The 72,089-nt window shown below is 42.2% G+C and overlaps 2 protein-coding genes and 1 long non-coding RNA gene across 10 annotated transcripts in view; all 3 read right to left on the minus strand.

Moving 5' to 3' along the window:
• Nucleotides 1–13,827: 13,827 nt before the first annotated feature.
• Nucleotides 13,828–25,258, minus strand: LOC127533729 (NACHT, LRR and PYD domains-containing protein 3-like). 8 transcript variants are annotated; one of them, XM_051947558.1, is made up of 10 exons: nucleotides 25,132–25,258; nucleotides 24,746–24,971; nucleotides 22,769–24,563; nucleotides 21,843–22,019; nucleotides 20,775–20,948; nucleotides 19,985–20,158; nucleotides 19,235–19,408; nucleotides 17,570–17,743; nucleotides 16,814–16,987; nucleotides 13,828–16,015 (listed from the first exon to the last, which is right to left on the minus strand). In XM_051947558.1, exons 1-10 carry the CDS (start codon nucleotides 25,216–25,218, stop codon nucleotides 16,003–16,005), a joined length of 3,168 nt encoding a protein of 1,055 aa, XP_051803518.1. In that variant the 5' UTR covers nucleotides 25,219–25,258; the 3' UTR covers nucleotides 13,828–16,002. The 8 variants fall into 8 exon arrangements, with proteins under 8 accessions (XP_051803518.1, XP_051803520.1, XP_051803519.1 ...); XM_051947560.1 differs by lacking the exon at nucleotides 19,985–20,158; XM_051947559.1 differs by lacking the exon at nucleotides 19,235–19,408.
• An 8,421-nt stretch (nucleotides 25,259–33,679) lies between these two features.
• On the minus strand, nucleotides 33,680–37,665 carry LOC127533731 (uncharacterized). Its single transcript, XR_007941478.1, has 3 exons — nucleotides 37,612–37,665; nucleotides 33,888–33,998; nucleotides 33,680–33,808 (listed from the first exon to the last, which is right to left on the minus strand). It is a non-coding gene; the product is annotated as an uncharacterized LOC127533731 (long non-coding RNA).
• Nucleotides 37,666–50,008: 12,343 nt separating this feature from the next.
• The window catches only part of LOC110959293 (sterile alpha motif domain-containing protein 9-like), a 27,488-nt gene continuing 5,407 nt past the window's right edge, over nucleotides 50,009–72,089 (minus strand). Inside the window, exons 2-4 of the mRNA XM_051947556.1 lie at nucleotides 68,361–69,096; nucleotides 64,055–64,334; nucleotides 50,009–54,318 (exon numbers count right to left, since the gene is read on the minus strand). Coding sequence (XP_051803516.1) covers nucleotides 50,696–54,318; nucleotides 64,055–64,334; nucleotides 68,361–69,086 — 4,629 coding nt within the window. The 5' untranslated portion in view covers nucleotides 69,087–69,096 and the 3' untranslated portion in view covers nucleotides 50,009–50,695. The remainder of the gene's footprint in view (nucleotides 54,319–64,054; nucleotides 64,335–68,360; nucleotides 69,097–72,089) is intronic.

A 72,089-nucleotide genomic window follows, 5' to 3' on the forward strand; every position in this document is an offset into this window, starting at 1 on the left:
TTGTAATTACAGATATCTCCAGTTTTAGATATCTCTATCAAAATCCATTAAAGATATCTCTAACATAATTTTAGATATCTACAATCAAGTTTTGCCTATCCGTAATTCCCATTTGAGATATCTACAACGTCATTTTGACTAGGCATTACTTTAATTTAAGATATCTACAACGAATTCCGCCTAGTCAAAACTGAGTTATGGATATCCATAAAGAAACATGTAGATATCTGTAATTGAGGAGGGGTTGGAGATATCTTGAATTGGAATTTTGACTATCTGTAATTCAGTTGTAGATATCTGCAACTGGAATTATGGATATCCGTAATTCAGTTGCAGATATCCGTAACTCATATTGTGGATATCTGCAACTGAATTATGGATAGGCGCAATGACGTAACCCATACACATGAATGGCAAAAGTGATATCATTTCTCCTAGGAAGAATGTATTTGTGGATATCTGAAATGATAATTACAGATAGGAGAAATAGAGTTGTTGATATCTCTAACGTTCTTTTCGACTAGGAAGAACTGAATTACAGATATCTGTAGCGAATATCCAGTCTGGGCATTAAATGTTAAAACGGCTTGCCATAGGTGGACAGCCATTCTGAGGTCTCTCCAGTGATGCTCAATTGGGTTTAGGTCAGGGCTCTGGCTGGGCCAGTCAAGAACGGTCACAGAGTTGTTCTGAAGCCACTCCTTTGTTATTACGTCCGCCAGGAGGTTATGTAATCACCGGAGTTTGTTTGTCTGTCCGTCTGTGTGTGTGTCTGTGTGTGTCTGTTTGTCTGTGCTTAGGGTCACTGTCCTGTTGAAAGGTGAATCTTCAGCCCAGTCTGAGGTCCTGAGCACTCTAGAAGAGGTTTTCCTCCAGGATATCTCTGTACTTGGCCGCATTCATCCTTCCTTCAGCTGCAACCCGTCGTCCTGTCCCTGCAGCTGAAAAACACCCCCACAACATGATGCTCCACCACCACGTTTCACTGCCTGCTTTTCTCCACACATACCGCTTAGAATTAGCACCAAAAAGTTCAATCTTGGCCTCATCAGACCAGAGAATCTTATTTCTCATAGTCTGGGAGTCCTTCATGTGTTTTTTAAACTCTATGCGGCTTTCATGTGTCTTGCACTGAGGAGAGGCTTCCGTCGGGCCACTCTGCCTTAAAGCCCCGACTGGTGGAGGGCTGCAGTGATAGTTGACTTTGTGGAACTTTCTCCTATCTCCCGACTGCATCTCTGGAGCTCAGCCACAGTGATCTTTGGGTTCTTCTCTACCTACCTCACCAAGGCTCTTCTCCCACCATTGCTCAGTTTGGCTGGACGGCCAGGTCTAGGAAGAGTTGTGGTCGTCCCAAACTTCTTCCATTTGAGGATTATGGAGGCCACTGTGCTCTTAGGAACCTTGAGTGCTGCAGAAATTCTTTTATAACCTTGTCCAGATCTGTGCCTTGCTACAATTCTGTCTCTGAGCTCCTTGGGCAGTTCCTTCCACCTCATGATTCTCATTTGCTCTGACATGCACTGTGAGCTGTAAGGTCTTATATAGACAGGTGTGTGCCTTTCCTAATCAAGTCCAATCAGTTTAATTAAACACAACTGGACTCCAATAAAGAAGCAGAACCATCTGGAGGAGGATCAGAAGAAATGGACAGCACGTGAGTTAAATATGAATGTCGCTGCAAAGGGTCTGAATACTTCTGACCATGTGATATTTCAGTTTTTCTTTTTAATAAATTTGCAAAAATTTCTGCATTTCTGTTTTTTTCTGTCAAGATGGGGTGCTGAGTGTACATTAATGAGAAATAAAATGAACTTTTTTGATTTTGGCAAATGGCTGCAATGACACAGAGAGTGAAAAATTTCAAGGGGTCTGAATACTTTCCGTACCCACTGTATGGATTACATAACTTTATTGATGTTTATCGATCAAAATGGCATTGTTTGGCTCAGAATTTGTCAGATCCCTGTCTCCACAATACCCAACAGGCTTATCAAAATGTCTGATCCACTTGTGAAACTCTTCCTCATCTGTCAAGCAAACCCAGCCATCATCATCGTCATTTACGACGGGGCCGTGAACGCCACTGCAGCCTCCACCGTATCAGTGCGTTTTCTCCCGTGTCTGCCGCTATTTCCGCTTTTTCTTTTTCAATCCCCGCTATCTCCCTCACCATTAGCGGTGTTTTGACCACCCCAGCTACACCCACCACGTCCCCTCCTGCTACCCTGGACCCCGTGAAGCAAAGCATCGACTCCACTATGTGCTGCTTGTGGACTGTCATGGCGCACCGACCCGCTGCCGTTACACACAGACGCAGCGTCACTTTCTCTCTCACTGGACGACTGAACATCTTCATCAGAGGGTGAATATTCCTCTTCAGAATCTGAGTAAGCCATTATTTGACAAAGTACTTTGTCAGCGTTGACCAGACCTCTCGGTATGGCTCTAAAATGCGCCGTCTTGTGCTCTGTTACGCTCCGACGACGAGTCTCGTCTCCTCGATTTTACTCCTAAACTTTGAATGAAAACACGCCCATAAATGATGCTGAGATTGAAGTTCCAGATGTCCGCCATCTCTTGGTATAAAGTAGTAACTGCATGAGGCACTATATTTGAAGTTGTGGCTTGTTATGTTCAGCAATGTTGCTTGTCGCAATATTGCGACTTTGGCGCTTAAAGGGTTAACTGTCTGGGTGGGGTTTGCTACATGGCGTGGCCAAAATATGTAGCAGGAATTGATGGGACTCAGAAACACCCCACAGTTTAACCATTTATTCCTTGTATGATTTCCAGCTGATAAATCATGGTCAATTTGTCGTAGGATAACAATCATGTGATGGTCAGCAGGTAGCAGACAGTGTTCACACCATGGTTACAGCGACACTGTGCAGGCTGCTGTATCTGGCAATGGGAAATCTTTAACAAATCCACATTATAAGCCACATCACTGCTAAATTTGAATCACTTGGTCCTTGTGTCATTTCTGGCCTTCCCTGAAAATTTCATCCAAATCTGTTGCTCCGCTTTTGAGTAATGTTTCACACGGAGAGACAAATTCACAGACTAACAGAGTCACAGACAAATGTACGCCGAACGTCACATAACTCCACCACGCCTTGGTGGAGTAATAATAGCAGCAGCTAGCATTAGCTGACTATGCCTGTAACTCAAATGTTAAAAAGCACAGCGGTGCTGCTCTAACAGGTTGCTGTAGCAGCACCTTTTAGCACTTACAAAGCACGTCATGACGAATATTACTTCTCCCCCTTCTTTTTGCAAAAGAAATTATGACTTACTCATAGTCCTCTGTTCAGATCGGTGCTGCTGATCGATGTGGATCAGTGGTGATGCTGTCAGAGTTTGCAACCTACTCAGAACCAATGGAATGAATGAGTGACTGACATCACTGTTAGACAATGAGCCAATCAAGGGGGAAGGAACCATCTTTGTCGCCTCTGATTGGCTAAGTGTGCGCAGTCTGAGCCTTGTCCTTGCCGTGGTGTGAGCTTAACTGGCAATTGATATTTGTAACTGGCCAGTAGGGTGGCCAGTGGGGTGGCCAGCAGATTTGTAGGGGTGGCCATGGCCACCCCAGGCCACCACCTGGTGGCGCCATTGAAGGGGTGAATGAGTGGGAAAAGAGCAAAGTATGCAGGAGCTCTCTCACATCACGTCTACTTCATGCAGCAGCCGACCGGAAGTCCAGCGTAGCGCTGTTTTTTGGGTATGTGTGGGTATTACAGAGGATTTTGTAGAAATATTTCTGAGGTTGTGGCTCCTCTTACTGCTCTAGTTAGTCCGTTGAAAAATTTTGTGTGGACCCCCACTTGTCAAGCTGCTTTTGAGTCAGCCAAAGCTCTGTAATGTAGCGCTCCTGTTCTCGCAGCACCTGATTTTGCGCGTCCCCTTAAGTTGGAGGTGGATACTAGCATGTGGGGTGCAGGCGCTGTTCTCCTGCAGGAAGACAATCAGAGGCTTGACCATCCCATCTGCTACTTTTCTAAAAAAGTTCAACAAGCACCAGATACATTATAGTACTATAGAAAAGGAAGCACTGGCCTTGCTGCTCTCCCTGCATAACTTTGAGGTTTACTTAGGTTCTAGTTCACGGCCCGTTCTGGTGTTTACAGACTATAATCCTTTAGTGTTCCTCTCTAGGATGTGGAATGCCAATCAGAGGCTTATGCGTTGGTCCCTCTTGTTGCAAGATTTTAATTTGCAGATCCACCATAAGAAGGGCAGTGATAACATGTTGGCTGACACTTTATTCAAGTCCTATTTGAATTAAATACTTTAGGGGAGTATTTAATTCTTGGGGAAGGGGGTGTTACGACTGCGGTTGTTTATGGGTGTATTTTTTCTGCGCTGTGTCCTATTTATTTCGCCGATCCACTATGTAAATAGGACTGTGCCATACCATCGACAGGATTGGTCACCACGTTGACGGATCGGCGCCGGATTGGCTCGGTCTGCTTGGAGGGCGGACGTAAAAGCGGAAGATGACGTCGTTTTCGGGGGTCAGAAAGAGAGGACCAGATGGGCGAGTCATCCTGCGCAGAGTCCCAACCAGCACACAGCAGCACAGTCCATCCTTTCATGTGTTATCTGTTTAAAACCCAGCTTCTTTGTAAGAATTGCATTTGAATTGCATTTTTGACAGCGTTCTCATACCCCAAAATGCATGAAAATGGGCAGGCACATTAGGAGTGGCGAAAAATTTAATATTTTATGGGAGTTGCGCATGTGTGTGGCAAAATGGCTCAATAGCGCCACCTTGAAAATTATGAAAATTCAGCCCCTGGACAGCGTTTGACCTACAACCACGAAATTCACTACGCATATGTAATTCCTCAAGATGCACAAAAAAGCCTCTTGGACAATTACTCAAAACTCAACAGGAAGTCGGCCATTTTGAAATGTGTGTCAATTTTTGCACATTTTCAAAGCTATAAACTCAAACACGGTAACTCCAAAAGAGCTGAAATGTGGCCAGGATGTACAGCAGGCATGGGTGATCAAAAGTTATCAAAATGCTCTGCCTGTCACTTACAAATACTGTGAACCTCTGACCTTTATGTGTAAAAAATATAATAAACAAAACTGTGAAAAAAAAATGCTCTGCAAAAGTCTGACAGTGTGGAAATGGCGACCCCTGGAATTTGGACATTTCACCATGAATTCGCCATGAAACAGGAAGTGGTGTCTAATTCTGGTGAACATGTTGCAATCTTTCTGAAACTTTACATGTATGATTGGAGTCCAGCCCTGACAACATCCATGTGGTTATATACATTCACAGTCATAGCGCCACCTTGTGGTATAAGGAAGTACTTTTTTTTTACAATTTGATGTACTATTTTTAGCCGGTTGATCAGATTCACCTCAAATTTGGTGACATAAGCCCAAACACATTGATGATGATTCCCAGAGAAAATGGTGATTCATGGTCAAAGAATGTCTGTGGCGGTGTGGCGAATTTCGATTTCTCGCCATGAAAATTTGATTCTTTATATCTCAGCTGGAAATTGTCCAGTCTGGACCAAATTTCATGTGATAGACACCAGTCAGGGTCTGAACACATCCACACTCCTGAATTTACAAATATGCATAGCGCTACCTATTGGCAATAACAAGTATTTGTCATTACGTTTGCACGTCCCATTGCCCAATACTTTATCAAATCATTCTAGAAATTGGAGAGCTGAGTGGTCACGCCGTGATGATGCCACAGTGTGAAGATTTGGATGATTAATAAAACGCTGTTGCCGTAACAACGCATTGTTTTTTTAATTTTATTTTATTTTTTAAAGAACAAAGCTCAGGCAAAATGTACACAGGTCCAAGTGCGTATACAATAACAATCAAGGATAAAGCAATTGGCACATTACAGCAGAAATAAATAAAAACAAAAGTTAAACAAAAGTATACAAGTATTTACTTTTTATGAGAGAGGTAGCATACCTAGTTAGTACTAGGGAAGCCAAGTAAAATGGAAGATGAGAGCTGAGGACCAATGTGTTTTAAGTATGGCTCCCAGAGCTGATAGAAACTTCCCAAAGGAGAATGCAACAAACAATTAATATATTCATTAGGGATACTGTCCATGATCAGGTTATGCCAGGACTTTTTGGAGGGAGCAGAGTCTTTAATCCAGAAAAGCAAAATGTTCTTTCTGGCAGCAAAAGTCAACAGATTAAAGAGTCTTTTATGATTTACATTCACAATATGATGATCAGGAAAACCAAGGAGAAGGCACATTGGGTCCAAGTCTATTGATACTCCAAAAATAGGACGTAGTTCTGTTACAATGCCTGACCAGTAGTTTTGCAGCTTTGCACATGTCCAGAAACAGTGAATGAAATTACCAACATCAGTGTTACATTTACAACAGATAGGGGAAGTCTTAGAATCCATTTTATTTTTCAGGGCTGGGCTTGTATAAATCCAGTGGAGAATCTTAAATTGGGTTGACTTAGTACGGTTACAAATAGAGATTTTCATAGCCTGCAGCCATACCCTCTCCCATTTTGAAACCTCAATAGAGATTCCAAGATCTCTGTCCCACGCTTCTCTTGTACTCTGAGAAATTAAAGACAAAGTTAAATTTGAATTCAGTACCCTATAAAAAAACCTAATATGTTTCATAGACGGCTGCAACAGTAAGACACGTTCTACCTCTGAGATGTCATTCCTGGAGAACAATGTAGTATCCTTAGAAACAAAGTGCCTGATTTGTAAATATCTAAAAATTGATTATATAATTGTATATATAATTGAATATATACATATTAATTTTGTATCCTGAGAATGAGCCATATGAGGAGATTAAATGAATAAGGTTAGGAATGGAGATTTGTGGCCTGGAAAGGAAAATCAAAATATCATCTGCATAGAGCGAAATTTCATGCTCTCTTTTTTTGACTGCAATACTGAAAATACCAGTATTCTGCCTAATAGCTTGAGGGAGGGACTCAATGGCTATAGCAAAAAGCAGAGGACTAAGAGGGTCCCCTTGTCTGTTACCACGATAGAGAGGAAAGTTATCAGATCTTAAACCATTAGTTACAACCGCAGCAGTTGGATTATTATAAAGAATCTTTATCCATTGAATAAAATTATCACCCAGACCAAACTTTTCTAAAGTATAAAATAAATAAGGCCACTCCACGCGATCGAACGCCTTTTCAACGTCGAGGGAAAGAACAAGTAATGGCTCTTTACAACTCTGAAAATTGAATAATATTAAGTAAGCGTCTCATATTATCAGTGGAGTGGCGTCCTTTAATGAAACCTGTCTGGTCCTCTTTAGTGATTCCAGGTAAAACTCTCTCCAGCCGCATAGCTAAAATTTTTGAAAGTAGTTTTTGATCAGAATTAAGTAAAGCTATTGGCCTATATGAGGCACATCTATAAGGACATTTGCCTTTCTTAAGGATGAGGGAGATATTTGCCTTGCGCAGTGACTGAGGTAGAATCCCTTTCCCAAAAGAGTGATTAAACATGGCTAACATAGGGTCCAAAAGTACATTGCTAAACTCTTTGTGGAACTTGCAACCGAACCCATCCGGTCCAGGCACCTTTCTGGAGGGCATTGATTTTAAAGCAAGCCGGGCCTCGTCCCTTGTGATGGGAGCGTTCAACATTAATTGATGTGCATCAGAAACCACAGGAAGTTTAATGTCTGAAAAAAAGGAGTGCATGAGGGCTGGAGCAAGATCTGATTGCTCTGATTTATATAAATTTGAATAAAACAGTGCAAATTCGTTATTAATGGTTTTGCTATCAAATTATTTAATACCATTTGAATCTTCAATTGAAATTATGGTCTAGGATTCAGCTCTCTTTTTAACAAGGTTAGAAAGGTATTTACCAGGTTTATCCCCAATCTCATATAACTTTTGTCTTGCAAATTTAAGCGAAAATTCTGCATTCTGAATTAACAGAGTTTTCAAAGCAGTGCGAGTAGCTGTCAATTCTGAGAGTATGCTTGGGTGAGGGCTCGAGAGATATAGCTTCTCCAAATCATGTAATTTACCTTTGAGGGACCTTTGCTGTACAGACTTTAGATAGATAGATAGATAGATAGATAGATAGATAGATAGATAGATAGATAGATAGATATAATTTTATTGATCCCTTTGGAAAGTTCCTCAGGGAAATTGTAGTTCCAGTAACACCATAGCACAAACAGTACAAGATAAAATACAGAAAGAAAAGAACACCCGAAATAAAATTAAAATTTAGTGCAAGATAAAAACAAAGTCAATATATAAATAGGTACAAAGTTAAAAAGTACGAATTAAAAAGTTAGCGGAATGTGTTAATTGCACTCTCCCTTGCCATTCCACATGTCCTGCTGGGCATTATAATGCACTATGCCAACAGTGTCAGCATCCCCCATCCCCTCTTCTCCCTGTACCCCTCACCCTCCCACTGAGTGCAGAGTTGTACAGTTTGATGGCTCGGGGGATAAAAGAGTCCTTATAACGGTTGGTCCTGCAACTGGGGAGGAGCAGCCTGTCACTGAAGACGTCTCTTAGATGCTACAAAAGACATAATTAGGCCACGGGAATAGGCCTTGCATGTTTCCCAGTTAATGGAGGGATCATTTATAGATAGGGAGTTAATAGAAAAAAATATTTTGAATTCTGATATGAAATAGGATGCAAATCTTTCATCCTTCAGAAGGGCAGGTTGTAATCTCCAGCTTTTGGAAAATATTTTCCCTCCAGGGAGAGAGTAAACCATAAACAGGGATGCATGATCAGACAGAAAAATATTTCCTATGGAACATGATTGAACTAAAAACATTTTGCACAAAAGATTAAAAAAATAATCTATTCGTGTGTGACTTCTATGGGGGGGGGGGGGGGGGGGGGGGGTGAACTCAGAATCATTTGGATGAATTTCCCTCCAAACATCTGAATAGCCAATATCCTTACATAGAGATGAGGATCCTAGCCTGCTTTGAAATAGAGGTACTTGCTGGAAATCTATCAAGAGAGGAATTAAGATGGCAATTGAAGTCTCCTCCCACAATGGATTAATCCGAAGTCGGATCAGCAAAGTCTATGAAGGCCTTTGATAAGAAATCAGGAGAATAACCGGGAGGAAGGTTCATAATAGTAATTGATCTACCAGCCAGAACTCCTTTAACAATAACATAGCCGGCCATGATTATCTTTAACACAGCTGAGAGGTTGAAAAGCAAGTTTTTTACTCACTAGGATTGCTACACCTCTACTGAAGGACGAGTAAGACGTTGCAAAAACCTGTCCAACCCAGTTCTTCTGTAGTTTAACAATGTCTTCATCCTTTAAATGAGTTTCTTGAAGTAAGGCAATTGAGAAATGACAAAACTGACACTCTTTTAGCAGCTTTGCGAAGACCCCTCACATTCCAGGAACACAGTTTCACAATATTACGGTCAGCCATCACTAAAGATAATTTTCAAAACCCCAGACCTTCCAAGCACACAGTTGAGCCACAATAAGTAAATACAAAAGAAAAGTAGAAATAGTGAAACACTCCCAATTGCAGCTTCCAAAACCTGAAACAACCATGCCTGAGCTAACTAAAATAGAACAGAACATATGAACCTCACAGTAATTATAAACAAAGTAACACTGACAAAGGGGTCTTTCCCTTAAATAACAGGGAATCAATCCAACAACTTCCATTCTCGGAGTTGCAACACACCAGCAATGCAAAAATAAAGTAAAAAGAAATGTGGACAACGAGTGACCATGCCACTGGCAGAGAAACAAAAACTAAAGTAATAGATTATCCTGAGAAAAATGCAAATGTTTAGGGAATGTCTGAGTTGAAAAAGTGTCAAAAGAAGCAAATATACACACGTGGACAAAATTGTTGGTACCCCTCAGTTAAAGAAGGAAAAACCCACAATTCTCACTGAAATCACTTGAAACTCACAAAAGTAACAATAAATAAAAATTTATTGAAAATTAAATAATCAAAAACAGCCATTACTTTTGAATTGTTGATTAACATAATTATTTAAAAAAAACAAACTAATGAAATAGGGCTGGACAAAAATGATGGTACCCATAACTTAATATTTTGTTGCACAACCTTTTGAGGCAATCACTGCAATTAAACGATTTCTGTATTTGTCAATGAGCGTTCTGCAGCTGTCAACAGGTATTTTGGCCCACTCCTCATGAGCAAACAGCTCCAGTTGTCTCAGGTTTGATGGGTGTCTTCTCCAAATGGCATGTTTCAGCTCCTTCCACATATGTTCAATGGGATTCAGATCTGGGCTCATAGAAGGCCACTTTAGAATAGTCCAACGCTTTTCTCTCAGCCATTCTTGGATGTTTTTGGCTGTGTGTTTTGGATCGTTGTCCTGTTGGAAGACCCATGACCTGCGACTGAGACCAAGCTTTTTGACACTAGGCAGCACATTTCTCTCCAGAATGCCTCGATAGTCTTCAGATTTCATCGTACCTTGCACACTTTCAAGACACCCTGTGCCAGATGCAGCAAAGCAGCCCCAAAACATTACTGAGCCTCCTCCATGTTTCACCGTAGGGACAGTGTTCTTTTCTTCGTATGCTTGGTTTTTGAGTCTATGAACATAGAGTTGATGTGCCTTACCAAAAAGCTCCAGTTTGGTCTCATCTGTCCAAAGGACATTCTCCCAGAAGCTTTGTGGCTTGTCAACATGCATTTTTGCAAATTCCAGTCTGGCTTTTTTATGAGTTTTTTTCAGCAGTGGTGTCCTCCTTGGTCGTCTCCCATGAAGTCCACTTTGGCTCAAACAACGACGAATGGTGCGATCTGACACTGATGTACCTTGGCCTTGGAGTTCACCTTTAATTTCTTTGGAGGTTGCTCTGGGCTCTTTGGATACAATTCCAACGATCCGTCTCTTCAATTTGTCATCAATTTTCCTCTTGCGGCCACGTCCAGGGAGGTTGGCTACTGTCCCGTGGGTCTTGAACTTCTGAATAATATGAGCCACTGTTGTCACAGGAACTTCAAGCTGTTTAGAGATGGTCTTATAGCCTTTACCTTTAAGATGTTTGTCTATCATTTTTTTTCGGATGTCCTGGGACAATTCTCTCCTTCGCTTTCTGTTGTCCATGTTCAGTGTGGTACACACCTTTTCACCAAACAGCAGGGTGACTACTTGTCTCCCTTTAAATAGGCAGACTGACTGATTATGAGTTTGGAAACACCTGTGATGTCAATTAAATGACACACCTGAGTTAATCATGTCACTCTGGTCAAATAGTTTTCAATCTTTTATAGAGGTACCATCATTTTTGTCCAGGCCTGTTTCATTAGTTTGTTTTTTTAAATAATTATGTTAATCAACAATTCAAAAGTGATGGCTGTTTTTGATTATTTAATTTTCAATAAATTTTTATTTATTGTTACTTTTGTGAGTTTCAAGTGATTTCAGTGAGAATTGTGGGTTTTTCCTTCTTTAACTGAGGGGTACCAACAATTTTGTCCACGTGTGTATGTATATATATCAACCATCAAAGTGTAAGTATGATCTAAAGCCAAAATTCTAAAGCTAGTTCAGCCGACACAGGCCGAAGAAAGTCAGTCTTTACCTTACAGGTTTGTTTTCCTATTGAAGAGATGAAAATACTGAAGAGAGTTCTGGATGAGGTGATCAGGGTAAGGAGTCCACATAGCTGCGTACCTGCTCTGGGGTGGCAAACCTTTTTTTAGAGCCTTCGTGAGACACCTGTAAAGTGGCCGGGAAAAACATGGCATAGGGTATCCCACGCTCACGCAGTTGTTGTTTCACCGCATCATATGCCTTCCTCTTCCTTATCACCGCCACGCTGAAGTCGTTGTAAGACGTGATCCTGGACCCGTTGTGCAGTAAGGCGCCATCCCAGCCCGCCTGACGCACTGCCTCCATGACTTTCTGTTTGTCTTTGAATGTGTGAAAACGCAGCAGAAGCAGTCTGGGAGCCTTGTTATGACCCGACTTGGGTGCGAGGGTCCGGTGTGCTCTCTCCAACTTTATACGGCCGGCTTTAGTGTCAATTTTGAGAAAACGAGGTAGCCATGACTCGAAAAACTCTGTAGGTTGTCCCTTCTCCGTGTCTTCGGGCAGACCGATGAGGCGTATGTTCAGGCGTCTGCTGTAGTTTTCTGCCATGTCGAGACTCTCTCTAAGGGCACCCACCTGTGCCTCCAGCTCGGTAATCCTCGGCTCGTGTGCCGTGGCGGAGTTCTCGGTTTCAAGTAGCCTAGCTTCCACTTCGTCGACACGTTTGCTAACAGTCTGGAATTCCGCGGTCAGTCTGTGAATGCCCTCGCTCAGAGGGCTCAGTTTGTCATCAAGCACTTTGGTAATATTTGCTGTCATCAATTCAAAAGCCTTGGCAAGGGCAGGGTCTAATTCGGCCACGTTGTCAGAGCCAGACTGGTCTGCTCCATCTTGCGTACTCAAACTCGATGATGAAGGCAAGTCCTTCTTCTCTTTGCCTTTTAAACTTTTCCCCATTTCATCAAAAGACTGTGGCCAGAAGTTCTCCAAGGACATAACACTAAACGAGGCTGCCAGAATTACCACCAGTTCACAGTCAAAATCAGGATAATTACAAAATTAGAGCAGAGTGGCAGGGAGCTCTCACAGAAATGCTGCATTCATGTTGCCGCCATCACGTGACCCCCCGTGGCAACGCATTGTTGCTGTGACAAACAAAGTATTTGTTGACAAGTCGAAATGCTCGCCAAAATTAACACATATATCTAGATTGGCGAAGCTTTTGAGGTTTGAGGGGAATTTCACCTGATTGTGGCAAAATGGCTCCATAGCACCACCTGGAAAATTTCCATCATTTACTACGGCAAGTATGTCTCACCTACAGGCATGAAATTTGGTGGGGGTATGTAACTCATCAACACACAAAAATGTAATTGACACCCATGCTCAAAATCCAACAGAAAGTTGGCAATTTTTAGTTATGTGTCATATTTTTGACGATTTTCAGTCATTTTTAGACATTTTCAAAAGCTTTATACTCAAACAGGGTAACTCCACCAGAGCTGAAATTTGCCCAGGATGTACAGTAGGCATGGGTGATCAAAAGTTATTGAAATGCTCCGCAGAAGTCTGAGGACGTGGAAATGGCGACCCCTGGAAATTTACAATTCGCCATGAAACAGGAAATGCCGTTTAACTGCCCTGAACATCCTCCAATCTCCCTCAAACTTTACATGTATGATCACAGTTCTGCAATGATCACATCTTTATGCCGATATACAGTCATAGTGCCACCTACTGGATGGAAGGAAATGCTCGATAACTAGCCTACACATGCTCCAATCTGCCTGAAATTTTGCATGTGTGATCAGAGTTGACTCCTCATGCAATTCATAGGACGACATACACTCTCGGTCAAAGCGCCACCTGGTGGACATGCGCGGATTTGCCGACCAGCAAGGATGCAAGGACCTGTCCATCGCTGCTTGCAGCTTTAATTTTAGTTGGAGTCTTAGTAAAGTTTAAACTCGAAAGTAGCTGCTAACCTGAAGAGAACAGCTTCAGCCTTACAAAGGTGAATATATAGAGTCAATACTTCCGGGTCGGAGTTCAAAATAAAAGACTCATGGTTGTAGTTACAGATTTTGTCCACAGGGGACCAGTAAACACGTGATTATCCACGGCGGTGATTAAACTGCTCCTGCAGTGGCTGGAAATAAGATGGCAGAGGAAAAGTTAGTTGAAATACACAGTGCAATAAATCAAGATTATGCCAAAATACACTAATAAACAACAATCATGGTGTATAAAACCCAAATGAAAAGAAGAAACTCAGTCAAAAATCAGACTTTATTTTAAAAATCAATTTATTAGACTAACTTTAGGGAAACATAACATCTTTATTACACACACAAATGTTTATTTACAGGAAAAATTCTGAATAAATATTGAATCCCCTGTATAAAATTTCAAAAGACAAACCAGGAACTGTAGTAGATGTTCAATGTCACATTACCAAACATTTTAAACATACTTTTCATGAATCCACATATCTGTTTTAATTATTTATGTATTTACTTCAGACATGCCACTGTGTCATTATTTATTGCAGTGTTTTAGCTGTACTATTAGGGCTGGGTATCAATCTAAAAGTTTCAATACCAGTACCAATACCGATACCTTCACTTCAGTACCGGTTCCTAAACAATACTTTTTTCAATACCAGTTTTACAGTATATACTCTAACAGAATGAAAATTGCATTACACATTACTTTTCACATCTTGAGTTTAATTTTCCAGTGATTTCCAGTGCAAAAGAACATTTGCAAGCAATGTACAGTTCAGTACATACTGAGCCACCTTCACCCCTGGACCCTTCCTGGCCGACCCGGAGCCGGACTCGGCGCACCGCCGCGGAGGAAATGTGCCCGGCGGGGGACGGCGCGCACCCGGGGAGAGGTCCCGCGAGGGGATCCTCCCGCACCGAGCGGTCGCCCCTGGCCCGCCGAGTTGAATCCCCCGGGCGGACTGCGCGGACCCCACCCGTTTACCTCTTAACGGTTTCACGCCCTCTTGAACTCTCTCTTCAAAGTTCTTTTCAACTTTCCTTTAGGGTACTTGTCGACTATCGGTCTCGGGCCGGTATTTAGCCTTAGATGGAGTCTACCACCCGCTTTGGCGTATACTGCACCGCGCACTATTGGCGTCGATTTTACAAAAGTAGAGCCACGTTTTAGACCTCAGAGGCATCTTTTCCCACTTTGACGACACGCTACACAACTACAGTGAAGTCAATGTACCTAACGTGAAACCTGTCTGTGAACGGGCGGGGCACGCCACAGCATGTTTTTTTTTCCGGCTTGCCGCAATCACGTGTAATGTTACAGCCAATCACAGGTTTGCTTTATCATAATCACGTGATAAGTACCGGAACATGGAATCGAAAGACGAGGCTTATTTTGATACTCATTAGTACCGAAACATTTTGGTCGGTGCCATTAAAGAACCGAAGTTTGGTACTCAGCCCTATGTACTATTAATCATTAACGGCAGTATTTTATCTGTAGTATTTGTCATTTACGGTAGTATTTTAACTGCATTCTTCATTTATTGCAATATTTTACACTGAATATTAAATAAGTCATTTACTGTAGTATTTTAGCTCTAATATTCATTATTTACTGCAGTATCTTTGAAAACCGGATTGGTTCATTCAAGAAACATCAGACCCAAGTTAGAACTTAGAACGTCTTTGTTGTCTCCAGATGTCAAACAGGAAGTTAAGAAACGGAGGCTCAACACAAAGAAACTCAGATAAATGTAAAAAGCAACAACATTCCCACCAACAGAGAAATCACAGTAAAGGACTCCTCTGAGCCTCACTGCTGAAGATCTCAACAACTCCTGAGACATTAATGTGTATTAATACAGATATCAGTGATTTCTCTGATAAACTGGACATAGTTCACTTGTTGTCCAGTAAAACACGTCAATGACTTCCTTCTGTCATCTTCTGGAGGTTAATTAAAGTGGTTGTGATAATTACAGCCTCCACACAATGGAAATATTAGAATATCAGACAGTTTAGCAAAGACTAAGGAATCATTTGAGCAAATGAAGGTCAAATGTGGACTCTCACATTTTTTACACCTGTCCAGGTAAGAAGACATTTAGACAATATAGAAGAAGTCAATAAATGAGCTGCAGCTGCTTCTATAAAATCTGTAAAAAAATCTCTGAAAGTCTGTTTATTTTCATCTGAATATTAACATTAGAAAACCTGAGTCTTAACATCATCAACCTCCAACGGATCAAGTCAACATGAACTGAACTTCTCCATCATTCACAGTGTGGAGCTGCAACACTAAACTATACAGGAACAACACACTTCATACTGGTTCCCAGTCCACCTCCCAGTAACATGGACCAGTCACAGTCTCTCCACACCAGCTGCCGCTGCTGCTTCAACCTCTGGATCATCAGGACACACTTCATCCTCTCAGCACAAACACCGTCCTGATCATCAATACTTCCATCTGCAGAGAGAAGAAGAAAGACCAGAGGAGATGAATGAGGTTGATCAGCATCAGGTGTGTTTCTCTGCACATTTCACTGCAGTCCACAGTGGAAACAAACTGCTGACAGTCATCAAGCTTCATTACTGCACAAACTCTTCACTCATGGATTTACTGCTGCTCCATTTAAACCAACAGTCTCTGAGTGTCCATCAACATCTCATCTGCTATGAAAACATCAGCTGACAAACCAACATGGAGGCTGTCAGTCAACACATCTGGATCAAAGCACACACAAGGACACATATCCAGATGTGGCTGCTGGACCTGAGCAGAGCTTCTGTTCTGTACAAACACCTCATGGTTCCTCCATGTGATGCTGCTGCTGTGAAATAAGAGGCGCTGGTTTGCAGGCTTCAGTCTCACTGATCTCAGAGCTGTGACAAACATCACACTGATCAGCTGATCACTGTTGGAATGAGACAACAAACAGTGAGATCAGATCTGATGGACACTCTGATGAAGGAGGACCACTGTCTCTGCACATCTGGAAGGCTGTCAGCTGGAATCAGCTTTATTTCCTCAACACATCAACACAACAAGAGTCGGCTTCACATCCATCAAACACACCATGACAACAAGCTTGTGGTTCCTCTGATTGGCTGACTGCTATCTCTGTGTTTCTGTCTCCATTCTGCTCTCACAGCTTCACTGAGAAGCTGCAGGTTTACAGGAGACACTGAATCTTTGCTTTGATACTGACTGAGTTTAGTAGAAAACTGCTGGAAGCAGCAGAGACTGATGGAACCTTCTACTGACCTCAGAGTCTTCAGGCTGCAGTCTGGACTCTCCACAAGATCTAACAGATGTGTCACTGATGAACGGTGCAGGTTGTTTCCACTCAGGTCCAGAAGTTTCAGATGGGAGGGGTTGGACTTCAGAGCTGAGACCAGAGAATCACAGCTGATCTCTGACAAACTGCAGTCCTCCAATCTGATCAAAGAATAAAAGATGTTTATAAAATCATTGATGGTCCGTCAGATGTGTTCAGGTTCTGAATCAATCAGCTTTTCTCTAAAAGCAGCACAATGACTTTGTCCTTCTCTTATTGTGGATCATCATCATGTCAGCCTTCTACACACATCATCCACATGTCAGCACAACATTCATCCACCTATTCATGTCCACACATCAGTAACATGCTGCATCATCAACAGGATCAGGATCAGTCAAATAAAACTCAACACAAACCAAAGAGATATTTAGACTTCACTCACTAAACTTTGTCTCTTCAGACTGATCTGAGTTCAGAGGATCTTCTGGATCCAGATGTGACTCTTCAGCTCAAACTACAAACATTCATTTACTTTACAACTAACACTCAACATTTTTTACACTTTCTGATACAAACACTCCGCTTTTGTCACAACAAACTGAATTTAGGACAAAACCAGAAAATGTGAAGCAGAGCAGATTTACAGCTTCATGGATGGAAGTTCTGTTGAACATAAATGAGCTTCAGGTGTCATTAAACACATCAGATCTACAACAGTAACAGACAGTCAGTGAACTGACCTCAGAGTCTTCAGGATGCAGTCTGGACTCTCCACAAAACCACTCAGATGTTTCACTCCTGAATCCTGCAGGTCGTTCAGACTCAGGTCCAGATGTTCCAGATGTGAGGGGTTGGACTTCAGAGCTGAGACCAGAGAATCACAGCTGATCTCTGACAAACTGCACCACTCCAATCTGAATAAAGAATAAAAGATGTGAGTTGAGGAGACAAAGTTCCTGCTTGAAATCATTCAGAGTTTCATCATGAGTTCAGAGCTGAAGAAGCTTCAGAAGGTCCAAGTTCAGAAAATGGAAACTCCAAGCAGCTGAAGCCAACAGGATGCAGCTTCAAACAGTCCAACAGAAGCAGTGAAGAAGAGCTCTCATTAATATTAATGACAACATGCTGCTGCTTCAATAAAGACGGAGTGACTTCAGCTCTGAAACTCTGCAGCTCCACCAGTGGCTCCATCCACACAAACTCATGCTGAGCAACAAACACAAGGAAAAACACTCGCACATTTATTTCACTTTCTGCTCACAGTCACACAAACACACAAGAAGGAAACATGGACAAAATGAGGCTCCAGACTCTAAAAGATCTTCATGTTCTGGAACCATGGAGATCTTTCAATCAGGACTCTACATTCACATCATTTCATTCTTCATCCATCTGTCATTGATGGTGGAAAGTGTCCATCACAGTTTTCAGACGACCAGGTGACGTCTTCAAACTCTTTTCTCAAACACAAACATCTTCACTTTCAAATGACTCCAACCAGAGAAAAGAAGAAAATCAGCAGAAACTGAAGCAGAAAATCTTCCCGTTGCTCCTGATAAATGACTTCAACTCTTCATCAACTGTCACAACTTTTGCTGCTGGATTTTCTGCTCATTCAACAACTGATGGATCAGCTTCACCTTTCATCAGCAGATAAATCAAACGGCTGCATCTTGGATTTCAACATTTCACTTTCTGAACATCACATGGCTTCATGCAAGTCTTGAACCAGCAGATGCTGAATATTAGTTTCTGTCTCTCAGGATGAAAAACAGCTTGAATTACAGCTCAAACAATCAGTCCACTATTTGATGAGTCCGTAGACAAAAGATGAAAAACATTTCAATCATGGTTTCACTCATTTATCCAGAAAAAACATCAGACTGCTTCCATTCTGTCCACTGCCAACACTTTCTGCTTTTTGTCACATTAAACTGAATATTTGTGCTTTTGGACTGTTGCTGGAACAAAACCAGACATTTGAAGACGTCACCTTCAACTCTGACAAAGTGGATCAACAGTTTTTACTCATTTTAACATTTGATCAACTAAAATAGTGAAATAAGTGAGAGCTTGATGAGGAATAAAAACAGCTGTTAGCTGCTGCTGTCAGTTTGAACTCCAGAGAAACATGAGGTCAGATCTGAGCTGAAGATCACGTGTGTCAGAGTTTCACTGTCAGTTATTCACTGGAGGATTTTTATTCTGAGATGGAGCTTTGAAATGTGCAGCTCAACATTTCTCTCAAAGAGTCCAAGGACTAAAGCAGAGAAGAAAAAAACAGACGTTCCCATGAAGATCCTCAGTGTGGATCAGTAGAACATCAGCCTGATGACTGCAGTTTAGAGTCACCACAACTTTACATCACATTCATCTCAGCAAACAAAGAAAACATGATGTCTGACCCCAGAGTCTTCAGGATGCAGTCTGGACTCTCCACAAAACCACTCAGATGTTTCACTCCTGAATCCTGCAGGTTGTTCTGACTCAGATCCAGATATTCCAGATGGGAGGGGTTGGACTTCAGAGCTGAGATCAGAGTATCACAGCTGATCTCTGATAAACTGCAGGTCCTCAATCTGAATAAAGAATCAAAGATGTGTATAAAATCATTGATGATCAATCAGATGTGTTCAGGTTCTGAATCAATCAGCTTTTCTCTAAAAGCAGCACAATGACTTGGTCCTTCTCTTATTGTGGATCATCATCATGTCAGCCTTCTACACACATCATCCACATGTCAGCACAACATTCATCCACCTATTCATGTCCACACATCAGTAACATGCTGCATCATCAACAGGATCAGGATCAGTCAAATAAAACTCAACACAAACCAAAGAAATATTTAGACTTCACTCACTAAATTTTGTCTCTTCAAACTGATCTGAGTTCAGAGGATCTTCTGGATCCAGATGTGACTCTTCAGCTCAAATTGCAAACATTCATTTACTTTAAAAACTAACACTCAATACAACACTTTCTGCTACAAACACGACTTTTGTCACAACAAACTGAATTTAGCAAAGAACAGAAAATGTGAAGCAGAGCAGATTTACAGCTTCATGGATGGAAGTTCTGTTGAACATAAATGAGCTTCAGGTGTCATTAAACACATCAGATCTACAACAGTAACAGACAGTCAGTGAACTGACCTCAGAGTCTTCAGGATGCAGTCTGGACTCTCCACAAAACCACTCAGATGTTTCACTGATGAATCCTTCAGGTTGTTCAGACTCAGGTCCAGATGTTCCAGATGTGAGGGGTTGGACTTCAGAGCTGAGACCAGATAATCACAGCTGATCTCTGACAAACTGCAGAATTCCAATCTGAATAAAAGATGTGTTGAGGAGACAAAGTTCCTGCTTGAAATCATTCAGAGTTTCATCATGAGTTCAGAGCTGAAGAAATCTGGATTTCTATGCATCAAGTCAACCTTAAATCTCCTTCAAATCTTCTTTTATACGTGCAGCTTCATCAATGAGATCTGTTCATTTATTCTACCAGAGGAGAAGCTGCTGGACCTCAGAGGACAAATACATTTGCTTCCAGGACAGAAAGGTGAAAAGCATCTAAAGGTTGAGCAGCAGATAAAGTCACTGTCTTTACTTCAGTCATCTCACAGCTCCAAATGCTGGAAAGGATGAAGGAGAGAGTTTGTGCCACTGGTGAGCTTCCAGTTAAAGTGTTGCAGTGATGTGGCACACAACAGGTGCTGACAGGTGAGGAGAGTTCTTCTACTCACTGGCTTCTATCAGCTCAGCACAGAGAACTTTAAGGACACTTTAGCTTTGACTCTGGACTGAGTCTAGACTTTATGACTCCCTACTACATTTAAAAAGACAAACTCTGTGGATGATTCACAGCAGTCATTAAAACTGATGAGAAAAAGAAACATTCACCCAAAGATGAGAACTTTGAATCACTGAAAACATGATGTCTGACCTCAGAGTCTTCAGGATGCAGTCTGGACTCTCCACAAAACCACTCAGATGTTTCACTGATGAATCCTGCAGGTTGTTGTAGCTCAGGTCCAGATGTTCCAGATGGGAGGGGTTGGACTTCAGAGCTGAGACCAGAGAATCACAGCTGATCTCTGACAAACTGCAGTCCTCCAGTCTGAATAAAGAATCAAAGATGTGTATAAAATCATTGATGATCCATCAGATGTGTTCAGGTTCTGAATGTGCAGATCAACATTACTTTGTCCTCATCAATCAGCTTTTCTCTAAAAGCAGCACAGTGACTTTGTCCTTCTCTTATTGTGGATCATCATCATGTCAGCCTTCTACACACATCATCTACATGTCAGCACAACATTCATCCACCTATTCATGTCCACACATCAGTAACATCTGCTGACCTCAGTCCACTCTCTCATCAAAGGATCAACATCAAATCTCTTCATTCTTTCATTTATTCCATCACCTTCTTCTTCTTCTGTGGAAATCAGCTTGCTAGCTTTGTCTCCTTCACATCTTCCAGTGTGTCTTCAACAACAGTCACATGTCATCTGTACATTACAGAGGGATTCTGATTCCTGCTGTCCACACTGACTGTCCACTGCTCTCTTCCTAACACAACTCCACTGGAAGGAATCACTTCATCAGCTCAGCTCACACTAACATCAAGCTTCAGCTTCTGACTCACACTAATCAACTTCCACACTGTTGACAACTAAACTCCTCTTTGACTTCCTGAGGCTCCACTGCAGCTCAGCACAAACACTGTGGAAACACAAACATACTGACTGGATGTGTGGAAGTCACACTGCTGAAGCCTCACATCACTTTCACATCAGCTTTACATTCAGACACACAGCAGGACTGTGGATTCTGTCCTCCATCTGGGAACTCTGCAGTCAGCTGATCAGGGCATTTATTCACACTTCAACAATCTCAAGCATCTTCACACTGTTTTCAGGAAAATACTCTGAATTCACCAACAAAAACTTCAAACTTCAGTCAAGGATTTCTATTAAATATATTGATAAACCATCAACAGTGAACTGACCTAAGAGTCTCCAGTTTACAGTTTGGACTCTGCAGTCCATCACAAAGATGCTTCATTCTTGAATCCTGCAGGTTGTAGCTCTCACTCAGGTCCAGTTCTATCAGATGGGAGGGGTTGGACTTCAGAGCTGAGGCCACGACTTCACAGTGACTCTCTGAGAGTTTACAGTTAGTAAGTCTGTAATGACGCATAAAAGACAAAACATGTTATTATGCAAAAGGACACTTTATATTTCCTTCATGCTTTTGATAGCAGAACAATTAGACTGGTCCTGTTGGACATTTAGTTCTTCAATCAGCTGCCCATTTCCACCAGTTTACTCTGCATCATCCTCACTATACTTGATCTGCTCTTCTACATACTGTTTGAATTTTACTACCAGCTACATATGTAGTAGATTTAATGCCAGAGCTGTACATCAGAACAGTAAACTATGGATCAATTACAATGTTAGCTTGAACTTTCTATATATCATCTAGCTTATCTTACATGTATCCAGCTGTGTGTTCTATGTTCCTTGTTCGGAATTGGCCTCAAAAAATCCATATCAATCAGGTCCTAGTAATAACTGATGCTGAGATAAAACCTGGACAAGAACCTCTACAGTTCTTCATGTGTTTCAGCAGATCTGCATGTTTCCTCCATTAGCCAAAGGAAGAAACTCACAAGAAAAAACTGTCAAACGGAACAATTATCAGAATGAAATAGAAAAACTGTCTTCATTCATTTAACAGCTGTAAACAGAACCAACTGAAAAATCCTCATTTTCACAGCGTTTGAACATCTGAGACTAAACACAGTTGACATGGAAAGTTAGAAATAAACAAGTGGAACACTGAGAAGAATGAGATGTTCTAGTGAGAACATCTGAAGAACTGAACAATTGATCTACTCTGACTGATCATGTTCATCACATCTGGACTCACCCAAACTTTCTGCAGTTCCTCACAGCTGGAATCAGTCTCAGTTTTCCCTCCCATGATGTTCTGTATTTGTTCAGGTCCAACTCATCCAGAACCTCCTCTGACATCTGCAGCATGGAGGCCAGAGCTGAGCACTGGATCTCAGAGAGTTCCTTCTCTGATCTGTTCTCTGACTGCAGGAACTCTTGGATCTCCTGATGTACTGAGAGATCCTTCATCTCCATCAGACAGTGGAAGATGTTGATGCTTCTGTCTGGAGACATTTTAGCACTCTCCATCTTCTTCAGGTCGTTGATGACTCTCTGGATCATTTGTGGATGGTTCTCTGTCCAACCCAGAAGACCTCCTAACAGTCTCTGGTTAGACTCCAGACAGAGGCCATGAAGGAAGCGAACAAACAGGTCCAGGTGACCATTTTGACTTCTCAGGGATTTCTCCATCACTCTCTTCAGGAACACATCCAGAGTGTCTCTGTCCTCCTCTTTCCAGTCTGTTCCCAGGAAGTCCTCCAGAACCTTCTCCTTCCTGTTGGTGTAACAGTGGAACATGTAGACTGCAGCCAGAAACTCTTGAACGCTCAGATGGACGAAGCAGAACACCTTGTCCTGGTACAGCCCTCTCTCCTCTTTAAAGATCTGTGTGAACACTCCTGAATACTTTGAGGCTGCTCTCATATCAATGCCACACTCTGTCAGGTCAGACTCATAGAAGATCAGGTTTCCTTTCTGCAGCTGCTCAAAAGCCAGTTTTCCCAGAGACTCAATCATCCTCCTGCTGTCTGGACTCCAGTGTGGATCTGTCTCAGCTCCTCCATCATACTTGACCTTCTTGACTTTGACCTGAACCACCAGGTGGTGGATGAACATCTCAGTCAGGGTTCTGGGCAAATCTCCTCCCTCTCTGCTTCTCAGCAGCTCCTCCAGAACTGTAGCAGTGATCCAGCAGAACACTGGGATGTGGCACATGATGTGGAGGCTTCGTGACTTCTTCATGTGGGAGATGATGCTGCTGGCCTGCTCCTCATCTCTGGATCTCTTCCTGAAGTACTCCTCCTTCTGTGGGTCGGTGAACCCTCTGACCTCCGTCACCATGTCCACACAGTCAGGAGGGATCTGATTGGCTGCTGCAGGTCGTGTGGTTATCCAGAGGCGAGCAGAGGGAAGCAGATTCCCCCTGATCAGGTTTGTCAGCAGCACATCCACTGAGGTGGACTCTGTAACATCAGTCAGGACCTCATTGTTGTGGAAGTCCAGAGGAAGGCGACACTCATCCAGACCGTCAAAGATCAACACAACCTGGAAGTCTTCAAAGCTGCACATTCCTGCTGCTTTGGTTTCACTGAAGAAGTGATGAACAAGTTCCACCAAACTGAACTTTCTCTCTTTCAGCACATTTAGCTCTCTGAAAGTCAATGGAAACATGAAATGGATGTCCTGGTTGCTTTTGTCTTCAGCCCAGTCCAGAGTCAACTTCTGTGTTAACACTGTTTTCCCGATGCCAGCCACTCCCTGTGTCATCACTGTTCTGATTGGTCCATCTCTTCCAGGTGAGCCTCTAAAGATGTCTTCTGGTCTGATGCTTCTTTCTGCTCTGTCTGCTTTCCTGGATGCTGCTTCAATCTGTCTGACCTCATGTTCATCATTGACCTCTGCAGTCCCTCCCTCTGTGATGTACAGCTCTGTGTAGATCTCATTCAGGAGGGTCTTCTGTCCTGCTTTAGCGATGCCCTCAAACACTCTCTGGAACTTCTTCTTCAGACCACGTTTAAGTTTACGTCCACAAACGGGAGCAACAAGTTCTGAATGAAAACACAAGAAAGAAAGAGTGAAGTAGAAGTAACCGGGATATTAAAGCACCAAAGTAGCATTAAAGTGAAGGTGACAGTTTGTCCCCGTAAAGACTGATTATGTGAAGATATTCTGAGACTTTAGTAAATGTTCTGTTGATCAACAGCTTCAGTCTTTACACAAATCCTCTTACTGCTCTGCAGACAGTCAGCCAGCTTCTCCTGCTTCATCCTCCTCAGGAAAAACACTGTGATCTGCTCAAACATCTCTCTGCTGCTCCTCTCATCTTCATCATCACCCTCCAACTCCTCCTCATCCTCCCTCTGACTCTCTGAGCATTCTGGGTAATCTGGACTCACAACCTTCTGCATCTTCTTCAGCTCCTTCTTCACAAAAGTCACCATGTTGTCCTCCAGCAGCTGGAACAGAGAAATGTGTCAATGAGTCCATCAGAGTCAAATCATGGAGCCAAACATCAGATCCATGTTGGACACACTGACAGTCCACTGGTCTACAAAGAGCAGCATGGAGACGCCTGAACACAACAGATGGAGAACAACTTGTTGTCCATGAACTCACCATGAATATGGAGTCCAGGTGATGCTGCTGGACAGACTGAGCTCTGGGAACCTCTGAGTTCTGCTGCTCCACTCTGTGGATCAACATCAACAGTTAGATCTCAGTACGTCTGTCCACACAGACAAACGACATCAAATCAAATGGATTTAGAAAAACTGTTTAAAAACAACCTGAGCTGACCAAAGTGCTGCACATGATCAAAATAGACAGAAAAGAATTACGTGCAGACAGAACATTTAAAAATATAATTGACAATATACATGCATAGACAATATAAAACTAGTAAAATCACTGAGTAAAACTAAATTACACAGAATAAAATACTACTACAGGAAAAGAGGATAGCAACATGGAAGATCAATTCTTTAAATATCTGAAGTTTTAAGACCACTGAGAGCAGCCAGGAGCCATTTAAAACCTGAACATCTTGAGGTTTTTATTGAAGATATCATCAGATTAGAAGAGGAAGGCTGTTCCAAAGCTTTGGACTCTAACCCGACTGCAAAGGTTCAACCAATCAGCAGCCTCAACCATGGAACAGTTATTAGCAGTTGGTCTGATGAAGCTCATATGGTGCCAGCATGAAGTTGGCATTCTCCTCCTTCCACCATCAGTGAGTTACCGTTTCCTTCATCAGCAACCTCTGGGCAGCAAACAGTCTCAATTTTAGATGAAACTGAAACACAAGTTTTGCTCAGTAATTGGATCATGCAGTAATGCAGCTCTGATACAGTGCCTTGTGAAAGTATTCAGCCCCCTTGAACTTTTCTAACCTTGCCAGCAAGTTGATTTCTCGCGATATTTGTGAGTTCACAAATCTCTCAAGAAACCATCTTGCTCCGCTCCCGCATTCACTGTTCGTACAGAGCCAAGTTGGCACGGGCCAATCACGCAGCAGTATTCGTGTGTGGGGCGGGATATCCGGGTGTGAAGACGACACCAAGCGCCAGTCGATCAAAACAAACATGGCAACGGAGGACAACGATCGTGTAGATGCTGCTATTAAGTCAGTTTTAGCTGAATCTCGTATCGCTTCTTTGAAGGAAGAACAACGAGAGGCGCTTTGTGCATTTCTGGATGGTAAAGATGTTTGTGCTTTTTTACCTACGGGTTTTGGTAAGAGTTTAATCTACCAATTGGCTCCGCTCGTTGTGAAGATCCCGCGATTGGCTAAAAACAAACCTGTCAGAGGCGGAACATACTGTTGCATTGTCCAATCCGTGCCTCTTTCCTCCGAACGGATTTACATGGAGCGGTCCCAGATTGATATTGTGGAGTACTATCAAGTACTACACAATTATTAATCTGGCTATTGCCAGGTTAGAACTTTTGAACCTTTCACCACATTTCAGGCTTCAAACATAAAGATATAAAAAAAATTTTGTTTTTCAAGAATCAACAACAAGTGGGACACAATCGTGAAGTGGAACGAAATTTATTGGATATTTTAAACTTTCTTAACAAATAAAAACCTGAAAAGTGGGGCGTGCAATATTATTCGGCCCCCTTGCATTAATACTTTGTAGCGCCACCTTTTGCTGCAATTACAGCTGCAAGTCGCTTGGGGTATGTCTCTATCAGTTTTGCACATCCAGAGACTGAAATTCTTGCCCATTCTTCCTTGCAAAACAGCTGGAGCTCAGTGAGGTTGGATGGAGAGCGTTTGTGAACAGCAGTCTTCAGCTCTGCCCACAGATTCTCCATTGGATTCAGGTCTGGACTTTAACTTGGCCGTTCTAACACCTGGATATGTTTATTTGTGAACCATTCCATTGTAGATTTGGCTTTATGTTTTGGATCATTGTCCTGTTGGAAGATAAATCTCCGTCCCAGTCTCAGGTCTTTTGCAGACTCCAACAGGTTTTCTTCCAGAATGGTCCTGTATTTGGCTCCATTCATCTTCCCATCAATTTTAACCATCTTCCCTGTCCCTGCTGAAGAAAAGCAGGCCCAAACCATGAGGCTGCCACCACCATGTTTGACAGTGGGGATGGTGTGTTCAGGGTGATGAACTGTGTTGCTTTTACGCCAAACATATCGTTTTGCATTGTGGCCAAAAAGTTCCATTTTGGTTTCATCTGACCAGAGCACCTTCTTCCACATGTTTGGTGTGTCTCCCAGGTGGCTTGTGGCAAACTTCAAACCAGACTTTTTATGGATATCTTTGAGAAATGGCTTCCTTCTTGCCACTCTTCCATAAAGGCCAGATTTGTGCAGTGTACGACTGATTGTTGTCCTATGGACAGACTCTCCCACCTCAGCTGTAGATCTCTGCAGTTCATCCAGAGTGATCATGGGCCTCTTGGCTGCATCTCTGATCAGTCTTCTCCTTGTTCCAGGTGAAAGTTTAGAGGGACGGCCAGGTCTTGGTAGATTTGCAGTGGTCTGATACTCCTTCCATTTCAATATGATTGCTTGCACGGTACTCCTTGAGATGTTTAAAGATTGGGAAATCTTTTTGTATCCAAATCCGGCTTTAAACTTCTCCACAACAGTATCTGGGACCTGCCTGGTGTGTTCCTTGGTCTTCATGATGCTCTCTGCACTTTCAACAGAACCCTGAGACTATCACAGAGCAGGTGCATTTATACGGAGACTGAAGGTCCATGAGGACACATGTGGATGTGGACAGAGAATCTGAGGACTCCCTGCAGCAGTAAAGGTTTGCTAGTCCTGCTGATTCCACAGTCAATCAACAGCTCTGTCTGAAGCTGACTGCAGCTTTCAGCTCATTTTGGTTTTGTCCCAAAGGCTCACAGCAGCTCCTTCATAAAGCCTCATTCCTCCCAGAGCCAGTGTGAGCTTGTACTGGGCAGCTCCCAGTCAGTGGTGTAGTGGTCCCTGGAGAAGTGGGTATACTCTTAATTTTCACCTTTTTTTTTTAATTAGTCCAAAAAAAACGCCCTGTTTTAGAAACAGTGACATAGAAGACTACTCTATTCAATTTATTCAGTCATTTCTACTTGCCCACTATTATAAAATTATCATGACTTGATTAGGAGCAGTTTGTAGTTATTACTGGTCACACAAGCAAACTGGATTTATGTAACATGTATTTATCATGAGGCAAACATGGTGTTTCAGTTACTTTTGAACATTTATTTAAATAAAATACTTCAAATATGAAGTTGACAGTGCATCCTTGTTCATATTTCATCATGAATAAAACCTCAATATTGTTTTAGGTCGAATCTTAAACTACCTGTCCCCATTCTTGTGTTTTTACTTACTTTAAAATCAACTACCAGCCGAGAGGTTTTCCCACATTATCCAAATCTAGCTAGCTTCAGACTTACGTTAGAATAACGTTAGCCTTTCAAAACGTTAGTCAGACTCGGCCCGACACTCAGTTTAACCCGTTGCGCTTCAGTTGTGCTTCAGTGTCCCGTCTGCGGTACACTTTGAGATCTGCATAAGCAATTTGCTAAATGATAGAAACTGCAAACGCGATTATACAAACACTATACGCCGATGGAAAGCTTAGATTCTCATGAATCCGCCGGTATAAACCACTTTCAGATGTGATTACCACAGCGGTAATATAAACAGATTTGTCCGACAAACAACGAATATCCATCCATCCGTTCTCTATACACGGCTTCAACGTACACAGCGCGACTCACATTTCCGGGTTCATTATTACACACAGATGAAAATATTCCACAAAAATAATCCAACCTTAGACATCCAGACGACACAAGCCAGTAAACTATTTTGTCCAAAACATGTCCTGAAGACGGTATATGATCCACGAATCGGTCGTTTTCGAGGAAATGCACCTCGCGATGTGCGTCCAATATTCCCTGTATTTCTCGTCATATTTTTATTTACAAATAGAATATTAGCGATTTTTTGTACTGAAAATGGCTGGAATTGACTGCAGCTTTAACCACTGGCGACAAAATATCCTCTCCTTGAAATGTGCAGTCATGTTGCCAATAGTTTAAAACAATGATTCATTTGGAAACCACCTTAAAACTTACCTGAGAATTATATTGTCCATGAAAGTAGGTTCACTCGATACGTGTCGCTCACTTGAAAGGTGTTTATTCTGACTTTCTCGCATTTCTGCGCATCTTTCAAGCAGACCTGTCAATCAACTGGAGTGCCACAGAGGTGTTAGTAAAATTTTCCTCTGTATGACCCGCCCTATTCTGCCTCTGATTGGCTCATCCCTAAAGTTAACCAATCGAATCAGTGAAGGTAGCATGTACCAGCCAATTACAGGCAGAGGAGGGTTGTTCATGGCTTCATCATCCTTAAGGAAAAGAGGGCTACCTGGCACACAGATATTACTGAATGATGCGCACCAGGGAGCATTAGAAGTGGGTATACACAATGCTAACTGAAAAATAAGTGGGTATAGAGCTCCGGGAGATGACGTCACACAATCCCGGCATGCAACAGTCGAAATCAAAACACCGCCATATTGGCAGGAAGGCGCGCTGTTTAAACTACTGCCAGCTAACTCCTAAACGTTCTTCAGCGTCGACATCAGAGAGTTCCACCATATGGTGGACAGTTGTTGCGCCCCGGGACGCCAGAACAGCCGAGGACGAGCAAAGGGGAGAGCATTTTATCGGATTCCCAAAGATCCTGAAAGACGACAGAGGTGGATCACTGCCATAAAACGCGCAAGAAGCGAGCAGAAGAAAACGGAGCGGTGGGAACCCGCAGGCAACGGATTCCGCTTATGTAGCGACCACTTTGTATCAGGTACAGAATCCGTTTCCTAAGCTTTATATCTGATCGCGTAATTTCTCTTGCCCCTCAAGGCTTTTATACGCTGTTTCGCTTCAGTTGCGCTTCAGTGTCCCGCCCGCGGTACACTTTGAGATCTGCATAAGCAATTTGCTAAATATCTGAAACGCGATTATACAAACACTATATGCCGATGGAAAGCTTAGATTCTCATGAATCCGCCGGTATAAACCACTTTCAGATGTGATTACCACAGCGGGTAATATGAACACATTTGTCCGACAAACAACGAATATCCATCCATCTGTTCTCTATACACGGCTTCAACGTACACAGCGCGACTCACATTTCTGGGTTCATTATTACACACAGATGAAAATATTCCACAAAAAACGGCCATAATCCGACCTTGGACGTCCAGACGAAACAAGCCAGTAAAATATTTTTTTCCAAAACATGTCTTGAAGTCGGCATATTATCCACGAATAGGTCGTTTTCAAGGAAATGCACCTCGCGATGCGCGTCCAATATTCCCTGTATTTCTCGTCATATTTTTATTTACAAATAGAATATTAGCGATTTTTTGTACTGAAAATGGCTGGAATTGACTGCAGCTTAAAGGGTTAAGAGATTCACCGGAGTAGGATGAAGGAAAATTTATCAGGTAATTGTAGATGTCAGGGTACCACAGGTCCGGTAAAAGGTCCGCTCCGACCGTCTCAAGATTCTTAAATAAGATACCGGGGGCATGATATGGATCGGATAATGTTTAGTTTGTCCAGTTTGTTTGTATATTTTATAATATCGTCTGATTTAAAATGAAAAGTAAAATTAGACGGCGTAAATTTTCTACCAGCGCCATTCATTTTGAAGCGGAGTTTCCTGCCAACATGGCGGCGTAAACAAACGGAGTCACGTGACGTCCAGAGCTCTATACCGCCGTATACCCTGGACTACACCACTGCTCCCAGTATAAATGTGTTTGACTGTGAGTGTGAGACAGAGTGCTGCTGAAAACAAAGTCAGTCAGTAAATGTTGGAACCTGGACAGATGATGAATGATCCATCACATGCTTTAATTTCTCAATCACTTTAAAACTCTTGCCTTTGATCCACAGGGTGGGGCCTTTTCCTTAAATTATGAGGATGTTTTCCAGTGAAGCCAGTCTTCATGGACACAGAGTCCAGGTCTGGTTCTGGTTCCAGCTTCCTCCTAATAAACACAGGTTAGTTTCTTCACTGCACTCTGACAGTTTACTGACAAGAAGTTGGAAGAAACTTCATAAAACTCTGTAAATTGTTTGGTGTGTCAATCAGTGCTGCTCCTGAATGAACATTAAACTGAAGTTTGACTTAAAAACATTATCACAAATCTAATCACAACAGTGGCCAGAGAAAGTACAATTGGATATTATATTAATGAGGACTAATCAATAAGTTGATCAATGCTAACTCAGAGAAACTGTCCCAAATCAGATCAGAGCTGCTGGCGTGAAGCAGCGTCATCCAGGACCGACTCCCCCACACTGGGGATGAATTAATGACCATAGAATCAGCTACTGAATGAAACTCTGCTCCTGGAAATAACAGCAGGTTCCTGTTAGCAGCTAATGATGACCTGCTAATCCTGTTAGCGGCTAATGATGAGCTGCTAATCCTGCATCACAACACACCAACATGTGCAGCAGCTGAGCTTCAACTTCCACCTCTGAGCTGCTGCACACACGGCCTGGAACTGAGTTTACAAAGAAATAAAGTCCAAACTTCTTCCCTCTGGCTTTAACTTCATTGGTCACAGTAGATGTTCTTCACTTGGTCAAAGCAAGTGCTTTGTGTGCTGCAATCTCTCTTTTATTCAATGTCCTATTTGCTGCTCTACAATGTAAATTTCCCCGCTGTGGGATTAATAAAGGTTTAATCTATCTATCTATAATCCCTAACAAGCATCCACAAACCTCCATGAAGACAAATGTCTTTCCAGGACATCACAGCAGCGTTCATCCATCCATTCTCTATTCACTGGTTTATCCTCTCTAGGGTCATGGGGGGTGCTGGAGTCTATCCCAGCTGACTCGGGTGAAGACAGGGGACACCCTGGACAGGTCACCAGTCTGTCACAGGGCTACATATACAGACACACAATCACACTCACATTCACACCTACGGACAGTTTAGAGTAACCAATTAACCTCAACATGTTTTTGGACTGTGGGAGGAAGCCGGAGTACCCGGAGAAAACCCACGCATGTACAGGGAGAACATGCAAACTCCATGCAGAAAGATCCCAGGCCGGAATTTGAACCGGGGATCTTCTTGCTGCAAAGCAAAAGTGGTAACCACAACTCCACTGTGCAGACATCACAGCAGCGTTCACCGTTTGCGGTTTGTCCTCCTCCGTCCAGCAGCACCTCAAACCTGAGTGCAGCTTCCTGCCTACACTGTTTGAGCCAAAGCACAAAGACGCCACCTGCTGGAGCAGCTGCTGTCCTGCAGCTGCTTCACCACAACCTCAGCATCCATTCTTTCCACTCTGACAGCACACACTGCCTCACACAGGAACATTTCCATGGATGTGACAAAGAGCTGAGCTGACACTCAGCATGTGTTTGAGGATTCCATCAGAAAGACCATAAAACTGACTCACTGACATTTTATACAGTTACAACATTTAGAGATGAATAATTGCCTCTTTGAAGCAGAAGGTTGTTCTCCTTTAAATTCAATATTAAAATGCTTTGAGTCATCACTCTTAAAGGACACACAGCTGGATGCAGGTCCAGGTTTGGATCCATGTTTGGGTCTCTGATGGACTGATGTTCTCCTGATAGAAGAACATTAATTCTAATGTGTTAAAAAAAGTCTCTGCATTAAATATATTTCGTGTAATTTTAGTCAGTTTAATCCTGATGTCAACCCATCATTCTTTTGATGAACGATTCAATTTAAACTCAACAAAAATATCTTTCGAGTCATTGCTCCTAAAGGACACACAGCTGGGTGCAGGTCCAGGATCAGATCCAGATTCAGATTCAGGTCCATGTTTGAGTGTCTGGGGAATCCTGATAAAAGAACATTAAATCTCACATGTTCAACAAAATTCTCCCTGCATTAAAAACACTGATCTGATTTGAGATGTTTTTTTTTTTAAATTAATGTTAACTAGGAATCAATCGATTATCAGTTTGGACAATAATCAGATCCGATAGTCAAAATTTTGACCCTCATCAATATTGTTATTGAAGTTTTTCACAGTGAACATAAATCACATAAACACTGATTCACCACAAAGACACACAAAACAATGCATTGTGTGTCTTCATGTTCATGTTGTGTGTCATTGTGAGGATGAACTACAGAGTCAGTATCTTACTTCTTTCCAGCAGAGCGCGGTCGTCTTTTAAAGTTAGTTAAGTGACCCGTTGATTGATCACTCTTCATAGACACACAGCTGGGTTCTGGTCCTGGTTCTGGTCCTGGTTCTGGGTTCTGATGGATCCTGGTAGACAGAGAGGAAAACCAGCAGCTCAGTAACTGCAGCACAAACAAGCAGCTTCACATCAACCAACACAGCTGGAAGTTGAAGCAGCACCAATACCAAGTCAGAAATCAGAGTCCAAACTAGCATCCTGCTGGATCTGCTGTCAGGATGCAGCTTCATCATTAACTCTCTTTACTGGACTCCATCCAGAGTTCACACACAACTGTGAGGATCAGCTGACTGTCTTACCTTTCCATGTTGGTGAAAACCTGCAGACACCTCAGAAAAATAAATACATTTGGTGTGATTTCAGACAGTTTAGTGCTGATGTCAACCCACCGTTCTTTTGATGAACGATTCGATTTAAACTCAATGTAAAGATCCTTGGACCAGTTGCTCTTAAAGGACACACAGCTGCGTGCAGGTCCAGGTTCTGGTTCAGAATCAGGTTCAGGCCCAGGTCCAGGTTCTGGTTCAGGTCCAGATCCAGGTTCTTTCCTGTGAATAATGGTGGCAGTGATGAGTGCTGAGCTCTGACATGCAGAAGAGTCGTGGACACTTAGAGATGTGGTCTCACCTCTGAGCTTTGTTCTGCTTCTTCTGTTCCCCCCACAGAGAGCTGTGAGGATCCTCACACTGATCCATGCTGCTGAACTCACAGCAGCTCACACACACCGTTTACCTTCACCTGCGCAGGAAACACATCATTCAGCTCCATCCAATCCTCATGTTCATCCTGTGTGCTGCACAAACATCAGCTGCTGCTCTTCTATCAGTCCATCACATTGACACTGTGGTAGCCTCTGCTTTCCTCTACGCTGTCGTCTGCTGGGCCCCGGGCAGCACAGAGCGGGACATGAAGAGACTGAACAAGCTGACCAAGAGGGCCAGCTCTGTCCTGGGCTGCCCACTGGACTCTGTGATGGATGTGGGTGAGAGGAGGATGTTGACCAAGCTCTCATCCATCATGGACAACAGCTCCCACCCACTGCACCGGACTGTAGTGGAGCTGAGCAGCTCCTTTAGCACGAGACTCAGACACCCTCAGTGCAAGAAGGAGCGCTACCACAGGTCCTTCATCCCCACTGCCATCAGACTGTAGAACACTACTGTGGAGTTGTTATTATGTGCAATATTTATTATCTTGTTCTTGCACTTTCGTGACTTTTGCACTCCTGTTTTTTGTTTTTGTTTCTAAGAGCCCTGTAATGTTAAATTTCTCCTTTGTGAGATTAATAAAGTCTATCTTATCTTATCTTACACAGTGTGACCGGCTGCTGGATCCTGGTCCACATCCATTCTCTCTCTGGGATCATTTAGAGAATCTAACAGTTAGCAGCACTGTTGTTTTTTGGTGTTCAAACGTGTAAACTTTCTCTCTTCCTGCAGCTGTTCATCAAACTCTGAGGCAATAGTTCCAAACAGCTGGAAACAACAAACTTCAGCTCCTCAGAACACTTTATGGGTCTGATTATTCTCATTATTGGGGAAAATCATTAATCTTAAAGCTGTTTGTGTCTGTTTTCATCACAGGAAGATGTTGTTAATATGAACATTTAGTGTTGTGGCCTAATAGTTATGAAACCGTAGAGCAAAGTACAGAAAAAGATGAGCTGTAATTCTGGAACATTAAGTGTTTATTGAGCATCTGCTTGATGTTTGTGGATGAATATTGTTGCTGAAATGAGGAAAAATCCCTCCTTTAATTATTATTTATGCGTCTCCTATAAACTTCCACAGAAACGTTTCCTGGGGGGTATTCCATGAAGCTGGCTAAAACAGGCTGGGCTTACGCCGGTAAGCGTGGCTTGAATAAGCGGCAACTTTAATCTCAGCTGCAAGTAGTTCCACGAACGAGGCTCAGCTGTTTTTCAGAGACGCTTATTCAAGCCAGGCTGATCCAAGCTGCCGCTGAGCGCGCGTCCGGGGGAGATAAAAAGCCCCGACGTGTCAATCGTCAAAATGATGACATTATGTCTAAAACATAGACTGTATATAAAGATGGACGAAGCATCTGGCTCCAGAATTGAAGCCCACCCGGAAGTGTCAAAAACTTGCAATATCCCGCCGTCCGCTAGGGTTTTTCTCCAAAAAGCTTTTTCTCCATAGACCCCAATTCATTTTTGGAGAAAATAAAATCTGATAGACTGATGTTCTACAGCTCAGGATTATTTTCCCGTTAGTTTTCATGGTCAAAATGAGAGATCAGGTGGCCGATCTTAAAATAAATCAATACTGAATTTTAAATAAATCGTTAAAGTTGGTGGAGCCAGGGGGCGTGGCTATACTTGATAGACAGCAACAGAAGCCTCTGCGGTAAAACGTGGGCGGGATAAGAGAGTCTTCAGCCAATCCTGCCCCTAGTTGCTCTCCGGTCCAGTCTGTTTGATGACGCTTTTTACGTCACTGGCTCCAAAAAATCCAAAATGGCGACCAGGAAGTAGCAAAATCCGGGCTTCATTTTCTCGGCGTTGAAACCAACGGGTGACATCACGGTTAGTTTACGCCTGGTCTAAAAACAGAGCGGAGACTTTCTCTTCGGCAGAGCAGAAACTTCTCACGGAGTTGTACGAGGACTACAGGGAGATTATCACAAGAAAAGGCAACACGGTTGATAAATAAAGCTCGAGACGCTGCCTGGCAAAGCATTGCCGACCGTTTAAATGCGTGTTTATTTTCTTTTTAATGAAGCACTTAGTCTGAGTGTACACACGCACACGTCTGAAAATTTAATTTTCAGAGGGCAAGTTTTTGACACTGATAAGGGATAACCCACAACTGCAGTGGTTGATGACTTTTATTTCCTCACCCTGAAGTTTGTCACACTACTGTGGCCCAGAGCAGATCAATCTGATGAAATAAAGCTTTTCAAAACCCATTGAAGACATTTTTTATGTGTGTATAAACATATATATATATGAGAGAAAGAGGCTACAGCCTGGTTTTGTATAATGTGATGGTGGTTTTCACTTTTTACTCTGGTAGGCCTAATCCATGTTCTTGATTTGACAAATATATATCCACCATAGATGAATAAAGCAGCAGGTAACACCTAAAACCAAAGGAGGAATACTTTGGAAAAAAGGGGCAACTTCATGTGGAGATGTTTCATCAAACACTCAAACTTTGAATAAAAAAGCAGAAAAAAACATGTAGGCCTACAGAGGAGATGTCATTTTTATCAGAGATGATAGTGCTACTGTGCCCTACATTTAAATAAGGGAGAAGACACAAATGAGCTGTACACAAAACAGTTATCTCATCATTTGGCATCACCTTTGGATTCTCATCATGATCAGATTGGACCGCTGGTAAAAGGAAGGTATTCTTTATGGAAAACTGTGGCTGTTGTGTCCTGCTTATTTTAACACAATCTGTGCCTATTCCTGTTACGTGTTGACTGCACTTTGAGGGTGAAAGAAGAAAGAAAATCAGATATTTCCAAGTATTTACCGCTGATGGATTCAAACCCACGGCGCAATGAAAAGTAAAACCACATTTAATCTACTTAACTACACTCTAACCACTGAGCCACAGTTGCACACTGTGACAAAATGTGTAGTGTAATATGATAGAGTTTGATTCACGGTTATTCCGGCGTTATTTAAAGAAGGTCTCAATGTATGTCACCGAACAAGAACATCATTGATTACAGATCAAGATGAATTTAATGTGTAACATGCGGTTCACAGGCGTCTTTCTGAAGCTCGTCAGAACCTTCTCTGACATGGAGCTAAAGTAAGCTTGACTGTTAGTCTGCCCCGGACCAGGCTTGTCACTCTGGCTGAGTTACCATGGTTACCAAGCCAGGCTAGCCCTAAGCCTTGTTGGTGGAACAAAACTCTCACTACAGTTAGCGAAGCTGACCGAAATAAGCCAGGCTTAGACCTAAGCCAGCTTCGTGGAATACCCCCCTGGTCTGATCCAGTCAGATTGTCGGTGTTGTTCCATAAAGTGATCGTCTGACCAAAACTGATTCTGGACTTCCTGTTGAAGGAACACCCAGTTTAAATCCATCTCCATGTTTACAGTCAGAACAGGAAAATACTCGTATGCTGTTTTTCGTATCCTTCTTTGGACTGTTAAATGTGTTGTTTTTAAAGTTAGCTTTAGCTGTTAGCTTCCTGTGGTTGGGTGGATGATGTCAGCTGGTCGATGGAACGTCAAATCTAAAACCAGCTGCTGCCGCATGAGTCCAGTCAAAGCTGGAGCTGAATGTTAGCAGAGCTGTGGAGACACATTTCTGCTGCTGGAACTAAACTAACAGCAGCTGGACACAGAGAAAAGGCTCGTTTACTCACATTCACACGGAGAAAAAGAAGCTGCGACACAAAGGCGGTGGAAGTGACACTTTTAGAACTTGTTGAACAGGTAAGTGTGACGTCACTGTTGTCAGGCAACTGAGGAGGAAACGCCTTCTTGATTGTTCAACTTCTGGAGAGTTTCAGTAAAATGGGAGCATTTTTGACCATTTTCCAGAATCATTCCCAAGGTTCAGCTCCCAACATGACACAGTTCTATAAAGATGAAGCTTCACTACAATAAACAGGAGGAGGAATAAAGAACCACACTATGAAAATACGACATTTGTGACACTTTTAAAGTATTTAGCATTCCCCCCCCTTCAAAAACAAGAAAAATCAAACATGATTTTCCAAACTGTTCTGACTGCGGCCACCACACAGACTGACTTATTCAATAACTTCAAAATACTCATGTTTGTCATCATGTATTGAAAAAATTATATGGAGAAGATGTTAAATAAGTTCATAATGCTGCTGGAGCTTTTATTGCTGGTAGTTCTATATATATTCATATCACTGTGTTTATACTAATACACTATGTCTTACTATCAGTTTGTCCAGGACAGTCCAGAGAGGCATGGGGCTTCATACTTTATGGCTTAGGGTCACTTCACTACCATCAGGACTGGGCAGCTGTCAGCCACTGGTTCCACTATGGAGGTCTTAAGCACACAACGAATTCACCAAGGAATGGTTCAGAAAGAAGAAAAAGGAGGGTTGTGGGATTGGCTAGTCCAAGTCCAGATTTAATTACCACTGAAGTGTTGTAAGAGGATTTAAAAAGGGCAGAACATGTAATGAAACTCTCAAACAGCTTGTGAATGAAGGAAATGTCTAGAAAAAGCAGTCCAAACGTTCATGAAGCTGATGTCAGAGACTGGTGGACAATTCTGCAAAACAACAACAAGAGGTCTGCTGCTAAAGAGGGTAATACTAACTTTTGAGGCCGGGGGTGTACTTACTTTTTTCCTCAGAAGACCATTACATCTATTGATGATATTACATAAATAAAACGTGATGACATCATCTTCTGGTGCTGTTCCAGTGTATCACCTTTATCTGTAGACACTGTTTCAGATAGAATCCAATGTTTGCATTTCCTTACATGATTTTTTAAAAATCTACATTTTTTATTTTTTACCAATGACTGTATTTCTACACGTGACTTGTTAGTGACTGAGTTTAAAAAATGTGACTAATTATTAATATCCACAGTGGTTTTGAAGTGTTCAGCAGAGAACAGGAGGTTGAGCAGCTGGACCTTCACAGTTTGGGTCGCTCCATGTCTGAGTCCAGAGTCTGGACCTGTCCAGTGTTCTGAGAGCTGAGGAAGGTGTGGTCCTGGTTCAAGTAGGTGGTGATGAACTCTGGGAAGTGTCTCCTAAGGACCACCTCCAGGAACATGTCTGCTGCTGTGTGGAGCCTCTGTTTGGTCCTGACAGACGGACGGACGGACAGATCGCAATTTCAGTGCACTGACTTACAAAAGCTCTATTTAATAAACAGTCACATTTTTTAATGGTGCACTTTGTCTCTCTAGCAAAGCAACTGCAAAACCTCTCATGATGGGACTTTACCAACTGGTCTGGAAACTGCTCTGATCGGGACTGGAAAGCCGGACAGAAGTCATGCTGACTGTTTTTCACTGCAGGAGCTTAGAGGCTGTTGTAAGGTCGCCTGACTACAAAAACCCATGCTTGCAGAACCTCTTTTATTGGCAATTTTGGGTGAGAAAAAATACCTTCTCAGGGGAAGCCTTTCCAGTAGCAGTCTTCTCCTCTCAAACATCACAATCCTTAACATGAAGTTCAGCATATTTTTAATATACCAAAACTCCATTGTTATGTGTCTTACATATTTTTATTCCATGTTTTCTGTGTTGTTGCTAACCCTACTCTAATCCGTGTGTGGCAAGATGCAGGACTGCACTCCCTGCCACTAGGGGTAGTGTGACCATTAATTAGTGGCATAGTATAAAGGCACAACCCGGTCTCACGGGGATTCGTGAAACTGTGACGTAAGTTTTTGTTTCGGTTTCGTGCGCACCAACACGATGTCGTCATGTTTTTCGTGTAGCTCACCACGAACGAAACCGGCTGTGGTAATCACATCTGAAAGTGGTTTATACCGGCGGATTCATGACGATCTAAGCTGTCCATCGGCGTTTGCGGCCGCCGGCACGCCCGCCGCCGCGGCCGCCAGCGCAGCCGCCGGACATTCTTTAAATTCCTATGCAAATTCGTCGGATTCATGACGATCTAAGCTGTCCATCGGCGTTTGCGGTCGCCGCCGCGGCCACCACCGCGGCCACCGGACATCCGGCCGCAGCAGCAGCCGCAAACGCCGATGGACAGCTTAGATCGTCATGAATCCGCCGGTATAAACCACTTTCAGATGTGATTACCACAGCCGGTTTCGTTCGTGGTGAGCTACACGAAAAACATGACGACATCGTGTTGGTGCGCACGAAACCGAAACAAAAACTTACGTCACAGTTTCACGAATCCCCGTGAGACCGGGTTGAAAGGCATGTGGTTGCATAGACATAAAGAGTAGATGCCGCTCGGGGTGCTGTGCAGCGAGAAATACGGCCGCCATCTTTGTCCGGTCAGCCGCTCCACTCAGCGCTGTTTGACAGCGCATTTAATCCATCTTAACTCTGAATATTAAACTGATTTTCACGCGTTTTTTATTTTTATTTTTTTGCTGCAAACGTCATACATGTAGCTATGATACAGGACAAATGGTTCAGCGTGTTTTAATATTCATAGCGGGATTAACAGTAATAGAATATTCTGATATTAAGCTCGACTGTAGACAGGTTTTTTGCAAACACTGTAAACACACACACACTAATATATGTTAGAGAAGCAGATAATGGCAGTAAAGTCAATTATTTTAATAATTTGAAGAGACAATATAGGATTACACTATATATACACACGTGGACAAAATTGTTGGTACCCCTCAGTTAAAGAAGGAAAAACCCACAATTCTCACTGAAATCACTTGAAACTCACAAAAGTAACAATAAATAAAAATGTATTGAAAATTAAATAATCAAAAACAGCCATCACTTTTGAATTGTTGATTAACATAATTATTTAAAAAACAAACTAATGAAACAGGCCTGGACAAAAATGATGGTACCTCTATAAAAGATTGAAAACTATTTGACCAGAGTGACATGATTAACTCAGGTGTGTCATTTAATTGACATCACAGGTGTTTCCAAACTCATAATCAGTCAGTCTGCCTATTTAAAGGGAGACAAGTAGTCACCCTGCTGTTTGGTGAAAAGGTGTGTACCACACTGAACATGGACAACAGAAAGCGAAGGAGAGAATTGTCCCAGGACATCCGAAAAAAAATGATAGACAAACATCTTAAAGGTAAAGGCTATAAGACCATCTCTAAACAGCTTGAAGTTCCTGTGACAACAGTGGCTCATATTATTCAGATGTTCAAGACCCACGGGACAGTAGCCAACCTCCCTGGACGTGGCCGCAAGAGGAAAATTGATGACAAATTGAAGAGACGGATCGTTGGAATTGTATCCAAAGAGCCCAGAGCAACCTCCAAAGAAATTAAAGGTGAACTCCAAGGCCAAGGTACATCTGTGTCAGATCGCACCATTCGTCGTTGTTTGAGCCAAAGTGGACTTCATGGGAGACGACCAAGGAGGACACCACTGCTGAAAAAAACTCATAAAAAAGCCAGACTGGAATTTGCAAAAATGCATGTTGACAAGCCACAAAGCTTCTGGGAGAATGTCCTTTGGACAGATGAGACCAAACTGGAGCTTTTTGGTAAGGCACATCAACTCTATGTTCATAGACTCAAAAACCAAGCGTACGAAGAAAAGAACACTGTCCCTACGGTGAAACATGGAGGAGGCTCAGTAATGTTTTGGGGCTGCTTTGCTGCATCTGGCACAGGGTGTCTTGAAAGTGTGCAAGGTACGATGAAATCTGAAGACTATCAAGGCATTCTGGAGAGAAATGTGCTGCCGAGTGTCAGAAAGCTTGGTCTCAGTCGCAGGTCATGGGTCTTCCAACAGGACAACGATCCAAAACACACAGCCAAAAACACCCAAGAATGGCTGAGAGAAAAGCGTTGGACTATTCTAAAGTGGCCTTCTATGAGCCCAGATCTGAATCCCATTGAACATATGTGGAAGGAGCTGAAACATGCCATTTGGAGAAGACACCCATCAAACCTGAGACAACTGGAGCTGTTTGCTCATGAGGAGTGGGCCAAAATACCTGTTGACAGCTGCAGAACGCTCATTGACAAATACAGAAATCGTTTAATTGCAGTGATTGCCTCAAAAGGTTGTGTAACAAAATATTAAGTTATGGGTACCATCATTTTTGTCCAGCCCTATTTCATTAGTTTGTTTTTTTAAATAATTATGTTAATCAACAATTCAAAAGTGATGGCTGATTTTGATTATTTAATTTTCAATAAATTTTTATTTATTGTTACTTTTGTGAGTTTCAAGTGATTTCAGTGAGAATTGTGGGTTTTTCCTTCTTTAACTGAGGGGTACCAACAATTTTGTCCACGTGTGTATGTGGATACAGTTCTCACAGTGGTTGCAAAGGGACTGAATGGTTTGTATCAGTGAGCCCGGTGCCCCATACTCCTGCAGTACCCGCCACAGAGCCCCCTGGTCGTAGGTCTTCTCCAGATCCACAAAACACATATAGACTGGCAGGTTGAACTCCCATGACCCCCTCAGCAGCTCTGCAAGAGAAAAGATCCGATCCACCGTTTCACAACACGACAGAATCCACATTGCTCCTCCTGAATCTGAGGTTTGACAATCAGTCGGAGCCTCCCTTTCAGCACCCTAGAGTAAACTTTCCCAGGGAGGCTGAAAAGTGTGATAACCCTTTTTGAAAATTGGAACCACCATCCTGGTCTGCCACGCCATGTCAGGGCTCTCTCTTCACCCCCCTCCCCACCTGACTCCCATTACCCTTTTCCCATCTATCTCCCACCTATGATCATTGTATGGCTCTCCCTCCTCTCTCTATTCTCTCTTTTCCTCTCTTCCTCTCTCTCCCTCTCTCTCCTCAGCAAGGCACCCGGTGAAGTGCGGCCACACCTGCAGCCACTCAATAATCAGCCAAGCTCACAGGAATCTGCACAGCTGTGGCTCGTCTCCAATTCTCCTCTCCTGCAATAAAAGACCGGCTCATCCATCCACACTCTGCCAGATTGTTAAACTAGACTCACAGTCAGTTTCTCTCTTGCCATTTGTTGCTCTGTGTCTTAAGATGAGACTAACATTATCCTCTGCTCTTTGCACCTAGAACTGTGCTGTGTGGATTCCTTCCCGTCGTGTACACCTGGACTCCTGCTCCAGATTCCCTCCCTGCATCGAGCTCTGTTCCTCCTTGGATCCCCTCTCCAGTTTCCCTCCTGGCTGCCTCCACCTCCGTCTGGCTCAGACGGCCGAACCCCGGAACCCAGCCTTGCCTCCTGTTTCTCCGGAGCGTCCATACCGGGATCCATTACGCCACCGGCAGTTCCGTCTTCGGCCCGGATCGTCAGCATATCTAGATCTAATACATCACCGGCGTGCTCCTCCTCTGGTTCACCGGCTTCTGCATATCTCCGGCCACCAGGGATCCCCCACACTCCAACCGCCGCACTCTGGTCTCCACCCTCTTCGGAAACGGCCGCGGCCGCCGATTCCCAGCAGGGGCCTCAGACTGGACTTCATTCTATTATCCCCCTGAACCCACCCCGGCTCTCCTGCCCACCTTCCATTTCCCTCTCCCTTACAATAAATCTCCATTTCCTTCATTCCTGCCTCGGTAGTATGGTTCTCTGTTCTGGTCCGCTGCTAAAAACGTGATACTCCACAGCACCGCACCTGATGCCCTTGTGACATTGTAGAGACATATCAGCAAAGGCAATCCGACAATGTCCAGACACTTCAGCATCTCAGGGTGGATCTCATCCACACCTGGTGCCACCGAGGAGCTTCTTAACTACCTTGGTGACCTCTGTATGGACAAAGATTCCCCTGAGTCTTCGGGCTCTGCTTCCTCTGCAGAGGATGTGTTTACCAGGTTCAAGAGTTCCTCAAAGTGCTCTTTCCACCGCCCAACAATGTCCTCATCAGTGTTGGGAGTAACTCGTTACTCAGAAACGCGTTACTGTAACGGATTACAATTTCGAATAACGAAGTAGTGTAATGCGTTATAATGAAAATACTTATAATTAAATTACAGTTACTAACTAAATACTTGGCTAGTTACTTGCGGTTGTTCTTCAGGAATGCCCGAAAGCCGCAGAGGACGTACACTTCTGCTGCCTGCATGCCTGCGTGCTTACGTCACGCCGTCGACGCCGAGCACTTTCACCGGCGCGAAGCAAAGAGACAACAAACAAAATGGCAGAGGAGACTAATTCATTTATCCGGTGGAGATACGCACACTATTTTAACTATGTCACCCAAAAAGACAAAAACTTGGTCGTGGAGTGCAACCTTTGCGTGGGTAGCAAACGTTTGTCAACGTCAGCCAACTCAACCTCCAATCTTTTGAAACATTTGCAGCGTCAACACTCAACTGTTAAGCTTGTCGCTAAGGAGCAACCGCAACACAGCCAGGCTGCCGACTCCGACACACCGACACGATACAAGCAACCACGTCTTGAATTACGCGGTCAGGTAATCTCAAAGACAGAAATAAATAGACTGGTTGCGGCATACGTTGTGGAAGAGATGTTGCCTATATCTACAGTAGAGTCACCGTCTTTCAGAAGCATTTTGCGGAAAATACAAACTGCTGATGGACAGGAAAGTACAAGTGACAGAAAAACATTTGCAAGTTACCTTGAAAAATGCTATAGCAAGATGGAAAGTGAGTTAAAGTCAACCTTTGAGAGACTGCAGTATGTGTCGACAACGGCAGATATTTGGACATGTCATAATAAAAGTTTTTTGGGCATGACTGCACATTGGATTAACCCAAACAACTTCAAACGTGAAAAAGCAGCAATTGCCTGTGGAAGAATAAAAGGACGTCATACATACGACGTAGTGGCAAGTGAGATAGAACACGTACATTCAGCATTTGGACTCACTCACAAGGTAACCGCTACTGTGACCGATAATGGGTCAAACTTCGTTAAAGCCTTTCGGGTGTACGAGGCAGCAACAGCACCGTCTGATTCAGAGGAGGAGGGAGGTGAAGAAGAGGAGGACAATGTTGTTTTTGCTGACGTTGATGACATCCTATCTAATGGCACTTCAGATGGAGAATACACTTTACCCCCTCACTTAAGGTGTGCTTCACATACGCTGAACCTGATTTCCAATAATGATGTTAACAAATGGCTGTGTGCAAATGCTGAGGCTAAGTCTGTATTCAGAAGTGCAACAGCAAAGTGCTCTGCACTCTGGACAAAATGTAGCCGTTCTACTGTAGCCTCAGAGCTTGTTGAAAATATATGCAAACGGAAGCTTATTATCCCAGTAACAACAAGGTGGAATTCATTCCATGATGCCTTGACATGCATCCTCACTATTCCAGTCCCACAGTTAAACCACTTGTGTGCTCAGTTAGACATAAGAGTCCTCTCTGAACGTGAACATAAATTTCTTAGTGAATACTGTTCAGTAATGAAACCCCTCAGCATTGCCTTGGATATTTTACAAGGAGAAGATAACTGCTACTATGGGTGCCTTCTGCCAACACTTGAAGTTTTAATGTCCAAGGTGTTGGCACTGCAACCCAGCCTCTCAAGAATGACTGCAGGTCTACCAGATGTCATTGTGCAGGTATGTGTACCATACGTACATTTAAACAAACAAACAAAAAATATATATATATATATGTTCTTATGCTATTTTCTTCTTTTTACATGCAGAGCATCAAGACCAGATTTGCATCAGTGCTGGAAAACAAGGATGCTCAGCTTGCTGCAGTCACACTTCCCAAGTTCAAACTAAGGTGGCTGAAAGAAGAGCACAAGAAGGACTCTTTAAAGACACTGCTCATCACAGAATGCCGAACTTCAATGGATACACAACAAGAGGTGCTCCCATTCGTTTCTAAACCACAGGCCTCTTCCTCAAACAAAAGTGAAATTGACTTTTTTGCTTTTGAAGACGACCATCCAACTTCTCGCAGCTGTGAAAGTGAAATCTTTGGTTATTTCCAATCAGGTTGTGAAGTAGACATTCTCCACCAATTTCCAAACATTAAGACCTTATTCTTAAAACTGAACACAGCAACACCTTCAAGTGCCCCAGTAGAGAGGCTTTTCAGCTTGGGCAGCCTGGTCCTAACTCCGAGAAGGAATAGGTTGTCAGCCAAACGTTTTGAGAAACTACTGCTACTAAGGTACAACCATTACTTTGAAAAATAACACTTGCTATGCCAATAACTTGGTATGCTCACACTTAGTCCTTGACTAATGCATCCCCACATAATATGTTGCAAATGAAAGAAACTTATCCTTCCAAATATGAAAAGCATTCCAAAGTGCAGCTGCAACAATATATTGAAAAAATAAAATATAGATCTGCTGTTTAATATAAAATTCAATGTTGATGTCAAACCTTCTCCTTGCAAAAATATAATCCATACCTCCCAAATGCAGCTGTAGAAAACACAAGTTTTCTCTAAAAAAATCAAGAAAGATAAAAGATAAAATGTATTTGTATATCTTTAGCCATTAATTTCTTCTTGTCAAAAAAGTGAGTGAGTGCTGTTGCTCTAATGGCTGCTGTACTATAATTAATCGACTAATCTATGCTCCATGTAATGATCAACAGATGTCAATTGTTAATTTGCAAACCTTCTTGTTAGGTATATTAATCAGCAAAATCATCAGACTGAGAAGGAGTTGTTAAAGGCTTACTTTACAGAAGTTAGGTTCCAAAACTTATACTGTTCCTTTTTTTGCACTGTTTGCACTTTTTTTGATATGTTCAAATGCAATTCATGACTTGTTGTTAAGCCTGAGATTTATTATATTATTTGGAAGGCCTTGAGCTTGGGTTCTTCAAAACAAATGTGACTGATCTTGGGTTGGTGAAGAATAATGCAAGGAAGCTCTGGGAAAGACTACCTCTGGAAATGAAGGACGAGTATGGATATGAATTCTATGAGAGTAGTATTGAACAACTGGATCAAAGGTTTAAGCAGTTTACAGATGCTGACCTGATGAAGGTGGTGGGCTGCATGGAGCACGCCATCTCTGCTGTTCATCCTCGTACTCGCTACTCTCCTGGATGGGACGCAAAGTTCTTCTGGCTGCCACTGTCCTACATGCCAACCTGCCTGATGGATTTAATGTTCCTAAAGTACAGCTCCAAACCAAAAAGAGCCGTACTGTAGTTTCTGTCATGTCACTTGGCAGAGACAGTTCCCTTCACTTCTCAAGCCATAAGATGTTAATCTTCAGCACTGTGTCATTTTCACCTCTATTAGCTTTTAACGCTCTTGTTCTTGATGGACTTCCAAAACGTACTGTGCCTTTTTTGCACTGTTTGCACATTTTTTTATATGTTCAAATGCAATTCATGAATTGTTTAGCCTAAGTTTTATTATGTTATTTGCAGTTTTGCACTACCAGCCAGTAGTTTTGAAGACTATACTAGTTATCCTGGCTTATTCATATTAATAGTGCATTGTTTGAGCTAGTTTAATAATTTAAATGACTTTAATAAAACAAACATACACCTTTGACTCTCCTCTTTTTATTTTTTGGGACATGAAGTAATCAAAAAGTAGTGTAACTTAGTTACTTTCTTGAGACAGTAACTAAGTAATGTACTCAATTACTTTTTAGAAAAGTAACTAGTAATTTGTAACTAATTACTTTTTCAAAGTAACTTACCCAACACTGGTCCTCATGTAGGGGTCAGCAATTCTCCGGCTCGACTGTACACAGCGTTGGCAAAGCCCTGCCTCCCCTTCCTGAGGCATCAGATGGTTTGCCAGAACTTCCTCAAGACCAACCAACAGTCCTCCATAGACTCTCCAAACTCCTTCCGCACCCGGGTTTTTGCTTCTGTGACTGCCACTGCTGCTGCCCTTTTGGCTGACCAGTACTCATCAGCTGCTTCAGGAGACCCTCAAGCAAACCAAGCCCAAAAAGTCTCCTTCTTCAGCCTGATGGCTTCCCTCACCACTGGTGTCCACCAGCAGGCTTTTGGGTTGCCACCGCAACAAGCACCAGTGACCTTCAGGCCACAGCTCCTAACAGCCGTCTCTGCAATGGAGGCTTTGAACATGGACCACTCATATTCCATTACCTCAACCTCCCCCAGGATGCAGGAAAAACTCTTCTGGAGGTGGGAATTGAAAACTCGACCGACAGGAGCATCTGCCAGACATTCCCTATTCACCCTCACTACAAATTTGGGTTTACCAGGTCTGTTCAATAGCCTTCCCCACCATCGGATCCAACTCACATCAACTGACAGCTCTGCACATCTCTTTACCTGAGTGTCCAAGGCATACAGCTGCAGGTCTGATGACACAACTATGAAGTCAATCATCGACCTTTGGCTTAAGGTGCTCTGGTGCCAGGTACACTTATGAGCTACCTTTAGCTCCAACATGGTGTTCGTTATGGCCAATCTGTGGCTAGTACAGAAGTCCAATAACAGAACGGCACTTGGATTCAGATCGGGCAGACCATTCCTCCCAATCACACCCCTCTAGATTTCTCTGTAACTGCCCATGTGACTGTTGAAGTAGCCCAAGAGAACTATGGAGTCCCTAGGCCAGGGGTCGGCAACCCGCGGCTCTTTCAGCCCTCTGTTGTGGCTCCCTGTAACTTTGGAAAATACATTGTTCTGCCTTTCAGGCGCGTGTCAATGCATTTTAATATAGAGAATTTTATTGTGAAATTACCGCTCTTACTTTGACGTGTCACTCCACCGGATGTGCTGTGCCTGTGACATGAGAGCGCAAAGCTGATGCAGACAGACAACACGGAGCTTCCGATTCCCACACGTTTCATGCCTTTTTTTTGTTTTACTCCTGGAGAAGCACCGTCTGTAGTTTCACATCGTTTTGTACTCAAGAATGGCAAACCTGTAAATTAAAGCTCCACTCCAAGAAAGACACGTCTTGTCTTTGAGTCAAAAGTACTCATGATAGGATAATACACGTTACTCACAAGAACACGGCTCGATGTCACGTCCAGGCAGCAGGTCAGAGAGTCAGAGGAGTGTCGTCTTGGAAAAATAGGACAGCGACTTACCGGAGAAAAGTTATTAGCTTAAGATAAATAGATAAATAGATTTTACAAGATAGACATTCGCAAAATATTGATTTCCAGCTAACATTACGTAACATATGAGGTCCAGGAGAAAAAATTACATTAACCCTTTAAGCTTCAGTCAATTCCAGCCGTTTTCAGTACAAAAAATCGCTAATATTCTATTTTTAAATGAAAAAATGACGAAAAATACAGGGAATATTGGACGTGCATCGTGAGGTGCATTTCCTTGAAAACGACCGATTCGTGGATTTTATACCGATTTCAGGACATGTTTTGGACAAAATAGTTTACTGGCTTGTGTCGTCTGGATGTAAAAGGTTGGATTATGGCCATTTTTTGTGGAATATTTTCATCTGTGTGTAATAATGAGCCCGAAATGTGAGTCGCGCTGTGTACGTTGAAGCCGTGTATAGAGAACGGATGGATGGATATTCGTTTTTGCCGGACAAATGTGTTTTTCTCACCCGCTGTGGTAATCACATCTGAAAGTGGTTTATACCGGCGGATTCATGAGAATCTAAGCTTTCCATCGGTGTATAGTGTTTGTATAATCGCGTTTGCAGCCGTTGGACATTCTTGAAATTCCTATGCAAATTAGTAGGTGTACCGCCAGCGGTACACTGAAGTTTAAAAGTAAGATAAATATTAGTGGTAGGACACAATTAAAAAAATGAATCTATCTAATTAGAGGCTTTGTAATTAATTAATCACGACTGATTAACAAGGGCATAGAGGTAAAAAAAAAAAAAAGTGATATATGTAGTGTTGTCTTCATTTTAAATGCCAAAAGGATTTTGCGGCTCCCGGTGTTTTCTTTTCTGTGGGAAACGGGTCGAAATGGCTCTTTGAGTGTTAAAGGTTGCCGACCCCTGCCCAAGGCGATACTCCTTCCAGGACACCACCCAAGAGACTCCAAGAAGGCTGAATACTCTGAACTGCTGTTTGGTGCACAAGCACAAACAACAGTGAGAGTATTCACCTCCTCGACATGCAAAGAACAGTAAAGTAAAAAATAAGTACACAATAGAAAATTGTATGAAAACACTTGTGGACATTTGTAAACATTACTCAGAGTACAGCATGGTTTTCATGCTCAGTTATTCTTAGAGATAAAATTGTCAGAATGAATATATCATGTAAATTCAAATATTTATTTCACAACACAAGCCTCATTTTACCAGAACAAAAACTAAGACATAATAATACAACAATATTATATTATTATATGATGTTCTAACACTCCCTCTTAGAATTACACAACTATAAAGCTATTCAAAGAGAGTTATTAACATTCATCAAAAATAATCAATGTTGAAACACCTGAAATTTAAAGGCTTGTTACAACCTAAAATCTGCACAGAAACACAACATATTTTAAGGGTCACAAATATTTAGAGTTCAGAAAACATCTAAAAATGGCATTTTTCTGCAAAACAACATATGAATCCATTACTGCCACCTCTTCCTCATTATTATTCAGGTGTGCTTTCATGGAAAAGCAGTAATTAAATTTAATTTGTTTCTCACAAGCTATTTCTGCATTAAGAAGCTCTTTCAGAGTTACTGTTCTGCTGTTAGCACTAAATCTCTCATCTCTCCACAAAGTGTATAGAAATCATTTAACAGAATACATTAACACACAAATATAAACCAAGAATAGATCCAGGAACAACTGCAGTATCATCTACCCTTCTAGTTTCACTGACTACATGGGCTGATTTACATCACAGTTTTCAGGTTTCTGTAGAGCATTTCTTCAGCTGCCTGGCTTGCTTCAGTTCTTTTTCTCATCTCTGTGGTTCCACCACACGTCTCCTCCCTAGTTTTCATATTTGATATCATATGCGAGTGGTCCATTAATGGCAAATCCAAGGAAGAAGGAGACTTTTTCTGTGCTGAAACCACTTCTGATTCCACTGAGGCGAGCTGGACGCACTGGGATTTTCAGTGCTCCATAGTTGGCGTACACCTCCCCCTGTTCGATGGTTCCACTGACTCGGAGAAGGCAACTCATGATGGCTTCCTCTTTGAATATGTCTCCATTCCACCACAGCTGTGCCAACTCATCACGAGGTATTTTAGGCAGAAAACTTTTGTCCAGTTTGGATTTTGAGACAAGCCTCTTGAGTCCTTGTTCTTTTCCTAAGTAGAAGTAGGCAATCGTGCTTCTCCGGTGACTAAACTTCGACAGATGCTTCTGGGATGACTTTCGAATCGCAGTGACATATTTACCGATTTCTGTGTTCTGCTCAGTTGGACTTGGCCAGAACAACAGCAGAGCCAGGTAGTATGGATCAGGGACGGAGTGCCACAGGCCGACACGCTGCAGAATGTCATTCAGGAGATCAGAGAGGGTTTTGGTGCTCTTCACATGTTTGGATTTCGGTTTCAGGTGGTAAAGAACAATGTTGGACAGAATGTAGTTAATTTTCACTTGTATGTTTTGCTTTGGATGGACAACATTTTGCTGCAAGAAAGCATAGCACTCTGTGATCCTCTCCATCTCCTCAGCATGTTTATCCAAATGCTGAAGTATTCCTGAGAATGTATCTGCTTGGTTCCTCTCAAGGAACAATTTACGTTCTTCGATATCTATTTTCAAACTGAGGTGGGATTTGTTTTCTTGTTCCTTTTTTAAGTCCTCTGGTGTGGTGCAGAAAAGATCCACATACTTCTTAAACAGACCACTGACTTTTCTGTGATTCATTGTGTCAAATTCTGAGTTCCCTTTTGTGTAGGCAAAGTAACGATCGAGGAGCTCAAAATTTTCTTTGGCTTCAGATTTCAGTTTGACAAGAAACTGCTCATGTTCTTTGATGACCTCCACATATCCGCTGTTGATCTCGTTGTCCTCTTTGTGCACACTGGTGATGTTAAGTATTCCTCTAAGGAAACTCTGCAAGTACATTTTCTTCATGGGATTGCATTCCTCAAAGAAAGGCAACCTCCTCAGTATCTCAAAGACCAAGAAAGCAATTTCCAGCATGTTGACATGACCATAAATGTTGTATGACTTCCTGGGATAGTCCTCTGAGTCGTCGTCATCACCTTGAGGTTCCTCAGCGATGTCTGCCAGTTCCTGAGCCCTTTCAAAAGCTTTCATAGCATTAGAGGCTATTTTAATGTTTGTGTTCAAGTCTTCTGGACTGTGTGAGTTCTCCTGCTTTTCTCTATCTATGTTGAACTTCAGATTGCTTTTATACACTTGTCCAATTGTGTCGAATGTGTACGGGTTTTCTTTAATGTTCTTGGCTTTTTCCGCCCACTTCAGAGCTTCTGGGAAGTCCCGCTCTTTGAGGTACAAATATCTTGCCAACGCCTGAGGAATGGATGCACTCGCTTCAAACCTAGTGGATGCTGTCACAAAGATTTCTTGGACGGTTTGTCTTCCCTGCTGACTGTGGATCTTCTCAATGAGAGGAGAAAACGGTTCTCTGTCATCTCCATCTTTCTTTCTTTGTCTTTCAATCAACATTCTCTGAATTGAGAGCATCAGTTTGTGTTTAACCACTCCGAAACTGAAGAACAGATCATACTGCAGCATCTCTATGCATATATCACTCACTCTGAGGGAGAAACTTCTCTCCAACTCGTCCAGACAAGCAGATGCTATGGTGTGATGAAGGATTCTGATTCCTTTGTATCCGCCCCATTCTTCCACTGTGTCTATGATGAGAAGATTGGAGTATGGCTTCATTCTATCCAGAACACTCTCCGCTTCCAACCGGATCATTTTCATCCCAAAAAAATCCTCACAAAGAGATAGGGCGATTTCTGATTCTGCCACATATGTGTTCAGTAGAGCTAGAAAGGCAAACAGTTTGGCCTCTTTTGTGCTGCAATCAAAGTTCTCCAGTGTGTTGTGAGCAAGATCGTTGATGTATTTGTCGTCAAAGTTACTCTTCATGATCATGAAGCTGTAAAAGTTTTCTGGTTTTTCATGAGTTTCTTTGAGCTCTTTGAGTTTCTTTTCAAACTCTCTCTGTTCTTCTGGTGTCAGTGAAGCAGTGATGTACTGATTTTGCATACGGTTGTGCTGGTTGTACTGTTCCTTTGGACTGTGGGAACGAACACAGTTCAGAATGATGACTTTGCAGTTTGTTGTGTCATCCACATTTATGTCTAAGTTGTCCTCCATTGCGGCTCTCCGTATGCAGTTCACAAGATCATTAGGATTCTCCGTTTCCTTGGAGTCATCGACCAACAGCAGAACTGGAGATGGTTTGTCACTTTCAAGTTTCATCAGTTTAAGGACTTGGATGGCAACTTCTGTTTTGGGCAGCGTGTTGTCTTTCAGCACAGCACATCTGAACTCTCGGCGGAGGTTCCACATCACATGCATGGCTAAGGTGGTACCACCACAACCTGGATCATGAAACAGGTTCAGCAGAACACAGATGTTTTTCGAATCTTTCCCCTGAGTGATGATCATCTTCCTCATAGTTTCATACTTGTCCCTCTTGATAAACGGCTTCTCTTTGTCCTTGTCACAGAAGTAGAAGTTCAACCACTGGACTTTGCCTCCTCTGTAGAATTGCTCTTCAACTTTGATCCTGAATTCACGAAACTCTGAACTGTTTTCATCGTAGATGTTTTCACATTCATTCAGACACAACACATCAAGAGCTGTTAGTAGATCTTCATCCTTCTGTTTGAGGACCACAGCACTGGATCCAGAGGAGGGAAGCAACCTTCCAGATGTCTGATTTAATGGTCCCAGCCCCATGATGGTACCATTGATCTCGCTAAGAGTTAGTTCATTTATGGACAGATGCTCAATGTCAAAGTCACACTTTTCTTGTATGAGTTCCCTCCAGTTCAGATATGTGCTGTGAGACTCACAGATAGTGATGATGTTTTCCTCCACTTTGTGCTTTATGAAACACTTGTAGATATCAAACATCGGGTCTTTCTCAGTGTCCACCGGTGAAAGCAGGAGAAATATGATCAGACACCTTCCACGGAGAAGAACTTCAGGATTGCAGATGAATGAAACCAGCTGTTCTACATCTCTACAACACTCCCTCAGCCAGTTCTTATAATCCAGCTCCTTGTTGGAGTCGCTGTCCAGGTCCTGTCGACCATTACAGAAGACCCAGCTGGTCTGTTTGTAGAGGTTGAGATTCTTTATCACTGACTCAGTCTGTCCTTGAAACTGTATTGCTGTATGCAGATTAGCCACTCTGGACTCTCTGTAGGAATGGCACAGTCCACCTGAAGCAGCAGAGTTTGGATCAAAGTCTAACACACAGAACAATTTCAACTTACTCAGAAACTGCAGATACTGCACTTGTTCTGGACTACTTTTGTTTACAACAACAACAAATCTGTCATAGTTGTCAAGTGAATTTCCACCACAAGTTAACAAAGCCTTCAGTTTGTCTCCCTGGTTGGCTTCTTTCTTTGCACCTTTTGTTGGAGGACACTGCTGCTTCAGTTGACCTGCAGGAACAAGAACACAGATCTATTCAGCACAAGAATCCATAAGGATTGATTGAAAAGTTGAAGGTTCAGGCTGGTGTCATTCTATATTTTTCTTGTTGTCTGAGAATCTCAAGAAACAAAAACAAAGCCAATATTTCTCAATGCCAGACATACCAACAGTTTTTGGACCCGACAGAAGACATAAATCTTTACAATGGATTAAAATGTATACAGTCTACAAGAGCAGTGAGTACTACACAATGCAATATCACCTAAATATTCAATAATTCATAACTCCATCACCTCACAGTAATCCAATTACTTCTGTCACTGATATCAGATTAGAAACTACAGTTCAGATTTCATATATTAGATTCAGGCTCCACAGCAGGAACTCAGTGGAACTAAAGTGAGTCCATGTTTCCTGAGGTTCTTTGATTCCTCCAGTCCTTCATATGTCCTTCTTAATTTCTGATGACAGACTCAATCCTCCTCAGCATGGAGGAAACCAGAGTCCACTCATTTCTGCTCACATCTTCTGACATTCTTCACTGTTTTATTCAGCTGCTCTTTGCTGGATGAGTTGTGTTGCTCTACCTTGCTTTGCGAAATACCAGAAAGGTTCTGTTGGGTTCAGGACTCACACTGTCCAGGTCCTGGTTCCACCTTGTTCTAGTCGAGAAGCTCTTGTGTAATGTTGTTCTTTGGATGTTCTCCTGCTGAAATATTCCTCCTCTTCCAGTTTCTGCAGACTGGGACTCATCTGGTCAGTCAGTATTCTGGTTCATCCTCAGACCTTCATGCGGCATCTAGAAACATCTTCAACACCTTCTGACCTCATGCAGCCCCATATCATCATACCGCCACCTCCATGCTTCACTGACAGGACTATACATTCACTGTGGTAGTCCTGGTCAGGTTGTCACCAAACATCTGGATTCCATCTGAGCCCAACTCATTGATCTTCATCTGACCAAAGAATGTTCTCCAACATCCATCAGGCTTCTTCTCATGTTCTTCAGCAAACATTCATCTGAAGCTTAGTTCTGAGCAGCAACCAGGTTTAGTTCTGGTCCTTCGTCCATAGAGGTTGAAGTTCTGAAGGTTTCTTCACACTAACTCTGGTTTCAATGGATAACCCCTGAGCCAAGTCTGAACCAGCTGTAGTCTGCTTTTACAGCTGGATGGCGAAAGTAGTTCACTGTCTGTGGAGTCATTTTAGGAGCTCTGATTAGTGGTGCTATGACTCCTTCTACACCTCCTGATTAGTGGAACTATGACTCCTATACTTCCTGACTACTGCTGACTCTGTGCATCACTGGTTTTTAGTTGCTCACTGATCTTCCTGGATCCTTTTCCATCTTTTTCGAGTCTCTCAGGCAGATGTTTCCTCTTCGTCCGTTCAGTTCTTTTCCATGTGGAGCCATGCTGCAGACACAGATAGACCCAGTCCATAGGTCCAGAACTGAGAAAGTTCTGCTGTTCACAGCTCATTTTAGAAACACTTTCATCAGTTAGACTGATTGGAAATCACAGCTGGACTCACTTCGGTTCACTGAGTTTCTCATTTGAAGGCTGAACTTGAAACATCATCTTTATGAAGTGGTTTTTATTGTCTATTCTTCTGAGGAAATATTCTGCTGTTTGACTCAAACATAGTGCAGTTACTGAGAGGAGATTCAGTCAAGAATCAATATTTAAGTGATATGGCACAGAGATGAACTCTCTGCTGCTGTATGCTGCAGTTCAATTATTTACACACGTGGACAAAATTGTTGGTACCCCTCAGTTAAAGAAGGAAAAACCCACAATTCTCACTGAAATCACTTGAAACTCACAAAAGTAACAATAAATAAAAATTTATTGAAAATTAAATAATCAAAAACAGCCATTACTTTTGAATTGTTGATTAACATAATTATTTAAAAAAACAAACTAATGAAACAGGCCTGGACAAAAATGATGGTACCTCTATAAAAGATTGAAAACTGTGGCTTCCGGGTATGGCACTGAGCTGAACGGCTGCATTAACTAGAAGCTCCCAGAGGGTCGATCTTCCCCCACCAAATTTAAAGAATTAGAATAGACAAAAGTTGATTTGTACTTTAGGTCGGGGGATGGGAAGAAAGACTAGGGGAAAATCGCAACAAAACGCAGAACTACAACACGAAACATCGGAGAAAGACGACAACATTAGCAACGAGTCTGAGCACGAGGCGATGGAGGCTATTCATGCTAGCATCATCGCGGAGATACAGGCATCACGGGCGGAGGTAAAGAAAGATTTCACCGAAACTATGGACATACTGAGAAAAGAACTGAGGGACTTTCGACAAGAGATGGACCGAAAATTAAATAAGGTGGTGGCTGACATAAAAGAAATCACGGACAGGGTCGCAGAGACCGAACAGAGGGTCGCGGACACGGAGGAGAAGACCGCGGAGAACAGACAGGCTCTTGCACACGCGCTGCAGCTGCAGGAGAAAGTTCAAACGCAGCTCACCGACCTGGAGGCCCGCTCAAGGCGAAACAATTTACGCATCCACGGAGTCCCCGAGGGGGCCGAGGGCGATAACATACAGGACTTCATAGAAAAGTTTATTCAAACTCAGCTGTCCCTCTCGAACAACACCCTCAACATTCAACGGTGTCACCGGTCCCTCGGTGCTAAACCTCCGCCCGGCGCCAACCCGAGGTCTGTGCTGGTCTGCTTTCAAGAATTCAAAACCAAAGAGCTAATACTACGCTCAGCGTGGAAAATGAAACAGATATTCTGCGAGGGGAAAAGGGTGTTTTTTGAGCAAGATTACCCCACTGAGATCGTCAGGAAAAGAAAGGATTACTTCACAATCAGAAAGACGCTTAAAGATAAAGGGCTGCGCTTCCAGACGCTCTACCCCGCAAAACTCCGCGTGTTCTTTGACACCGGGCCGACCATCTACAGCAGCGCATCACAGGCAAGAGAGGAGCTACAGAAGAGGGGAATCACCATAGACGGCGCCGGAGAAAGAGAGGAAACCTCCTCAGGAGCTGTACCCTCACCGGGAGCGGGACCTCCGCACTGGGACACGGCAGGTGCGGGATCACGCCGGGGCCGAGAAGCGCATAGGAAAAACATCCAGGAAAAACTGAGATCGTTCCGACGCAACGATGACGACCAGTAAAACACTCTTTTCTTCAACAAAGTACTGAACAGCCCGAGTGGATTAACATGGAAGAGTAGACCACAAAGTTGTGAGTAATCTGTTGTAATTAATGACAAATGACATTGCGTTTTCCCTGTGACATGATTAGACATTAAAACTGACCATTGATCTGGGAGCGATCGCCACACCGATGTGCTCTGCTCTGATTATCACTTGTTGGCGACTCGTGTCCACAAGAAGGAGGGCCCCTACTGGGAGTAGGGCTTCCCCCACTGCCTTGAAGTTAAGTTCACACTTCAGAAATGGAAGTCACAGTGTTTCTATGTGTTTGTTCATATGTTTTGTTCTTCTTTTATTAGCAGACAGATGTTTTACTGTTCAGGTCACGCAGTGTTTAAACATTAATAAAACTTAGTTTTCATACAAATTCATGATTTATCAAGAATACAAAATTATTACCCTTAATGTCAATGGGCTACAAAACCCCATAAAAAGAAGTAAAATGATTTCCAAAATGAAGAAAGAAAAGCACGACATAATCTTTTGGCAAGAAACACACCTCTCCAATACTGATCATGAGAAACTAAAGAAATTGGGCTATAAAAACACATACTATTCATCATTTGAAGGGGGAAATACCAGAGGAGTGGCTATTTTAATTTCAAATAAACTAAATTTCCAGTTCTCTTCACAAATTAAAGATAAAGAAGGATGCTATATACTGGTAAAGGGTTTCATCGATAACAAGGAAATTACACTACTAAATGTTTATAGACCACCAGGAAGCACCAAGCACTTAATCAAGAGGATTTTTGATATGCTATCAGTGGATTCATCAGGGGTACTGGTTTGTGGAGGAGACTGGAACACCCAGCTACACCCCTCCCTGGACTCCTCAAATAAAACAAAAAGGTTTGGCTCTGAAGCAATATACATTCGAAAATTGATGAAGGAAATTGGTATAATTGATGTCTGGAGGGAATTACACCCTGCTGAGAAACGCTTTACTTTTTTCTCCCATCCCCACTTAGTATACTCAAGAATTGACTATTTTTTATGTTTGGTACAGACAGACATAGGATTATAAAAAGTGACATCGGGGTGAGAGACATTTCCGACCATGCTGGGGTACACTTAGTGGTTCACCTTGACAACAAACACAAGGAGACCTTATGGAGACTCAACACAGGTCTTCTCAATGACCCACAGTGTCTAAAATATGTGAAAGGAGAATTAAGAGAATATTTAGCCCACAATGACAATGGAACAGTATCCCCCAGCACACTGTGGGACGCTGCTAAAGCGGTCCTGAGAGGCAAACTTATCTTGTGGTCATCCCGGAAGAAGAGAGAAAAAGATAAACAGACAAAAGAACTAAGTGAAAAGCTAAAAGTACTGGAGGGTAAACATGCAAAAAATAGTGATGGTAACATTTTAAAAGAGATTATTAATACAAAGAAAACTCTAAATGATTTATTAGAAAACCAAATAGAGAGGAGAGCAAAGCTAATCAAACAAAACTTTTATGAAAACGGCCCTAAATCCAAAAAGTTGCTTGCATGGAGAATAAAAAAACAACAAGCTGAACGATGTATACAGAAAATTAAAGACCCCCTGTCCAAAAAAATTCATTATGATTTAGAAAACATACAGAACTCTTTTGAAGTGTACTACAGAAACTTATATGCCCAACCTCAAACAACAGAACTGACAGAAGTAACAGCGTTCCTATCGTCTTTGGACTTACCCTCTGTAGGAACAGAACAAAATAGATTACTAACTGAGACAATAACGGAAAAGGAAATAATTAAGGCTATATCAAATTTAAAATCAAATAAGATGCCGGGTGCTGATGGCTACCCTGCAGAATGGTATAAGGCCTTCGGAGAAACTCTAATACCATTACTAAAGCTTTGTTTTAACCATGTCCTACAGGGAGGGGAGACTCCAGTATCCTGGAGACAAGCGGTGATCTCAGTAATTCCTAAGCCTGGTAAGGACAGGACTGAATGCGGATCTTATAGGCCCATATCAGTGCTAAACATAGACTATAGACTTTTTGCATCTATAATGACAAAACGTTTGGAAAACATAATCCCAGAACTAATTGACTCAGATCAAACAGGCTTTGTGAAAAATAGACAAACACAGGACAATGTGAGACGAGCAATACACCTTATTGACAATATGAAAAATAGTGACAAAGAATCAGTAGTTATAAGCCTAGACGCCGAGAAGGCTTTTGATTCAGTCCGGTGGGAGTATTTATATCTGGCCCTCAAACGGTTTGGCTTTAACTCTCAGGTTATAGGATGTCTGAAATCTTTATACTGCTCACCAACAGCGCGAATCAAAATAAACGGGAATCTATCCAAACCTGTGTCACTGGAAAGAGGATGCAGACAGGGATGCCCCCTCAGCCCGGCTCTCTTTGCCTTATTTCTTGAGCCTCTGCTTCAGGCAGTCAGAGAGGAAGATGATATAATGGGCATTTCGATCAGAGAGGTTCAACACAAAATTTGTGCATATGCAGATGATATTTTAATGACTCTTACCTGCCCTGACACAAGTCTACTCAAAGTACTGTCCACTCTAGAAAAATTTGGTTCATATTCGGGCTACAGACTAAACTTACATAAAACACAGACCCTTACCTTTAACTATAAACCTGCAGAGATAATTTCCAAACAATGTCAATTTAAATGGAAAAACAATACGATTAAATATTTAGGAGTGCAGATACCTGAAGACTTAACTTCCATTTATGACAACAACTATACACCCATAACAGCAGACATTAAAGAAGACCTAAAGAGGTGGTCACTCCTACCAATGAATATGTATAACAGAATAGAAGCAGTAAAGATGAACATACTGCCTAGGCTGCTCTTTCTCTTTCAATCACTGCCAGTGGAAATACCTCCCAAGCAGTTCAATGAATGGAATAGAATGATTTCATCTTTTATATGGGGAAAGAAAAAACCCAGGATAAAATTTCAAACCTTACAACTTCCGAAGGACAGAGGTGGGATGGGTCTGCCCTGCCTAGAAGATTATTATAGAGCGGCACAAATACGTTACTTAATTTATTGGTGTGACCCCACCTATGAGGCCAAGTGGAAGACTCTAGAACAGAACCTAATAAAAATACCTCTCCCTTCATTAATTGGAGACATAAACCTTCTAAATAATCACTTAAATAAACTCCCTTTCTGGGTAACAGTCCCATTGAACATCTGGAAAAAAATACTCAAGGACACAGAATTTGAACAAAATGCACGAATACTACGCTGGATAGCACATGATACAGAATTCATACCTGCTAAACTAGACAGCAGATTTAGATACTGGAGAAATTTAGGAATTACGTCATTCTCAATAATAACAAATAATAGAGGATTATTGACCTTCCAACAACTTAAGAACACCTTTAACCTAGAGAAATATGATTTTTTCAGATACCTCCAACTGAGACATTACTATGACAAAAACATTAAATGGACAACAGAGAGAGGATTAAATGTGATTAAAATATTTATGGAAGCACTTAAGGGTAATACCATCAGAAAAGTGATCTCCAAAATGTACTCGTCCTTGCAGCTGGAGAGAGGTCACTCCACAACATATGTTAAAACAAGATGGGAAAGAGAAGCTAATATAAAGATTACTGAAGAGGATTGGCTCAACATCTGTAAAACACAGTCATCCACTTCAAGCTCAGATCTGTGGAGAGAATTTACATGGAAAAATATCCTGAGATTCTTTATCACTCCAAGGATCAAAGGATCCCAGACTAACAGGCCTGAGCTTGGTCACTGTTGGAGGATGTGTGGCAATATATCTGCTGGACATTTCCACATTTTCTGGGAGTGTCCTGTACTCTCACTGTTTTGGGGAAACGTGACAAAAGAAATCAAATTAATCCTAGGCTCAGATATGGAATTCTCTTTTAGCCTCATATACTTAGGGAACTTACCAGCAAGTACAACAAAACAAAATAAGTACTTAATACAAATTCTATTAGCTAGTAGCAAAAAGCAATAACCAGAAAATGGCTCAGCAAGGAGCCCCCATCTATTTCAGAATGGAAAGAAATCACTGGGGAGATTTATACTATGGAGCGTCTGACCTTCTCTCTGAGATATGCCAGTGCTAAGTTTGAGAGGTACTGGGAACCATGGAAATCTTACATGAATTTAAATTAGTGAAAGCACTTGTTCTGTCTTGTGCAAGGGTTTTATTTATAGTTTACAGAACTGATATGTGCGTGTATGTATGTGTATATATATGTATGTATGTATTAGGTGTTTTTTTTTTTTCTCTCTCTCTCTCTCCTTGCAGTTGCCAAGAATATAGACGAATGTGAGGCACAAAGTAACATATTTCTGCTGCCCAGCCTGTGTGTTACACCTCAGAAACTATTGTATTTATGAATGATTACATGTTGAACCTGCACTGACCCTGTCTGCTAGTCCCTAATGTTATATCCATGTTTGTTCCTTGTTCCTTATAAAAATGTGTATTAATAAAAATAAAGTGGAAAAAAAAAAAAAAAAAAGATTGAAAACTATTTGACCAGAGTGACATGATTAACTCAGGTGTGTCATTTAATTGACATCACAGGTGTTTCCAAACTCATAATCAGTCAGTCTGCCTATTTAAAGGGAGACAAGTAGTCACCCTGCTGTTTGGTGAAAAGGTGTGTACCACACTGAACATGGACAACAGAAAGCGAAGGAGAGAATTGTCCCAGGACATCCGAAAAAAAATGATAGACAAACATCTTAAAGGTAAAGGCTATAAGACCATCTCTAAACAGCTTGAAGTTCCTGTGACAACAGTGGCTCATATTATTCAGAAGTTCAAGACCCACGGGACAGTAGCCAACCTCCCTGGACGTGGCCGCAAGAGGAAAATTGATGACAAATTGAAGAGACGGATCGTTGGAATTGTATCCAAAGAGCCCAGAGCAACCTCCAAAGAAATTAAAGGTGAACTCCAAGGCCAAGGTACATCAGTGTCAGATCGCACCATTCGTCGTTGTTTGAGCCAAAGTGGACTTCATGGGAGACGACCAAGGAGGACACCACTGCTGAAAAAAACTCATAAAAAAGCCAGACTGGAATTTGCAAAAATGCATGTTGACAAGCCACAAAGCTTCTGGGAGAATGTCCTTTGGACAGATGAGACCAAACTGGAGCTTTTTGGTAAGGCACATCAACTCTGTGTTCATAGACTCAAAAACCAAGCATACGAAGAAAAGAACACTGTCCCTACGGTGAAACATGGAGGAGGCTCAGTAATGTTTTGGGGCTGCTTTGCTGCATCTGGCACAGGGTGTCTTGAAAGTGTGCAAGGTACGATGAAATCTGAAGACTATCAAGGCATTCTGGAGAGAAATGTGCTGCCTAGTGTCAGAAAGCTTGGTCTCAGTCGCAGGTCATGGGTCTTCCAACAGGACAACGATCCAAAACACACAGCCAAAAACACCCAAGAATGGCTGAGAGAAAAGCGTTGGACTATTCTAAAGTGGCCTTCTATGAGCCCAGATCTGAATCCCATTGAACATATGTGGAAGGAGCTGAAACATGCCATTTGGAGAAGACACCCACCAAACCTGAGACAACTGGAGCTGTTTGCTCATGAGGAGTGGGCCAAAATACCTGTTGACAGCTGCAGAACGCTCATTGACAAATACAGAAATCGTTTAATTGCAGCGATTGCCTCAAAAGGTTGTGCAACAAAATATTAAGTTATGGGTACCATCATTTTTGTCCAGCCCTATTTCATTAGTTTGTTTTTTTAAATAATTATGTTAATCAACAATTCAAAAGTGATGGCTGATTTTGATTATTTAATTTTCAATAAATTTTTATTTATTGTTACTTTTGTGAGTTTCAAGTGATTTCAGCGAGAATTGTGGGTTTTTCCTTCTTTAACTGAGGGGTACCAACAATTTTGTCCACGTGTGTAAAAAGCCTCAGAGTTTTCCTGAAACAGCTGACCATGGTAGTCCCTGAGCCCTGTTTTTGAGGTACCTGCTCGAAAATGAAAAAAATAAATAAAAAGGCTATATCTCTGGAAATACAACCGCTATGTGAATAATCTGGATATCAAAATAAAGGTAAGACCAGTGAGATTTCATCATAGGTGTAACCATCACTGTAGGTGCCACTGTGTCAGAGTAAATGCAGAAGGAACACAGAAAAAAATGAAAGTTTTTTATTCTCGCCTAAAAAAAATCTCTTTATAGTATCAATTCCATTTGAAAATGTGCTGTGAGCTTTATGAGTGTTTAGAGGAGATTCTAAGCTTTCTGTGGGTATGTGAAATGTGTATGTGTGTGAAAGGGAGACAGCTGCTGACTTTGTTTTGCATAATTTCTTCCCTACAGCCCCCGCCGGCGGGGGCTGTAGGGACTAAGAGGCTACACATCAGTGCACTAAGCAGCACTACTGTTCTCTAAAGTGATGCTGCCATGGAAACAAAGCCATCATCAGCAAAACAGCAACATCACACAATGACACCAACAAACAGCTACTACAAAAAGAACATTTAGTAATAAATGCAAAAAGAACATTTAGTAATAAATTCAATAGTTGTCTTACCTGTGTCCCTTTCTAGCTCAAGGGCAAGATTCCACTGATTGATGTTTCTGAGGGTTTGTATTGTGACCTGTAGCGCCTCCATGTGTTCATAGCGATCAGTCAGTAACGTAGCAGTCTCCCTGGAGTTCTTGTTCTCCAGTTTACTCCGAGGAATACGTTTGTGCTTGTGAGTTGTGTTTTGTAAGTTGAAATGAAATGCTTTCAGGTCGTCATTTGAAAGGTTATCGAGGGTTTTCTGGATCTCCAAGGTAATCTTGGATGTTTCTGGTACAGCTGTGGTCTGCAGGAAATAAGAAGGAAATAGTTAAAGATTCTGAAAGTTAGTTTTATTCTTATTTATTTTAACAACAGCTTTTGTCTTATTTGTAATCTTGCAATTTTACTATTTTCATGTGTCAGTTGTCAGAAAAAATGACACAAAATGAAACAATGCCACACATAACCACAAAGACATGGAAAGTCCTAGCATGATGTTTTTGGATCAGTATGGAGCTGAAATGAGGAACAAAATCCCTTCACACAACTAAAAGTACCAGTGCTTGTGCTTCTTTACAGTTGTGACCAACAGTTTCCATCGATTTGTAAAGTTCGTGTATATCAAGTCTAAGTTTCCAGTGACTTCTACAACTCTGAATTTTATAAGATGGAATCATTTACCTTCAAAAAAAATATTAACCCTTAGGGCCCTGGGGGTGGGGGTGGGGGGGTGGAGGTCCGTTTTTGACTAATTCTGATTTTACCTCTATATTTCACCTTAAAAGCTGTTGATCTTGCTTTGCTTGGTATCTTTTTTTCAGCACAACCTCACCTGTGTGATTCTATAATTATTTATACATTTTGATATAATGTATGAACACACTTGACCTAAAATTGCAGAAAAAATACAAAGTCAGAGTAGGAAAAAGTTAGATTTTTTTTTTACTGTGGACACCATAAACATGTGTAACCAACCCTTTTCAGAACTTAGAATGCAATATAAATTGTTTATGTCATAAAATAATGTGCAAATTTAGCAATCAACACAGTTAAATACCATTATTTGCACTAAAATGCAGGAAATTTTTAGGCACTTTTGCACAACTATTTACAAAATCATCAGGAGTCACAATAAAATTTTACATAAATGAATTTGTGCCACTCCAAAAAAAACTTCTTCTGTCCACCATAGTCTCTACAATGGCAAAAACTGTCACGCCTGCTCCAGTGATCGGGCTCGTCAGACTAATTAAGAGCGGCTGTGCTCCCAGCACAGCTGGAGTGAATGAACAATCAGCGCTGCATAAAGCCCAGCTCTCTCCACTCCTCTGTGCTGGATCATTGCAACTGCACTCTGCACTCTGCACTCTGCACTCTGCACTCTGCACTCTGCACTCTGCACTCTGCACTCTGCACTCTGCACTCTGCACTCTGCACGCTGCATATCACAAACTTCACTCTGTTTGATTAGCCTGCCAGCTCTGCCTTTCCGCCTCCGTCTGCTCTGGACTCTCTGCTCCTCAGCCATCATTACGCCCCCACCTCCGGCTCCCTCTGCTCTGCTCCCCGACTTCGTCTCCCGTTCTCCGGACTTTTAGTGAGTTTGCTCCTTTGTTAGTTTTTAGTTTTTACCTCGGCCTTCGGGTCCGCCCTTAGTTTAATTCAGTTTAGTTTCTCCACTCCGTTATTTCCCCCCCACTTCCTTGATGAAGAGTTTCTGTTATTTATATATATATTTGTTTATTAAATCATTATTCATTCACCCGCCTGTCTGTGCCTGCTGCTTGGGTTCGCTCACCGGTTTCATGACAAAAAACAATAGAAACAGGCTTTAGGACCATAGGGAGAATCCAGAGTCCTGGTGTTCTCCATTGCTAGAACATGTTTATTATCCATCCATCCATCCTCTATACACCACTTTATCCTCACTAGGGTCATGGGGGGTGCTGGAGCCTATCCCAGCTGACTCGGGGGAGGGCAGGGAACATGTTTATTATGAATATTGTTATTATTATTATTGTTGTTTTATTATTATTAGTAGTAGTGGTAGCAGTAGTAGTAATATATTACATCTGAAACAAAATCTTAATTTTCTGTGCATCTTTGGTGTCAAGCAGAGAGAGTGATCTGTGCCCAAAGCCAGTGAAGGACGTGTTTGTCTCCCAAAGAGTTATAACTATCCCCTGACTAAAGAAAAAAGATAGAAAGTTCCAAATCTGCACTTTGGCCATCTCTCCTCTGTGTATTTCTGGAACATTCCATTCTCTTACTATGAACACACAGACTGTGGGCGTGTCTGTGGGCGTGTCTGTGCGGCCGCTCCCCGTCAGAGCGTCTCTTGTCACTCAGCTCCAAGTTTCTCAGTCGCCTTTGGGGAAATCCAGTTCGCGTTTTTACTCCAGAGAACGCCAGGTTTGTGAAAATCTGGTCCACATTTTCCGTCCTACACCAAGCATCACTGCAAGGGTCTTTGTTTCTAGCCAGGCGCTTTTAGGGAGAGAGGACTCTCCGCTGAGTCCAAAGTTCAAAGTTTCGCTGTGCATAAAAGACGCTGGAAATACGCTCCGGTGAAGTTCGGTAAAAAATGTCGTTAATTATTGATCATATCTCTGGTTTTACTTGGCCGAACAGCATTATTCAAAAACTGGTAGAAAGCTCAAAATCTGCACTTTCAAGACAAGTTTAAAGGGAGACTTGGCGACGCTTCATTTTTTTCCTGCTTCGTTTAATTACAGTGGCGCAACAATATTGACGCGCCGGCCCGTCAATCGGGCTAAAGACCTTCTGGAAATATGACCAAATCTGCTGAGTCAGAAATGTACAAACAGCAATTTGAATTATTAGCTTTGGTGATGTAGAAAGTTGTGTTAATCAAACTTTTTATAGTGGCCTCTTAAGTTCTCGAGTGATTCTGACTGACTACAGCTGCTGACTCCTCTGAATCAGTTTAATAAGGAACCCATTAGAGCCACTCATTAGACTACAATGGGAAAGTCTGAGGAACTCAGCCACCAACTACCTAAAAACAAATCATTGACCTGAACGAGTCACAAAGTTACTTGGAGACATTTCAAAGTAGCTTCAGATTAAAAATCATTCCTCTAAATGTCTCCAGAAGCAGAACTTTAATACTCCACTGAAATCTGCTGTTGATCACATGGATGAAGGAAAAGATCTTCTGGAGGAAAGTTCTGTGGTCAGATGGAACAAAACTGAGCAGAAATATGTTTGGAGAGAAGGTGAGGTCTTTAACCCCAAGAACACCAAACCTACCATCAAGCATGGAGGTGGCAGCATCATGCTCTGTGGAACTGGAACTTTCCACAAAGTAAATGGAATAATGAAGAAGGAGGATCACCTCCACGTTCTTCAGGAGAACCTAAAACCATTAGCAGAAGGTTGATCTTGGACACAGTTAGATGTTTCAACAAGACAATGAGTCCAAACACACATCAGACGTGGTAAAGAAATGGTTCCATCAGGCTGGAATGAAGGTTCTAGAATGAAGGTTCTAGAATGAAGGGTATAGACTGGTCTCCCCAAAGTCCTGACTTAAACCCATCAAGAACCGGGGAACTGATGAAGAAACAAATCTGAGTCCGAAAGACAACAAGTTTAGCTGAACTGAACCAATTCTGTCCAGAGGAGTCAAGGATAAACCAGAAGATTGAAACCAGAAGAACCAAACTGAGGTAGAAACGGACAAATTTACCCAAATATTAACATTTCTGTTTGAATATTTACGATTCAGCAGATTTTGTCACATTTCCAGGAGACCTTTAATAAATCTGTGAATGAATACTTGTTTCTATTTACTTGTGTGTGTGTGTGTGTGTGTGTGTGTGTGTGTGTGTGTGTGTGTGTGTGTGTGTGTGTGTGTGTGTGTGTGTGTAATACTTGTTTTATACATCTCTTTGTGCTTTGTTATACTATGTTGTTTTTTGGAAGTGGCAACAAAGTTTCATTGCAGAAATACAATGACAATAAATATCATTGAATCCTTGGACCAAAATACATGATTTTGTTTTTATGACAAAAATTCATGTGTTTCAGTGATTCCATCATAATCCAGAGATTCAGGACTTGTTGGAAACTCAGACTATCATGATAAACATGGACTTTATAGTGGAAACTATATTTTATGACTGTTTCTGTGACACTGAAGTTCAAACTTGTTCTAAAAGTGAAATGTTTCTCAGTCTGACCTGGTAAGATTATTGTCACAATCTTCATAGGAAAGTGTTCATACAGATGTTGTCAGATTAATGGAGAGGGGAGCAGATCTACAAGCTGTTTTACTTTAAGTGATATGAGATAACAGAAATCTTACCGCAAAAGTTTCTTTTTTCTTGGCCTCCACATGCTGTGGCTTTGGCTGTTGAATTTCCTCCTCTTCTGCAGTTTTAACAGGCAGCAGCTGAGTCTGTTTGGGTTCCTTTTCTATCACTTCGTAACTCTTTGGTTCAGTTTTGTCAGATGACTCTGGTTGTTGGATTTCTGTCGCCTGAGTCCCACTCAGTTCAGAGAGAGTGGGTTTTGTAGAGTCTGTCTGGTTGCTGGTGTGAAGGATGGGTTGAAGCGTCGGCTCTGGTTTCTTGTTCAGCAGGCGGAGCTCTGCCAGAATCTTTACAGCAGGGCCACTTTTTACATCTAGATCCAGAAGGTCCTGCTTCCTGAAGCAAACAAGGCAATCTCCAGACACGTCCTCCTCTAGGAGTCGTGCTGCGTATTTGCTGTACACCTTCACATGCTGCAGTAGCCACTGGTTCACCTGCTCCTTCGTCCATTTCTCCACATATGCTGGCAGCTGTGACTGATGCTTGGATCCTGCTTTCAGACTTTGTATAAATGATGTGATTTTCACAGCAGGACCATGTTTCAATCCCAAGTCTATAATCTCTTCCTTTCCAAAAAGAGGCAAACTTTCTCCTGAGACTTCCTCTTCAGAGAACCTGTCAGCACAGCTCTGATGAACTTTGACATCAGTCATGAGCCACTGGTGGACGTCTTCTGTGGTCCAGTTGTCCACTGGTAGCTTTGTGGTTGATTGGCTCATTTTGAACCGACTGTAAATAATAAAGTTTAATACATTATTACTCAGTGCTCCAACATTCTACATTTCAGTGTATTAAAAAATGGATGGGCTTAATGGGTGTTATAATACAAAGAAGTTGATGAAGAAAACATCCCATCCTTTTGCTACCGATGCCCCCTGCTCTATTCATTACCTTAGTCATTGTTAACTTCCTTACCGTTTGTTGTCTGTCCACCTTGGTCCAATCACCTTTTGTCACTGATCAGCAACTATATGCAAACTGACCACTATTTCTGTATTTATATACTGCCATCTCTCAACTGTCTGACCAACTATATGAAATGTTTGGTTCTGTAAATGTTCTGGGTCGGTTTACCTTCAGACTCTGTGTTGATCAAACTACCGTATACCAGAATACTAAAAAACACACCACTACAGCAAACTACACATGAGGACTTTTGGTAAATTTCTTCAACAGAGTTCAGATCTTAAAGGAGCTTTTAATTCCACAAAAAGGTGAATTCACAAAGAGAAAAGAGTTTTTTTTAGAGATATAGTCAGTGAGCTCAGTGCGAGTAAGACTTTGCCTTAACTTTGCCCCAACCCTAAACACCAGATTACTATGTGAATCACTTTGATTCACAAACAGTTTCACATAGATCGACCTTAAGCTTGGAAGGTTAGTACCAATCTCTCTGCTTACTGGTAACATCAACACAACCGACCAGCGACAACTTTCAATCTCTGCGATCTAAGGACCAGGGGCGCCGTATAGGGGTGAAAAGTTAGGACAATTCCAAGGGCCCATGGATGACAGGGCCCCCAAAAAATATGTAGAAAAAAATTAAATTATTAAACTTAATATTAAGCGCAGTATTTTACTATTGTGTGTTTCAAATATAATACAGTTCATATTCGCTATGTTTTTATTGCACTAAAAGTTGAATATCCATTGACAAAAAGTAAACATCTATATTGACTGACCACCCCCCTGTATCTGCATGAAATGGTTTGGTCCGCTTTAGCTTCACTCACTAACGGTGCTTAATTGCAATCAGACAGGAGATGCGCTAAACAGACGTCGCTGCTGTGTGGCCACAATGTTGTCAAAAAAACAAAAATCTGGTTAACAGAAGAGGAAGGAAAGGAAAGAGAGAGAGGAGAGAGAAAAGAAAGGCGTACGATCTCTGAGCCAGTTTTTCAATAAGAAAGGTGAGTAGCCTGTAGTCTGTGAATTTAGCCTGTTGGTTTAGGCTAATGTCCATGGTGAAATAAACCAACTAGCTATAGATTAGTGTTAGCTTACATTTTATCAACATTTAGTAAGTGCAGGGAAACGTTTAGGAAAGTATTCATATTAAATCACTGCCCCTGCCCCTTTTAGCAGCTGATGATGATGAGTCAGCAGCACCCCAGTCTCCCCATACCATCACCCCTCCCTGCCCCAGTGAAGAAGGTGAGCAACACTGTGCTAATGACATTGGCATGTCAGTTAGTATCATTGCAGGGAGTCTGTGAGGATTTCTGTCAATCTTGCTCTTTTCACCATTACAAAAAAGAAAATGAAATATTCATTAATGGCATAAATTCCAACAAATTATTTTTTATCACATCATGAGCATTATGAAATGATTTATGAATAAACAAATAACCTTCTGTCTGTACTGGATGATACAAATCACCAGTAGTAAATCTTGCTAGTACTAGCATAGAACTACAAGACGAAAGACAGTTGCAAGCCTTTAATTAGAGTCATGTAAAGCTTTGATGGGACAGTTAGGTCCTAGAGATGTGGTAACAACGGTAGCACAGCAGCACAGAGGGGGCCCAATTTAGTTTTTTTCATGGGGCCCAAAATTCCTGGCGGCGCCCCTGCTAAGGACTGTCAGTGCCTGCCACTTCTTCCCATCGAGGCACCTGACAGCTGGAAGCTAACAGGCTAGCAAATGGGAGGTCCAGCCTCCACCTGGCTCCAGATTACTTTTCCCTACTTCCTCCACTCCATGGACTGCTGGTACTGCGCTCTGGTCGACATGCCCTGGATCATTCTCTGGATTCTCATGGGTTTCTCACCGCTGCTTCCTCACCCACCTGGTCCTCAGTCAACTCTGGCTATGGTTTACCATAGCTCTCCTCCACCAGACCATGCCGCCACTGTACTCCACCTCCGACCTCCGTGCCCTCAGTTACCACTTTCCCCAAAATTTCTACAACACTCTCAAAGTAGCTGGAATAGTCTGCACCCACCACCCCCCATAGGGGCTCTAGCTGAAAGTTTATCTACCACTGTTCATCTCCACACTTTGTTCATATGGTGTCACTGCACTTCTACATTACATCATCACAACAAACAGCAACACGTGAATCTGACCAATCTCGACCCACTTCCTCAGTCCACACACACCCTCAGCTACACGTCATCTATGCTTGGCTCTGTTTAACACCCACTCCCTCACCAACAAAAGCCTCATCCTCCATGAAATCATTCTGGACAATAATCTGGACTTCCTCTGCAACATGACACAAACCACTGGACTACTTCTCACTCAACCAAGCAACACCTACAGGATACATCCGTACAGACAAATCCTGTCTAGAATGACGGGGTGGTAGTATCGCAGCAATCCAAAGAATCTCTCCATCCTGGCTGCTTCCTCATTTGAACATGTTGTGTATAAACTCCCAGGCCCCAGCCCTCTGGTTACTGTTGTTATCTCTCCTCCTCCTTGGTGACTTTAACATCCACACTGACGATCCCAGCTGTATACATGCCAATAAATTTCTAGATCTTCTGTACTGTTTTACCTTCACCCTACACCTTCACTTCACAGACACAGCTGTGGATGCATCCTGGACTTGGTTTGCTCCACTGGTCTCCAGATATCTCAGCCATTATGCCACAACCTCCACATCTCTGATGTAGCATAACTACTAATGTAATTAAGATGCACTTGTTAACCCATTTAATCCCACTGGCAACAATTGTTGCTGCTCATATTTCTTTTAATTTTTACTCTCTGATGA

This window comes from Acanthochromis polyacanthus, chromosome 4 (assembly GCF_021347895.1).
Source record: "Acanthochromis polyacanthus isolate Apoly-LR-REF ecotype Palm Island chromosome 4, KAUST_Apoly_ChrSc, whole genome shotgun sequence".
NCBI lineage: Eukaryota > Metazoa > Chordata > Actinopteri > Pomacentridae > Acanthochromis > Acanthochromis polyacanthus.

Excerpts from the sequence above, each read along its gene's own strand:
- LOC127533729 (XM_051947558.1), bottom strand. The coding sequence starts at position 25,218 with ATGTTGATCCACAGAGTGGAGCAGCAGAACTCAGAGGTTCCCAGAGCT. Across the intron at positions 20,159-20,774 it reads TGCATCCTGAAGACTCTGAG|ATTGGAATTCTGCAGTTTGT; the intron begins GTCAGACATCAT and ends TCTTTTATTCAG. Across the intron at positions 16,988-17,569 it reads TGCATCCTGAAGACTCTGAG|ATTGGAGGACTGCAGTTTGT; the intron begins GTCAGTTCACTG and ends TTCTTTGATCAG.